A 61,988-nucleotide genomic window follows, 5' to 3' on the forward strand; every position below is an offset into this window, starting at 1 on the left:
AATGACAAGCAGCCGGAACGAACAATATGACCAAAAACATGCAATTTCCTATTACGAACAGAAACAATAAGTGGGACTTGTTTGTGAATACTATTTATTTCCTCTCTACCAGACACCTTTGTGCGGTGATCAATAGCTTCTCATTTCGAAAGCCTCGATCTTTTTCACAATTTCAGCAGTTAAGGTCCAAGACTGGCAAGCATAAAGGAATATGGATAAAACAATAGCATCGAGTAGACGTAATTTCGAGCTGATAATGATGTTTCTATAATCCAGATTGTTACTAGCATACAATACACTGTATATAGGATACTTTTAAGAGAGCATGTCTGAGAAAACCAGAACATATGGGCAAGTCGATCTCTCAGATTTCGCTCAAATTTTGCAGGTAGGTTTGCTTTGGGGTGTAGATCGACATTCCAAAGCCCGTGCAAAATCTTTTGAAGGGAACCATGAAATTGGCATACCCCTCAATATTGGCCCAATATTGGCACGATTTATGGGTCTACAAACGAGCCACGGCACAGCGTACAAGAACAAGCTACGAACAAAACTCCATCAAGCCAACATTACCTCACCTTAGAAGAGTTCTTGGGGCAGCACCACTTAGCCACGCAAGCATCCCAGAAGACGAGGGCAATCATCCCTTGACGCCACAAATGATCGTCTTGAAAATAGCCAAATTGCAAGCGCTGATAAAACAGCGAGCTACGTCCTCAATTAGTAAAAACTATACACCGGCAGATAGTAGAACACCTCTCAGTCTAGCACTGAGGACATGTCCCCCATCATCCTTTTTGGGTTTTCTTGAAATAAACAATTTTGAATTTTTCCACACGACCATTCTGAAATACGTCCAAACTCATACCTGCGCAAAAAAGCTCGCCCCTCCGCGACGTCTAGTCAGCAATTTCTACTCCAACACCACTCCCAACGCTGCAGAACAAAGTGTATTGTTGACTCTGACAAGGAAAAGCAGCGGGGATCACTTGTCACTCCAAACGACAAGCTTCTCCTTGCGCCACCGACATTTTTCGTTGCAACAGTTGATGCAAAAGTGACTGAATTTTTGCGTGTAGTTTTTGGATTTTACTGCAAGAGGAATGATGAAATCACGTGCCTCGTGACACAAGAATGCCAGGTCTCGTAGATCGCGGTTCAGCAGTTGTTCCGAGTCACCTTGATCAAGCGCTCCTGCACTTACATGGATCACCCGTTGATCTGGATCGGATCAAGTGCATTCTTGATGTCCAGCTCAAGAGCACGCATGTAGTGTTGCAGGCCTTCCAGCTGGGACTTTCCCTCAACATGCAGCACAGAGACTATAGGGCGAGTAGGGTCAAATCACGTTCTTCATGACGTAAGAAATCTTCCATGTGGGCGCGCCACATACTTCATGCAACCAGTACAGTGTTGGCCGCGCGCTGGTCAACTCCAAGCGACCTTGATGGCATGGACCATGCTCATTCCTTGCTGTTGCAGATCTACGTGGATCATCAGCATGTAAACCAGCCGTAGTTTCTGTTGAACCATGTTCGGGATGAGCGAGGTTAGTGTGAAAAAATGCATCCCTGTTCTTACTGCAAGAGGAAATATCTCAAAGAATTCTTGCCAATGCAATACTGCTAGCATTATAACGATAGTTTCTGCATGTTCTGAGCAGAGCATATAAGAAATATAATGCATCTTACCTCCTCCCTCATGCCATGGTCCGTTTCGAATAGCGCCTCAGGAACGATCGTGATCGTTTGCATTGTGTCGTGCACCAGAAAGCATTATTCTACGTCACGATCCACGTGATTTCTTTATTCCTCTTGCAGTAAAATCCAAAAACTACACGCAAAAATTCAGTCACTTTTGCATCAACTGTTGCAACGAAAAATGTTGGTGGCGCAAGGAGAAGCTTGTCGTTTGGAGTGACAAGTGATCCCCGCTGCTTTTCCTTGTCAGAGTCAACAATACACTTTGTTCTGCAGCGTTGGGAGTCGTGTTGGAGTAGAAATTGCTGACTAGACGTCGCGGAGGGGCGAGCTTTCCTGCGCAGGTATGAGTTTGGACGTATTTCAGAATGGTCGAGTGGAAAAATTCAAAATTGTTTATTTCAAGACAGCCCCAAAAGGATGATGGGGGACATGTCCTCAGTGCTAGAAGAGGTGTTCTACTATCTGCCGGTGTATAGTGTTTGCTAATTGAGGACGTAGCTCGCTGTTTTATCAGCGCTTGTAATTTGGCTATTTTCAAGACGATCATTTGTGGCGTCAAGGGATGATTGCCCTCGTCTTCTGGGATGCTGGCGTGGCTAAGTAGTGCTGCCCCAAGAACTCTTCTAAGGTGAGGTAATGATGGCTTGATGGAGTTTTGTTCGTAGCTTGTTCTTGCACGCTGTGCCGTGGCTCTTTTGTAGACCCATAAATCGTGCCAATATTGGGCCAATATTGAGGGGTATACCAATTTCATGGTTCCCTTCAAAAGATTTTGTGCGGGCTTTGGAATGTCGATCTACACCCCAAAGCAAACCTACCTGCAAAATTTGAGCGAAATCTGAGAGATCGACTTGCACATATGTTCTGGTTTTCTCAGACATGCTCTCTTAAGTATTTTGCGAAACGAGTACTGGCTCGTTTCAAATTTGCGAGCGAGCGCTCGAGTTATCGATATACTCGTTTCGCCCCTAATTATTGGCTACTGAAAATTGTGGTGATTAGAGGGTGGGGGTGCTGGTTTGTAAAGTGATGCATGAAAGAGGGACGACTGTACTGGTACAGTTCTACCGCTGTGCAGGCAAGCGTGGACCGTTTATGGCTGTGATCAGCTTGTTGCAATGCAAATGTCCCGGGCGATAGCATTCAGGGCAAGGATGTTCATACTACTCTGTACTTCGGACGTCATTATGTATTGACTTGACACGTACGGTATGCAGCACGTCTGTGTACTCCTGTCAAGTCTCGCTTTGTTCCAAAGGATGACAGGAACTACTTGCAATAGTGGAGTGTTTCTGGTGAACTGTTTCGCTGCTGAAATCTTCAAGTGTTGTGTGATCTTGTAGGGTCAAGTGCAAACATCTAATACCACTGTTGTACTTCAAAGAAGTATTTGTTGTATGCGATGTTGTGTGATCCGGGAAACATGAACTTTTCCTAACACATTGCTACCAAACATTTGCCTGCTCATAGAATGAGCCTAGCCATCCGTTTTCCACATAAATATACGGATAGGCGAGGGAACAGGATAATCGAACACACATGCTGTATGTATGCATGCATGCTATATGCTGTAAATTGGTAACCAACGATTTTCTTCCTGATGGCGAGGGGTCCGGATAAAAGAGGACCGGATAAGCGAGGTCTGACTGCTGTGCTACAGCACTGCTGAATGAAATCCAGCCGTGGCACTCAGGTACGCGCCGGGGCGTTGCCCAGCCCTACAGTCCATTTCAAAACTATACGCGACCTAGGCAAAAACCGTTATGCCAGCATCTATACCACATAAAATCTGTGATCACTTTGTGCATACATTTCTCCAAATTAGGCGTCTGTTATCCAATCGTTTAGAAACTATAGGAGAGTAATTGTGGAGCGGTCCTGAGCAATATTCCGAAAACTATTCTCAAAAAGGTCCAGCCAAATATTTCAAAAACCCTACGCGTCTATAGTTTTGAAATGGACTGTAGACCTGCCAGCACTGGGCTGCAGAAGAAGGCGCACATTTGAGTGACATGACTGGATTTCATTGAGCAGCACTGGATGACTGCCATTTGCTGGTGCCTTGACCGGACTGTTGGCTCTGCAGGAGCTATACGCCTGAGCTCTATTCGAACATGGTTAAATCACCTGCCAGCACACATGTAGCATATAACACATAGCACTGGAGCATAGCACGCCATACTTACTTGCACAGGCAACATTATGCAAATCTTCGCGGGACGCAGTACCTTGGTCAAGGAATACCCGTCTCAGCCCGAATGGCTCGGCAAACATCCTGAACCACACAAAGTCACTGATTATCGAATTCATGGCTGCCTGGACAATCAGATTTTTTTCCTCCGTTCTACTTGGTATCGCTAACCCTAGCTGAGAACATAATGAAGCGGCCCTGGAAAAACTCATTGCCGGATAATTGACTGGATCAAGTATGAGAAGATTGCCTCCGTACTCTCCTGCAGAGCGACAGTACACAAACAGTAGAATGTGCACATCGTTGGTAAAGCCATGACATCGCTGGTAAAGCCATGAGTAAACTTGAAGATGGGTGATGCTTGGGTTGAAGGGTGATGCTTGGGTTAAAGCGCACCACACGTTGACTTGGACAAGTATCAGGTGAAATGTACATCAGATCTGCTCTCGGGATCAACGACGCAACAGTCCATTCACCTGAGCCAGTCTCGTTGGCTCTTGAAAGTCCAATTTTGACAGAATTGAGGCACAAAAATCCGGGTTTTGAATCCGCTTCTCCACACATTTTGCCATTAAGTACCTGTCCAAATTTTGGTAAAACCAGGCTGATGTTCTAATTCCCTGTTTCCTTTGACTTTTCTGGTATCAGATTCGGTTAGGGATAATTGCACGTTCCACGCAATGCAGGATGAACTGTTGTTTTCATGATAGCTATAAGTGCACGCACTGTGAAGCGATTAACTTTTGCGGTGCGCAAAGTTTGCGTTTTCATGAATTGGGCTGGTTCACGATGAGAAACTTTGGCGATTTTATCTCTTCATTTGGATCTGTTACAGCCTACAATCAATGTACAGAGCAGTTTGCGGCGATTTATATTCACCAATGTGTGATGGTCGCGAAAATAGTGAAATTTTATCTCTAGCGAAAGCTTCTCACTTGACAGTACCGTAAAGTCTTGTATAACAGCCGCGGCTTCTATGACTTTCTTGGTGAAATGTTGCAGGCTTCTATATGAGACAGGCTTCTATACAAGACAGGTATCTCTATGTATGTCAACACTAAAACCAGGCTTATGTGTGATTTGATGGGCCCAAAATTGCGGCTTCTATTCGAGGGCGGCTTTTATACAAGACTTTACGGTATATGTGGTGTAACTGGAGTCCCACTAAAATAATAGGGTACCACTTCCCTATGAATGGACTGTAGCCAAAGCTCTCCACGGGCGCCAGACTTCATTTCTAGAGCAAGTAGATAGGATGTTATGATATGGAGAAGCACATTGGGAATGTACTAAAAATATACAAACTCTACAGGATTCTATCTACGGCGTGCTAGTGTGTAAGAACAAGACCGCAAGAGTGAGCAATGGAGCGAGTACCAACATTTGTTGCTACAGCTGTACCCTTGTTAGTACGACATTGGTTTCAAGACAAAACTCACTAGCAGACAATGGTCAAAATCCACTGACACCTGAAACACGTACATTCACGTCCGGGCAGTAGATAGTACTCGTTATAAGATAAACAATCTGAAACCCTCGTTGTTGTCCACTAACGAGGGTAGTTATTTTTTTCCTATTTTCGCACACAATATTTTTTGGCTACCGTTCTGCTTTCGTTTCGAGTGAATTTTTCAAGTACAATTAGTAGTAGAATGAAGCTGAAGACACCACTGCAGCTGTACTTGTGGTTGATTAATATGGTGATTTCCTGATAAGTCCAGCGAGGACGAAATGTCGTTGCTGTTTCATCTTCTATGTGCCATGCGCTACTTGATGTACCAGCCTGCTATGTCGGATACCACCAACCATGCATCGACTAGGCGCCAGGCGCGAACTGATGGTGGTGGTGGTGAGAAGGAGAGCTCTGTGCCAGAACTTTGCAGCCTAGAGAGTGTGTGTGGGCAGGCGTGTGTTTACTGCCATATTGCCAGGTGTGTCTTTACCACCATATTTATCAACCACAACTAGTAGTAGTATAAAATATACTTTTTTCGTGCAAATTTTCGCATTTTTAATGTTTTGGTATTTTGGTAAAAAAAAACGGGTAGACCTGTTCATTGTTTTCCACACATCCTCATACAACAGTGGGTTACAGTGTCTGCTCTAGGATTTCAAACCAATCGGGTACACGTGTAGATCTACCTGGCACAACTCTTGCAACCGAGTCAGTACTGGGTACAAGACTCAAGTGCGGCTATTGTACATCAGGGAGCATTAGAACGCCCTGACTGGGTCCCAACCGGGTCACAATTGACCCCCGGTGTTCTTTTCCCATGCGGTCCCAACCCCAACTGGGTCGCCGAAACGGCTGACCCGGCTCTGGAGTAGGCGCTGGTTTAAAGGACCGTAGCGATGAAGCCAGTCATGGCAGATAAAGGTTAGAGTGAAGCCACCACGCCCAGACAATATGTTTTAAAAGCAGGAAGGCTTGGAAATCGCTACAATTTCCCCTGGTAATTAAAGTACGAATGAAGCCGCTATGCCCGGAAAACTCGGCTTCCCAGCAGAGTCTCACTCAGACTGTGAAATTATTTATTACACCCGGACAATACGTTAATTCAGCAGGTAGGTTTGGGAATCACTACAATTTCCCCTGGTATTTACACTCAAACATCTCTTATCTGGACTACTCAGATGTTGGCAAGTCTCTGCACCTGCCACCTTCAACTTGAGTTGCTATGACAAAAAGTGCATTGTTCTCGAATTTTTCCTCAATGGCGTGCATGCACATGCTCCTGTTTAAAACTCTTGTCCTTGCCAACCTCTGCAGTTCACACGTTCAGAATCGATGGATTCTTTTTTAAATCTTGGACAAGTGCAATACATGCCAAATAACTTCAAAGCTTGTAGTAGTAGTATGATGCGCGGCAGGTGGGATTGTCCTGACGTGCAGGCAAATCTGACATACGGGCAGTGCCCAGTTCCAAGGTGCCCGGATAAGAGGTGTCCAAGGATACTACAGTCCATTCATCGGAAACTGTCCCGCTGGCTTTTGAAAGTCGGATTTGGGTCGAATTGAGGATCAAAAACCCACTTTAAATCTAAAAAATGGGTTTGGGATCTGCCTCTCCATACATTTTGCCATGGCATACCTGTCCTAATTTGTAAAACCTGGCTGAATTTCTATTTCCCTGTTCTTGGACTTTTCTGGCCTAAAATGCGGCAAGGAGTAATTGCACAGGTCACACAATGCAGGATGTACTGTTGTTTTCACGATATCTACAACTACGTGAGAGAGACACCAAAAAGTTAGGGTGCCAGTTTCCAATGAATGGACTGTAGCTACTTACTGGCGCAAGCTGATTGGAATGGTTGGTAGCTAGGACTACAGCACGCGAAGGAGCCGGGAGTGTTGACGCATGACGTTGATGTCAGGCTGCAGTGGCCGCTCGTGGGCCCAGCGCATTCATCAATATCTGCAGTATAAGCATAGTTGAACCACAACTGGTGTGTTGTTACCTTCTCACCCAGGCAACCGCCGTACAGCAACGCAAACTCTTGATTGTGCGTCTCCTTCCATATCATTTCTTATATAGACAATAAACGACGAGGGTGCAGGAGGAGAAAGGAAATGCAAGACCCAAACAAAAAGGTGAAGGGAGAAGACATGAAGAAACTTCAAAGAACAAGCAGTGATAAAGTGACGCCAAATCAGGATGACCATTCAGCGACCAATGCATACAGAGTACATGACTTAGACCAAGACAACCAGACCACGGACGAATCACACATGACTCTCACTCCCAGACCAAAACTAGCACTGCGCATGCACGCATGCCTGTCACGCTCTCCAGGCCAGGATGTCAGTTGCCCCTGCTACAGTTCCGGTCTTCGGGTCGCTGCGCTTGGCTTTTGGCAACACAGACAGTGAATGGCCAGATTCCCACTTCCCAAAAAAGTCGAATACACCACGATTCAAAGCGCTAATCGCGATCATTTTTCTTTGGTGCCTCCTTTGATCTTGCCATCAAGATCTCCCGAGCAAAAGTAAGTTAGGCGGTGTTTACATGAGGCGTTTCAACCCGGGTTGAGTTCGACCCGGGTCAGATTTGAACCCGCCATGTGCATAAATTGAATGGCGCGTTTACATGACGCAATTGCGCTTGACCCGGGTTGAAATTTCGCCCCGGGTTGATTTCAACCCTCCCCCCAAGGAAATCAACCCGGGTCAAGAAAATCGTACAAACGTACTTCTGTGCGTATCTCGCGCCAGGTTTGAACTTCAACTGTCTTCAACTGTCTTCATGTAAACGCTCACCTCTTTTGTCTATCGTACAGACTTTCAACCCGGGCTGAACTCGACCTGGGTTGAAATTTCTCATGTAAACACAGCCTTAGATATCGTGATTGGACTGGGTTTTACCTGTCAAAAAGTGCGGGGGGGGGGGGGGATAAGCGACAATTGCGATGAGCCGGACCAAGTAAATGCAACCATCTGTAACAATTCTCACCCCAGTCCCAGCGAATATTTCCTGCGCTGCGTGCTCGAGAGATGGCTTCACCAGAAGAACTGTTTTTTTCCCGGATTGGGGTGGTACCCATAGTCGGGTCCCAGCTGCAATGACTTAGACCAGACCAGTAAAGGGATGTGGCTTGAAGGGTGCCAGCAGCGGAATCATCATCAGCGTACCACAGCCGGGTGGTGCTTGGACATTCGTGTGAAAGTTTGTTTATAAGAGGCATAACAGCAACAGTGTAAATGGCCATCGCAAAGGGGTCGCACTGGCAGATCCCCTCATGGGAAAGAAATTCGCCCCCACCCGCTACGAAGAGGCGGCACGGCATCTATCAGCAGCACGGCTTCGGTTTCAGGAAGACTTTCAATAACCTTCATTATAGCTCGCCCTTTAATCTCCTCCCCAACAGCTTTGGGTCTAACCCCTGGGTTTTTATCAATGGGGATCAGGCGGGCGGCAGTGAATGCCTCCATGAAACTCGGCTCGATATTCGCAGTACACAATACGTGTGCCGAATCCGCCAATGCAATGCAATGTCGGTAGGTTGCTGGGCCGAAGCACGTTAGCATCCTGGTCCAGGCCTCCAAGTCTAATCCGGACAGACCAGCGTCGCCTTCATGGACCTGCTAACAAACTTGATGAGGCTTGGTGTGATGCGCTCGAAGAGTATTGGGTTCACCCGCTGTGAGTCGGCTGGCACCACCAATGAGCCAGAAACCGCCAGTGAAGATGACAGGTGCTTGTCATACAGTACCTCACGCACAGTCTTGTCACCACCAGCCGAGTCCTCCATCCCGAGCACTGAGCCAGGTGAGTCATCACCCACGATCCGCGCTGCAGAGTTAATCTTCCCTGTGAATACTTGTCGACTGAAGGTTGTATCATTCACTGTATCAGGCAGTTTCTGGCGACGGTTTCCAGTGGGTAGGTGTGCTTGAATACATCTTGCTTCAGCCAGGAAGTCCTCAAACCTGCCACATGACCACGATTTCAAACTTCGCGCGATTTGGGTTGCATTCTCAGCAGCTCGGGACTCCGGGTGAGGTCGCTGTAATAGTGTAAAATCAACACTACTCCCAACCCCACCTGCACATGTGCACACACACATATGACTTGTGTGACTTTTAAAAGAGAGCATGTCTGAGAAAACCAGAACATATGTGCAAGTAGGTCTCTCAGATTTCGCTCAAATTTTGCAGGTAGGTTTGCTTTGGGGTGTAGATCGACATTCCAAAGCCCGCGCAAAACCTTTTGAAGGGAACCATGAAATTGGCATACCCCTCAATATTGGCCCAATATTGGCACGATTTATGAGTCTACAAACGAGCCACGGCACAGCGTACAAAAACAAGCTACGAACAAAACTCCATCAAGCCAACATTACCTCACCTTAGAAGACTTCTTGGGGCAGCACCACTTAGCCACGCCAGCATCCCAGATGACGAGGGCAATCATCCCTTGACGCCACAAATGATCGTCTTGAAAATAGCCCAATTGCAAGCGCTGATAAAACAGCGAGCTACGTCCTCAATTAGCAAGCACTATACAGCGGCAGGAGATTGGAGCGGACGACTTCACTGGTCCGAGTTCGAGGATCTCGAAATTCTCTATACGCCGTGAGGCATATGGTCAGAACAGTTTTGTTAAGACAAGCCGACGCGAAGTCGGGGTGATGTGTAACGCATGTCAAAGGGCTGCCAATGCTAACAGCTGCAGCGCTCTCTCGACAGTGAAGGTAATCGACTGCCCTCTACATCACCCCACATTTTTGGCAGAAACACCAATTTTTATTTGTCGGTAGGTTGCTGGGCCGAAGCACGTTAGCATCCTGGTCCAGGCCTCCAAGTCTAATCCGGACAGACCAGCGTCGCCTTCATGGACCTGCTAACAAACTTGATGAGGCTTGGTGTGATGCGCTCGAAGAGTATTGGGTTCACCCGCTGTGAGTCGGCTGGCACCACCAATGAGCCAGAAACCGCCAGTGAAGATGACAGGTGCTTGTCATACAGTACCTCACGCACAGTCTTGTCACCACCAGCCGAGTCCTCCATCCCGAGCACTGAGCCAGGTGAGTCATCACCCACGATCCGCGCTGCAGAGTTAATCTTCCCTGTGAATACTTGTCGACTGAAGGTTGTATCATTCACTGTATCAGGCAGTTTCTGGCGACGGTTTCCAGTGGGTAGGTGTGCTTGAATACATCTTGCTTCAGCCAGGAAGTCCTCAAACCTGCCACATGACCACGATTTCAAACTTCGCGCGATTTGGGTTGCATTCTCAGCAGCTCGGGACTCCGGGTGAGGTCGCTGTAATAGTGTAAAATCAACACTACTCCCAACCCCACCTGCACATGTGCACACACACATATGACTTGTGTGACTTTTAAAAGAGAGCATGTCTGAGAAAACCAGAACATATGTGCAAGTAGGTCTCTCAGATTTCGCTCAAATTTTGCAGGTAGGTTTGCTTTGGGGTGTAGATCGACATTCCAAAGCCCGCGCAAAACCTTTTGAAGGGAACCATGAAATTGGCATACCCCTCAATATTGGCCCAATATTGGCACGATTTATGAGTCTACAAACGAGCCACGGCACAGCGTACAAAAACAAGCTACGAACAAAACTCCATCAAGCCAACATTACCTCACCTTAGAAGACTTCTTGGGGCAGCACCACTTAGCCACGCCAGCATCCCAGATGACGAGGGCAATCATCCCTTGACGCCACAAATGATCGTCTTGAAAATAGCCCAATTGCAAGCGCTGATAAAACAGCGAGCTACGTCCTCAATTAGCAAGCACTATACAGCGGCAGGAGATTGGAGCGGACGACTTCACTGGTCCGAGTTCGAGGATCTCGAAATTCTCTATACGCCGTGAGGCATATGGTCAGAACAGTTTTGTTAAGACAAGCCGACGCGAAGTCGGGGTGATGTGTAACGCATGTCAAAGGGCTGCCAATGCTAACAGCTGCAGCGCTCTCTCGACAGTGAAGGTAATCGACTGCCCTCTACATCACCCCACATTTTTGGCAGAAACACCAATTTTTATTTGTCGGTAGGTTGCTGGGCCGAAGCACGTTAGCATCCTGGTCCAGGCCTCCAAGTCTAATCCGGACAGACCAGCGTCGCCTTCATGGACCTGCTAACAAACTTGATGAGGCTTGGTGTGATGCGCTCGAAGAGTATTGGGTTCACCCGCTGTGAGTCGGCTGGCACCACCAATGAGCCAGAAACCGCCAGTGAAGATGACAGGTGCTTGTCATACAGTACCTCACGCACAGTCTTGTCACCACCAGCCGAGTCCTCCATCCCGAGCACTGAGCCAGGTGAGTCATCACCCACGATCCGCGCTGCAGAGTTAATCTTCCCTGTGAATACTTGTCGACTGAAGGTTGTATCATTCACTGTATCAGGCAGTTTCTGGCGACGGTTTCCAGTGGGTAGGTGTGCTTGAATACATCTTGCTTCAGCCAGGAAGTCCTCAAACCTGCCACATGACCACGATTTCAAACTTCGCGCGATTTGGGTTGCATTCTCAGCAGCTCGGGACTCCGGGTGAGGTCGCTGTAATAGTGTAAAATCAACACTACTCCCAACCCCACCTGCACATGTGCACACACACATATGACTTGTGTGACTTTTAAAAGAGAGCATGTCTGAGAAAACCAGAACATATGTGCAAGTAGGTCTCTCAGATTTCGCTCAAATTTTGCAGGTAGGTTTGCTTTGGGGTGTAGATCGACATTCCAAAGCCCGCGCAAAACCTTTTGAAGGGAACCATGAAATTGGCATACCCCTCAATATTGGCCCAATATTGGCACGATTTATGAGTCTACAAACGAGCCACGGCACAGCGTACAAAAACAAGCTACGAACAAAACTCCATCAAGCCAACATTACCTCACCTTAGAAGACTTCTTGGGGCAGCACCACTTAGCCACGCCAGCATCCCAGATGACGAGGGCAATCATCCCTTGACGCCACAAATGATCGTCTTGAAAATAGCCCAATTGCAAGCGCTGATAAAACAGCGAGCTACGTCCTCAATTAGCAAGCACTATACAGCGGCAGGAGATTGGAGCGGACGACTTCACTGGTCCGAGTTCGAGGATCTCGAAATTCTCTATACGCCGTGAGGCATATGGTCAGAACAGTTTTGTTAAGACAAGCCGACGCGAAGTCGGGGTGATGTGTAACGCATGTCAAAGGGCTGCCAATGCTAACAGCTGCAGCGCTCTCTCGACAGTGAAGGTAATCGACTGCCCTCTACATCACCCCACATTTTTGGCAGAAACACCAATTTTTATTTGATTGTCGACCAGTGAAGTCGTCCGCTCCAATTTTCTGGCCCTCACCAGGCTGCGCTTCTACCAGGGGCACCTCAGGAGGTCCTCCATGTTCCTTAGAGTATGGTCGCAGTTGCAAAGCTTGGGAATGTTGACCAAACATTGTTTTTCATCACCAGAAATTCAAAGAACTAAGATCTTCAAATGCAAAGAATTTGAATACTAATCACACGTGACTTCATTAAAAGCTCTTGAAAGCTTGCGCTGCAGAATTGGCACGGCCGCTTTCAAAACTATTTACATGCTGTCTTCGCTCCGGTATCCAGCCACAACAGTGGAAGGTTGCAAACGTAGTTCCAGTCCACAAGCGCAAGTCTAAATCGTCGCCATCAAACTATCGACCAGTGTCGTTACTGAGCATCCTCTCCAAGGTCATGGAGACCATAGTCAACAGGGCAATGAGCAACTTCATGGAGACGAATCACGTCCTGTCAGAACGGCAATTTGGATTCCGTCGCGGCCACAGTGCAGCAGACCTGCTGACTGCTCTCCACCACCAGTGGGTGCACACCGCCGGAGATAAAGGAGCTTCTCGAGTGCTGGCCATCGACATTGCTGGAGCATTTGACCGGGTGTCTCACACTGGTGTGTTGCACAAGGCTAGAGTGTATGGCATCTCGGGAGACCTGCATCGGTGGCTCCAAGACTACCTCTGCAACCGCACACTTCAAGTCCTCATCTCCGGCCAGACATCAGCCAGACGCCCAGTTAAGGCTGGGGTGCCACAGGGCAGTATCCTGGGGCCCACCTTATTCTTGGTCTACGTCAACGACCTTGAAGACCACCTCCCAATCGGCTCCAACCTTGCCTCATTCGCCGATGACACAACCCTATACGCCGAAATTGCAACGCTCGCTGCTGTTCCTGACAACGCTAGAGTACTCCAGGCTGCTGTCGACCTAGTATCCAGTTGGGGCTCGGATTGGAAAGTGCAGTTCGAGCCAGCCAAATCTCAGGCCCTTACAATTTCCCACCATCGTCGGGACTGGCCAATACCCCCCCATTGTCTTCAATGGAACTCCTGTCGAGGAGCAGCCCTCCATCAAAGTACTCGGCGTCACGTTTGACCATCAGCTAAAATTCAGCCAGCATATCCGAACTGTTGTAGTCCGAGCAACGCAGAGACTTGGAGCCTTGCGCAAGGCATTTCACTTGCTGACTATTCCTGCCCGGCTTCGAGCCTACAAAGCCTTTGTCCGGCCGGTTATGGAGTACTGCCCAATCGTCTGGATGGGGGCAGCTCCTTCCCACTTGAATCGGCTGGACTGGGTGCAGAAGCGAGCCATCAAGGCAATACATCCGCAATGCTGGCTTCCTAGCCTCATAATTCGCCGCACCATCGCTGCCCTCTGCCTCCTGTATAAAGCCCTTTGCGATAATTCTCCCGCTCTTCTCTCGAGAATGGCTCCACCCCCGACACACCAACCCAGGACCACACGCCTCACCCGCCAGGCTGTACGACTGTCCACCGCGCATCCCCATCAGTTACAGAATGTTCTTCCTGCCAATTCCCGGAACAATGTGAGCCGAGCCTTTCCCCACTCCGTCATCCCAATTTGGAACCAGCTGCCTACCTCTATCATTCCCCACCCATTTCACCCAAAGAACATCCAAAAGTTCAAGACAGCAGCTTATCACCATCTCCTCAGAACGAACTGGCACTGGGCCACTCATAGCATACGCGAGTAAGAGGGTACAGTGTCCTACCCTGCTTGGACATACATGTAATCTCTCCTCACGGACAGTCTCCTCTTGAATTTAAAAGTCTAACAGCGTTCACATCAATATTCAACTTATTCTTTTGCTCACTGAGCAATACAATCTTTCCATTTTCTTTCTTCTGTTTTCTTTTACAATTTAATCCTCCCCACGCAATATCCCTTTGGTGCGTCCATGGAGCTGTGAAGCCGAGACCTCTGGTCGGCGGAGCTTAATGGGCCCCACCACCACACTCCATCATTCACCCCAGTGTCTGGAGATATGTGGATTTTGTAGAAAAAAAAAAAAAAAAAAAAAAAAAACCCATCAAAAGAGGAGACAAACTTGGCCCTCCCTGGCTTCTTATATCGACTTTTGGGGTCTAGTTTCCGCGCTTTCCTATCTCTTGGGGGCCATCTAAGGCCCCCATGAAGAGAACACACAATAGAAAAAAATTCTCGGAGTGCCCCTTTAACCCTTATCCGTCCGACCAGCCAAATATCTACGACTATCCTTCGATCAGTAAATCCATCATCATATCTCAGTCATTTCTTGACCAAATTTCACGATCGAAGGGTCTATCGCCATTTAAAAGAAAACAGCGTCTCGAACAATCGCCGAAGAGCTACGACACTCCCTTGCAACGATATCGTCCGCCGAAAGTAAAATCACGGCAATTGCAATTTTTCTGCGTTCGGGAACATTTCAAAGTCAGATTTTTCTTTTTTACATGACATGTTCTGTACACAAAAATTCAAAGTCCAGCGATGGGGGAGAGTGAAATGGCAAGACAATTTGGATTCTGCCCGCAGATCTGGCGCTGGGGCAAGTTTGGCAAGTGGGGGCGCTCGACTTGTGGCTTTATAGATGTCGAATGTGGGCTCTGTGCATTCGTCGCTGACGGACCTTTCCAAGAAGCGCAAGATCATGGAATCGGCCAATGGTGAAGTTGTGATAATTTGAAAGTAAAATATGTCGTGAAATTGGAATTTGGGCCTGCGCAGCGATTTTGATAATGCGTAAATGATCACCGGTGCACTGCAGGCAGTCATCTTGGGTATATGTTATTTCCGGTACATTCCTCGTTTCCCAAACAATATGAGCCGCCTGCCAAATTCAATATAAAAAAAGACAAAAGTTGTGACTGAAGACGTGGCCAGGGCATGTGTGGAAAGAACGTACCTGTACAGTAAAATCCATCTCCAGTAAATCCAGGCTTGCAAACACATGAGAATGTCCCAGTCTGATTAGTACAGTGAGCATCACTGCTGCATGTAAAATTCAGTTTTTCGCATTCATTAAGTTCTGGACAGGGGTAAACACCAATGCATGAACAACAATGTCTTATTGTGGACAGAGAGAGAGAGAGCGAGCGAGTTTTGAATTTCGGAACCCCGACACAACACACTTTCTAGTTCTTCGAAAACAGTTCTAAGTTTTGAAACTGAGAGAGAGAGAGAGAGAGAGAGAGAGAGAGAGAGCGAGAGCGAGAGAGGGAGAGAGGAGAGAGAGAGAGAGAGAGAGAGAGAGAGAGAGAGAGAGAGAGAGAGAGAGAGAGAGAAAGAGAGGAGGGAGGAAAGAGAGAGAGAAGAGAGAGAGAGAGCAAGGAGAGAGAGAGGGTGCGAGATAGAAAGAGAGAGAGAGAGAGAAAGAAAGAGAGAGGGAGAGAAAGAAGAGAGAGGAGAGAGAGAGAGAGCGAGAGAGAGAGAGAGAGAGGGAGAGAGAGATAGGTACAGAGACAGGGTTGTAGAGAGAGAGGTATAGAGAGAGAGAGAGAGAGAGAGAGAGAGAGAGAGAGAGAGAGAGAGAGAGAGAGAGAGAGAGAGAGAGAGATAGTTCGTTGCAAGGAGTCACCAATTGATGCGTCTAGCACATCTTAATTCTAAAATCCACCGGGAATCCACAGGAAAACTACTCATACTACACTGTTATTATTCATTGCAAAAGAACACCGAAAGGCCGCATGGTGAAGACTAATGGTGAATGACGGCTGAAGGATTCGAAGGGTCTATCGCCATACAATAGAAAACACTGTCTCGAACAATCGCCGAAGAGCTACGACACTCTCTTGCAACGATATCGTCCGCCGAAAGTAAAATCACGGCAATTGCAATTTTTCTGCGTTCGGGAACATTTCAAAGTCAGATTTTTCTTTTTTACATGACATGTTCTGTACACAAAAATTCAAAGTCCAGCGATGGGGGAGTGAAATGGCAAGACAATTTGGATTCTGCCCGCAGATCTGGCGCTGGGGCAAGTTTGGCAAGTGGGGGCGCTCGACTTGTGGCTTTATAGATGTCGAATGTGGGCTCTGTGCATTCGTCGCTGACGGACCTTTCCAAGAAGCGCAAGATCATGGAATCGGCCAATGGTGAAGTTGTGATAATCTGAAGGTAAAATATGTCGTGAAATTGCAATTTGGGCCTGCGCAGCGATTTTGATAATGCGTAAATGATCACCGGTGCACTGCAGGCAGTCATCTTGGGTATATGTTATTTCCGGTACATTCCTCGTTTCCCAAACAATATGAGCCGCCTGCCAAATTCAATATAAAAAAAAAAAAAAAGTTGGGACTGAAGACGTGGCCAGGGCATGTGTGGAAAGAACGCACCTGTTTGATAAGAGGAAGTGACTACTGGATTTTGTGGATGGGCGGTGTTGCATGCGAAAGTACTGATCGCGAAACTGTTTTTCATCGCCTCCAAACTACCGCTTGAATAATAATAATAATTTGGAAAGGATTGGGAGAACTTCATATTCAAAGGATCAGTCGGGGAAGTGAACTGCCTGAAAAGAGAAAAAAACGCCAGACCCACCAGGACTCGAACCTGGGACCCTGCTTGTCATGAGCAATGCTCTAACCACTGAGCTATGGTCCCAGGTTCGAGTCCTGGTGGGTATGGCGTTTTTTTCTCTTTTCAGGCAGTTCACTTCCCCGACTGGTCCTTTGAATAATGATAATAATAATAATAATTTGAAACTCGGGTATTGAGCCAATAATAAAAGTAGAAGGGAAAAGGACATATGGAAACGAGTTAAGAGTAACTCTTCACCACTGTAACTAGATACTATATACAGTAAGAAAGTGCAACAACTAGGCACAAAACTGACAGAGTACTGAGACATTCGACGTCCTGACACCTAGCTTCAACACATCTCCGTAGCGCTAACCGACAGCCTTCCAAGTTGGAAGGTTCAAGGTTATGGAAAGACCAAAGAGGGGAAGGCAAGCGCAACGAAAACGAGCACAAGCTACAGTCCCAACGGAACAAAGAATGTCGATTGTCACTGTACGATGACGAGACCAGTAGGCGATTTGACAAAGCGGTCTAACTACAATTCGAAGCAGCAAAGCAGCACACCACCCAACTTCCCCTCTTTGGTCTTTCCATAACCTTGAACCTTCCCAGTTGGAAGGCCGTCAGTTAGTGCTACGGAGATGTGTTGAAGCTAGGTGTCAGGACGTCGAATGTCTCAGTACTCTGTCAGTTTTGTGTCTAGTTGTTGCACTTTCTAACTGTATATAGTATCTAGTTACAGTGGTGGAGAGTTACTCTTAACTCATTTCCATATGTCCTTTTCCTTTCTACTGCTACTACTACTACTAATAATAATACGAAGTAGTGGTTGCGACTTCGGCGATGATTTGTAAGAAAGGTTTGCTCCCCACACCGGAGCTCGCGCTATTAGTTGGTTTGGAAGTGACAGCGTTGCGAATGACCGAGGGTCCTCGACGTCTGTCTCACCGTCCAGGAGCGACACTGACTCACGCTGCTATCTGGTGTTCACGAGGTGTTTATCGCGCTGGAAGCGGAGCGTCTCTGTAAGTTTGTATCCCTGGTGATGTTTGTGCCTGGAGAGCACTATATAAGTGGTGCTCTTCAGGCACAATCTTCCTCAGCCTACTCAAGCTCAACTGATGAGGGGTGAATTCCCCGAAACACTGTGTATTGAGCAGGGAGTGGTGCTTTCTTGCAGGTTTGCCGAGTCGAAAGTTCGATGGACTTCTCGTGTGCTCTGGATGGCAGTCGTGAGTCAGTCAAGTGTCAAGTAAAGTCGGCGGAATAGCGCGAGCTCCGGTGTGGGGAGCAAACCTTTCTTACAAATAATAATAATACTTGTTTAATACTCGTTACTTGTTTGACATGTATTACTGTGTATTTTATAACAAAAATATTATGGAGGCGGATGAATGTGTTGATCGTAAAAAGGTCAGCTGTGTATCTACACTTGTTATCTCGTCCTGACTGTCTTGGTGTGTATGATGACTCTCATTTTTCTGCACTGTGTCGTACGCGTTATGTCCAACGGTTGAAAGTCCTTGAGGCAGTTTGTATACGTATTCATAAGCCTGTTTTGTGTAAGCAGAAAGAGCACATTGTGGCACTGAAGTTGTATTCGTAGGTTGACACTTCGTTCAGTGCCTTCTCGCCTTTGGTAACGTAATCTTGTTACCTTTTTGCGTTTCCTCTAGTGGTTTTAATGCACAGTTTCTTTGGTTGTATCATTTAGTTATTTTTTCCCACTGATGATAGGAACGAGAAAATCGATTCTGGGTTTTCAATAATATTTTTGATAAAGTACGCAGTAATACATGTCAAACAAGTAAAGTAGTTGCGTGATGTATGCGGCCTTCATCCTATTCATAGCTATATTAATAATAATAATAATAATGTAAGGAAAACAAATTGGAGGGGTATCCAATTTCACCTTTTCTTTCGAAATATTAATAAATAAAATAAATTTTACGGTTCGCGTGAGACTCGGCTGGAAGCCGAGTTTTCCGCATCCGCCGTGGGAACGCCACCACCCTCTAGGATCAAAGGCGCAGATGCAGCGCCTAAACGGTGGGAGGTGAGTAGATCACCTACTCACCTACCTACTCGAAATATTAATGTACACGTACATATTCTGTTTGGTGTCTGTGCCTGTGCTGTGTTTATTTGGCAATGATTATGCTCCTAAAACATAACCTGGAAGCTTCCCTGGTAGTACATTCAGATGTGTTAGCATGAAAATACAAATTTTAAAAGAGGCTACAAATAGTCAACATGTCGATGAGCCGTACTTCGCTTCAAAAATGGAATAGCAGATGGATTTTTGTCCGTCCGACTGTTGAAGGCTAGAGAACTTCTCATTGCTCAAGCTTTCCAAAAGCCCAAGGTTGTGAACTCTACCCAAGGGAAACTAAAGTTATCGTCCAAAAAAATATTGTGAAAATGCAGAATAGAAAAACTACTCACCTTGAGCGGCTGAGACAAAAAAGCGACGTCCATTATTTTCCCATGCAGGCGAGTTGAAGAGACATATGCACACACACAGACACCAACACAGCCACGCACCCACAAACAGGAACAGAATTAAGCAACGGATTGGAGGTATGCATCGAAGATGGCCGTCACCTTTTTGCTAGGCAAGTTGCCCCATACTTGGCGGGTACAACCCATTCTACTTGAAGTAGTACATTTATTCCGAGGATGATCTAAGAAAGCTCTTGACCCATTATGCAGAGCTAGTATCACATTGTGTATGAATGTATTTGACTTGCCCAGCAAAATGTCATGGTGGAAAATTGATGCATACTGGTACGTTCCTTAAAGGGGCACTCCGGGAATATTTTCGGTGGTGTGTTCTCTTCATGGGGGCCTTATATGGCCCCCAAGGAATGGGGAATCGCGAAAACTAGGCCCAAAAAGTCGATATATGAAGCTAGGGAGGGCCAAGTTTGTCTCCTCTTTTGATGGTTTTGATGACGTCACGTGTGATTAGTATTCAAATCCTCTGCATTTGAAGATCTTAGTTGTTTGAATTTCCTGGTGATGAAGAACGATGTTTGGTCAACATTCCCAAGCTTCACAACTGCGACCATACTCTAAGGAGCCTGAAGGACCTCCTGAGGTGCCCCTGGTAGAAGCGCAGCCTGATGACGGCCAGGAAATTGGAGCGGACGACTTCACTGGTCGACAAGGAAATAACGATTGGTGTTCCTGCCAGAAATGTGGGGTGATGCAGAGGGCAGTCGATTACCTTCGCTGTCAAGAGAGCGCTGCAGCTGTTAGCATTGACAGCCCTTTGACGTGCGTTACACATCACCCCGACTTCGTGTCAGCTTGTCTAAAAAAAAACTGTTCTGACCATATGCCTCACGGCATATAGAGAATTTCGGGATCCTCGTACGCGGACCAGTGAAGTCGTCCGCTCCAATCTCCTGGCCCTCATCAGGCTGCGCTTCTACCAGGGGCACCTCAGAGGGTCCTTCAGGTTCCTTAGAGTAGGTCCGCAGTTGTGAAGCTTGGGAATGTCGACCAAACATCGTTCTTCATCACCAGAAAATTCAAACAACTAAGATCTTCAAATGCAGAGAATTTTGAATACTAATCACACGTGACGTCATCAAAACCATCAAAAGAGGAGACAAACTTGGCCCTCCCTGGCTTCATATATCGACTTTTTGGGTCTAGTTTTCGCGATTCCCCATTCCTTGGGGGCCATACAAGGCACCCATGAAGAGAACACACCACCGAAAATATTCCCGGAGTGCCCCTTTAAATCCATGTGCACATGTACAGGCAGGGGGAGGGGGGGGGGGGGTGCATTTCCACACAAATCAAAGAAAACCGATAAACTAGCAATTTTCCCTGTTTGACAGTGCGTTTCTAAAAACTGCTTGGCTAGCATCTATACCAAATCAAATCTGTGATCAGTTTGTGCATACAATTTCCAAAATTGATTTTTTTGTTATCCCATCGCTTAGAAATCTATTAGAAAAGTTGGGGGAACTGCTTGAGCACGATCCGGAAAACATTTCTCAAAAATCTCTAAACCAAATTTGACCTACAAGTTATTCAAAGTCTAGAGGGTCTGGACTTTATTATAATCATGTACATGACGATTGGGATTGTGAGAGCGCATGGAGGAGAGGAGAGGAAGAGTTCTTAAGTGACGATTGTGATTGTGAGAGCGCATGGAGGAGAGGAGAGGAAGAGTTCTTAAGTGACGATTGTACATGAGCAAACTTGTACCTCGAAGTACATTGCTGCTAGTTTCAGGTAGGCCAGAAAATGCATGTCCGTATATGGGATGCCCTGCCAAATGTAAGGATGGGGTTCCTTATTTAGTACAGACTGTAAGCAGTAAAATGCCTACATTTTTCGTACTTTACTACATGTAGTGGCAAACGCCGACAAAAGCAAGTGGAAACTTACTTGGTGTCAGGCAGAGAAGAACGGCGAGAAGAATCGTCGCGGCCGCTAAAGCTGAACAAGTCATCTTGGGAGCGGCTTGTTCCAGTCAAACTCACACAGGGAAAACAAGGCAGGGATCTCTCAACTCTGCAGATAAGATATAGTGGAGAATACAGACCAGTACTCAGTCAACAAGTGCCAATGGCCACGCGCTGGGTGAAGATAAAAAGAAAAACATTTCGCATGCCAACCACTTGTCATGCACACACCGCAAGCCACAAACAAAAGCACTGCGAGAGCTGCAGCAATACCAATGCGCTGCCGCAGACGCTAACTGGATCGCTTCCAAAACGGACAAGCCAGACATTAGGGAGGTTTCGGAGTACGATTTTTCGTGCCAAAATCCGTGGAGGCTCTACGGATTTTTTATACGTCGTTTTCGAGCAGTGAAAAGTTCCGGGGTACGGAACTTATGTGTTTGCCGTCATTGCTAGGTTACGATCGCAAACACGTCACGTTCCCGCGCTATGCCTTTTTATTTTGAAAATTTGTACCGAAATCAAAACTTCCCGCAAAAAATCTATGTTTCTCGTACCAAATTTGTACGCGAAAAATCTTTCTGCACCCGATGACGCAAAATCTCCATACTAAGCATGGTTCGTATGAAAGCCAGTCCACACGGATTCTCGTGCCGAAAAATCGTATGGAGCACGCCTGGAAAAAATCCGTAGCGCCCATACGGATTTTGGCACGGAAAATCGTACCCCGGAACCTCTCTATTGGCAGCTGGCCAGGTATGTGGGTGAAGCGCTTCCGACAAAGACATGCACACGCTCAGCTCAACAACGCGCCCACACACCCGCCTACGTGTTATTCCAGTGCGGCGGCCAGCAGACTTGGCTCTTCATGTGGTGCACCTATTGCAGACAGCAGTGTCACCCTTTGTGTCTGCCTTGAGTGCTGCTGGGCACCCACAAAATCCAGCTCCTGCCTCGTCACCAGTTCAGCGGTCATGGCTCAAGTTTACCTTCTCACAACGCACCCATTCACAGAAGCAGCCACTATCCTCTGATACGGTCAACTCCTGGCTGACCAGTTCCCGACACCGGAACTACTTTAAACACCCTACATGCTCTCACACTGAATATTGTGGCTTGTTCTTTATCCTTGAACTGGGATAAACTGCACCAGATCAGGGTGCTAGCTCCTTGGACTATGAGCAACTTTGTGTAGGTCATGGCCTGCTCACTTTTGTCCTCTGTTCTGTCAGTCTTCTTGTCTTTCTTGCATCTCTCTGCCTTCTTTCTCGTTGTCGCCGTGCTATGCTTTTTCTGAGTTACATCTGGCTGCGGCCAACTACCCTTCATTTTGTGTATCGTTGCTATTGCTGTCTATGTCTTTGTGTGTGCCAGTATATGTGGAGGGAGAAGTTGTATTTCTTGCCGGCCGAGCGCAGCGAGATAGGCGAGAAATGATTTCACCCGCAACATTTTAGGTTGAAAATATGGCATCTGGTGTGTTCTTTATCGTCGTTTCTTTTCCTGACTACTTCAGTCAGTTTTGAGTCTCACCAGTATCCCTGCCCTCCCACCCTTCATTTCTGTGCATATTATTGTTGTTCTTTTATAGATTTTTGTCATGTGCTTGTTACGCCTACATGATGCCAAATCGCTATTGGAGATATACGCCCGGCTTTTTTCCTCACTACTGCGTCCATCGGCGTTAGGGTTTTTTCCCTGGCTGGCTCGGTCCAGGAATAATTAATCTGACTGTCCCAAGTGGTTCTGCATCATGGCCTATTTCTGCTATCTGCTGGCACGCCTATTCCATCTGAGACACTCTGTTCTCAGTCCTCGCTCCCATAACTCACTCGTTATCCGGTTCACATCTGGCTGCGGCCAACTACCCCGGTGAGACGCAAAACTGACTAAAGAAGTCAGGAAAAGAAACCAAGATAAAGAAGACACCAGATGCCATATTTGCAACCGAAAATGTTGAAATACAACCACCTCGGCCTGAAGGATACCGCCCCGCAATGGATGGTTCGTGTCGCCAACGTCTTCAATTGAGTGGCAAGCCATACCAGCAGGGGTGCCCCAAGGATCCGTTCTAGGCCCCCTGCTGTTCTTGGTCTATACGATTGACCTGCCCTCTGCCTGCACCAACTCGAACACAAAGTGCAGCCAATTTGAAGATGACACGTCGCAAATCGCAACACACCAGAGCCGTTTGACATCGGAGTTGTCCCTATAGTCAGCCGTTTCAGCTGCCGCAGCCTGGCTGCGGAGATGGCACCATCTCGCCAATGCCACAAAGACCGTTACCTTGTCGTTCACACCAAACCACCAGCTCACTCTTAACGACACACCCCTAAAGCAAGTAAACGGACACCGGGACCTTGGAATCATACTGCTGTTGAGTACGGAAAGGACCCATACTCTTCAAACACAACGGACAATGGGCACCTGAAGGTGGGAGACAGAGAAACGGAAAACGAAGACGAACAAAACGACTACATTCTGGAAGAGAGAGAGAGAGAGAGAGAGAGAGAGAGAGAGAGAGAGAGAGAGAGAGAGAGAGAGAGAGAGAGAGAGAGAGAGAGAGAGTGAATGCAAGATTAAGGGCCTGGGTAGCTATAGCAAATATGGGCGCGCAAGTATCTACCCAGGCCAACTGAACGAAAGGTAAGTTCGAGTTTATATGGGGTGAATGCAGGCCAGCTTGGGGAAGGTAGATACGGGAGGTAGATACGGGAGGAGGTACCCAAAATTACGAAACTACCTCCAATGGAACCCACATGTCACGCACATAATAATAAAACCAAGAAATCTCCTCCGCCAACTTCGTAAAACACGAGGCCAACTTAACACCTCCCAGTCTGCTCGTAATCCACACCACCTACATTTGCCCAGGTATAGAGTGCGACAGTCTCGTGTTTTCCAACACCACACGCACACAGAAGGACCAATAAGAATGCGTTCAGCGACGAGCAGTCCATATCTGCTTGCGGATCCCCCCTGACCTGTGTGAAATAAATAGCAATCATGCTTTCAAACCAATGGCGTCTAGCCTCATTCTATCATCCAATTGCTCCCGTAGTAGCTCAAACTGCACCCCATCGTAACCCCATTCTTCTGCAATGTGTTGGCTTCCTTCCTTGCTGACTGATTTTTAATAATATCATGATTGTGGACTAATTTGAACCGTAATTAACTTCCTTATTGGCCATGGGCCATCATGGAAATAAAGAATAGTAATAATAATAATAATAATAATGGACTCGGATGGAGAGCCGAGGATTAATTTATACCGAAGAAGAAGGACATAGGAACTACAAGTTCAAATTGTTCAAGTAACGTGTCGTGTTTGGTGCTGGCCAAGCTAAGCCGTTAATGTTCTAGGTGAAATGTACTGCTGTTATGTGTTATCACTTTGTCCTTCCTTCTTTCTTTCTCTTGTTTGTTCATTTTCCATTTGAAAGTTTATTGTTAGCACACGCATTCGTTATTGCTATTGCTTCGATTGTTAAAATTCACACTTGTAAATTTCACTGCTGTTGTTCTTAGTGTTAACTATCTAACTTACTTCCGCCGCATCATCGAAATTGTCGCAGTTTGACTAGTGATTTGTCACTTGTTACTGACTACTCCATAAGCTAAGCCATTCAAAAACTTATTACACAGTATGATAGTCTGAAGACTAGAGTAACGTTCCAGGACAGTTGGACTGAGAGTTTTCATGCAGAGATGAAGTCCTCCTCGTCGCTGATGTCAATGGACGCAAAAATATCGAAATATTTCAAGGAAGGTTGAAAGTTGGTCGCGCCTCATCTCAAACGCTTTGATTTTCTCCACAGGACAAGAGCTGCTATGCTTGTCGTCTGCTAGCTCTGGATGATTTCTACTTCACCACCAACGAAGCCTAGTAAGAATACACGATCGTTGCGAGGTCGGTCGATTACCGTCGGCGGAATCACCTCGATCTTGAAATGAACTTTTTTTAGCCGTGACATGCCCATTTATTTTAGCCGTTTGGTCACAGCTCATGCAGCTCAGGTAAGTGTTCTATCGCGTCCAGCGCGCCCTCTTTTTCAGCATCACTGGTATACCATGGTACAGCACCTGCGTGTGCATCACTAGCACTACGTGTAGAGTCTACACGGCTCTTGCAGGTACAATCATGTACTGAGTGTCTCAGCCAGAGCAACAAATTTTATCACTGTTGCAGGCATTTAGTTTGCTGACCCCTCGATGTTTCTCCAAGCGCTGCCACTTGTTCCACGAAGTCATTCTCACCCCAGCCAGGTAAAACAGTGATGACGCTTGAGTGAATGGCCATAAGCACGAGAAATGTGCAGGCTGCAACGCCTGACTGATCTCCGCGAGTCGAAATTACCATCGCAGCGACATCAGCGAAGAAATTGCGTCTAGTTCAAAAATTCCAGCTTCCAATAACAGAAAATAGAACTTTACCGTCAGCTTATACTGATGACTATCGCCTATATCCCATTCCCTGCCTCTGGTACGAGTGCTGGTGAGTAAATACCCCGTTTCATATCAAAAGTCAAACTGCGACAATTTCGATGACGCGGAGGAAGTAGATTTTAAAACAATAGGAGGACAGAAAAATGTTTTTACTCCGAGTTTCACGCACTATTAAAAAGCGATCATCAGAAAACAGTCTGGATCAGTATTGGTGTATCTACTCACAAAACAAATACTGTAAATCAACTAATTTTCGCTGGCGATTTAATTTCGCTGATTTCGCCGGTCGATGTCAATCGGCCAAAATTAATCGCCGGCCAAAATTTGTCACCAGAACCAAATCATATGCCGCCGGACTGTCTGTAAAACACTTCGTACAGAAGACAGTGGTGTACAAACTATGCAGACCTTTCTACTACTATACATGTACCTCTAGTACATGTGCACACGAAACATCGATCACTTTTTCGGACTCTTTCACGCCCACGGCGAAAGTTTAGTGGCGGCGAAAATTGTTTTTTGGAGACCGGCGAAAGTTTTTCACCGGCGAAAATTTGTAGATTTACAGTAGTAAAAAACTGCAGCGTGGCACAAATCTAAAAGTTGTGAATGGTGGCAGTGCAAAGCGTGATTGACTGCATCACGAGGCAAATCCAAAAAGTAAAAGTGTGAATGACAGCAGTGGTGAAAGGTGACAACCACTGGAGCCCGTTTTCTCTTACTTAATTAGGTGATGGCTGTGGATGGTTTGAAGTTCCGAAGGCCTGATGATCGTAGTAATACGTGAAACTCAGAGTTGTAACAAAGCTTCCAAACTCTCTCTTGTGTTCCGAAGATAGTACTTATTCTCGTGGCGACACTTTGACACAAGCTCACTCCTTTTGTCGAGAGAGAGAGAGAGGTGCTTGGGTGCTTGCGCGATTGCCAATCTTTCCGCCAGGCACAGGTTGCACCTTTTGCTTTTGTTGCTATAGGCCGCTGCTCTGCGGTATACCGCCCATTGAATGCTGCATGCCTTCCCTTCATCCTTGTTGGTCCAGACGTACTGCGATAGGCGGGTGTCCTTCTCGTGTTGTCTGTGGCGGAATGAGGATTGGTGGTTATAGAAGCGTTGTTTGAATGTTGTTGCTACTAATCCAGTATACTCCTTCTTCTCCATACCTGCGGTGACTCTTGCCTTATACACGATGCTCTCCGTTAGACACGCTCCATCCAGTGGACGCGAGTCTTTCGCCCGACAGTTACAAGTCCTGGTGTCGTTGTCACCTCTGTTCGCTTGTTTCTTGGGTCGTAGAATCGTGTTATTGTGTTGTTTGATGATAGTGGCCATATTCTGCATGCAACTGTAGCTAACCTTAACCAAGTTCCGGTTGAAGATTTTGTTGAGGCTTGAGCCTTTGGGGAAGTGTGTGGCCACTAACTGGAGGAAGCGATTTCCGACGTCGGTGGCGACGTTCTTGCTAAATGGTGGATTGAACCATGTGATGTGCCGGGAGCAATTACTTTAACGTAGATTTTCTATAATAGTTCAATTTTGTTCCAGTGTCATTTAGTACAACGACGATTCCTGATGAGTGTTGTACGAAAACTTGTTTGAATCCATATTTTTCTCTACACTATTTCTTCATATTTTCATCGTTTTATTGCACATCGTCTCCAACGTTTTACATTGCATGAATAAAGTACACAAATGTCGGTTCAGCTCCTCTTAATGATTGCGGTTATCAAATCATTGTCGCCTCGCCGTTTGTTTTAAATAATCGGATTTTCTGGCGTTTTGTAGGCTCGAACCAGGGACCTTGCTATTCGCGAGCAATGCTCTATCCAACTGAGCTACAGTATGACTCTTATCCACAGTGATGGTAAATCTATCCTTCTTCGATCAATCAATATCTGGCTTGCATCATACTGGCAACTCACACCAATCAAGAGGGCCCTCGGCCATTCGCTTGAATATCATGGGGAGCGCATCAAACTATGTCCACTTTTCTTTCTTTCATATCTGGCTTGCAAGTGTTGAGTTTCGGAGAGAAAAGAGCTGTACGTGGCATGTGGCCTCAAATTTCCTAACACTTTAAATGTCGGTCCAGCTCGTCTTAATGATTGCGGTTATCAAATTATTGTCTCCTCGCCGTTTGTTTTAAATAATCGGATTTTATGGCGTTTTGTAGTAATTCATAACATAACTTTACAGTTCCCTATAATACGCATCCTGTCCGACGGCAAAAGAGGCTGCAGATTTAGTTTTTTCTGCACGTTATCCGCAATGACTGCTGGTCCTCAGCAACTTGGGTCTCCTGTAATACGCATCATCCTGTCTATGCTTTCGTAATGCTAACATAATGCTCGGGATAGCACTCGCTACTGATCTTCAGAAACTTGGCCTGACTTTCACTCACAATAAGACTGTTTTAATGGTCATCGTTCCCAAGCGGTCGCTGGTTTCTCCTACAATAATAGTAATAATGCAAGTAAGTCACCAGGAGTTTCCTGATGACATTGTCCTCGGATAAATACCTTGTGTGCAATGTTCTCTTAAGTGCTGTCTCGAAACTTGCTGATTGGCTGTGCAGTATTGGACTTGTTCTGAACTCCGCCAAAATGCAAGCGTTGTTCATCCAGCCCCGTGGCCATTTCAATGCCATGCCTGGTATTTATTGCAATGATATCCGTCTGTCAGTCACCACAACAGCGAAGTATCTTGGAGCCCTTGTGGACGACCAACTCTTTTGGCAACCGCATGTCGAACAGTTTGTACGCAAAGTGTCTGTTGCTGTGGGACAGCTCTGGCATCATGGACGAGCACTGTCAATCACTGCACGTCGCCTATGGTATATAGCAATAATTCAGTCTAGATTCACTTATGCATCTAATTCCTTTTTTCCGTGCCTCACAAAGCAGTTAGTCACCCGCCTACTGAAAGTCAGCATGTCTGGCGTTCGCGCCATATTCCAATTGCATGGTGCCGTGGCCACTGGGCCACTGCGCACGCGCCTCTCACTTTATTCTGTTGAGCACCTTTTCATCTACAAAGTCTTGCAGTTTGTCTTTCGTTGTCTGTCCTCATCAGCCAGATCATTGTTTCTGCCTTACTTCAAGTTGATCTCTGCCGACCCCGTCGTGCACGTTGATTGTCCCTTCACAAGGGGTCAAGCCACTCAGCTTCTCCATATCCCCTTTCTCCCTGGACAATCTGGACGGCACACTATGCATTTTCTTGGTAGCTCCCTCTGGAATGCCCTATCTGACCACATCATAATTATCCCCAATCTTGCGTTATTCAAATCCTCTATATCAAAAATAATATTCTCTCGACCAAAGAGTGGTATATTTGATAAAAATTAACCCATTGACTGCTGAGCCCGAATATATTCGGGATTCAAAATGACGTCAGGGCGCTGAGCCCGAATATACTCGGGCTGACAGGCTATCCTACTGTACTAAGTTCCGTGTTCCAGCGTATGGCTGGAAGAGACCCCAGAGTCGAGCGGTACATTTCCTGCATTCAGTACGAGAGGTTGCGGGTACGAATCCCGCGTGGTTACGTTTTTTTCTTCTTTTTCGCCCGGTGATTCAACTCAAATTGGCGACTTTTTCGTATTTTACGCAATTTGGATGAACTTACGTGTCATATAGCACTTTGTTCCTTTTTCTGGGAACTATATCGAGTTGGTCAGCGTGATGATCATAGCCTTGGTCAACATTTCACAAGAGTTCAACAACCTAGTTGCCTAGACTTTGAAGTTGTGGAGCTGTATATTGGCCCTATTTTTAGCATTTTCTTCAGAGCCTCAGATGAAAGGCCCTGTAGCCCTCAATGGGTTAATAACGATAGAACTATTTACGATACTTTTCCAGACGTTTCGTTGTTCTGAACAACATCGTCAGTGGATAAAGAACTCGTCGAGAAAGAATACTTTTTGATATTACAATGAGAGTGAATAATCAACGGCTTGTCCACCAACTCTTCAAATCCTCTATCTCTGATCTTGATCTGCCATCTCTTCATGGATGATTTACTCCATTCGGCAATGCAAGACTTGATCATTCGGCAAGTCTTCCTCTTCTTCCTTCTCTCTCTCGTTCATCTCTATCTATCTATCTCTCTCTCTCTCTCTCTCTCTCACACACACACTCTCTCCCCCCCCCCCACCCCCCTTTTCTCTCTCTCTCTCTCCCTATACTTTTATCATAAAACACAAGTAGCATCTTCACTATCCATAGCCCTTCAATATGGAATCCACAAACTGCCCTCTCCATATTTTTTAGTACGGAATATATAGCTGACAAAGTACAATTTTTTTCTTTTCTTTTGCTTCACATTATCATATTCATCAATTAGTAGAAGCCGTGGTTGGCTCTGGCCATCCCGGCAAGAAGGCAGATATGCCTGTTCAATTGGTGAATAAAAATAAAAATAACATACCATAATAATAGTAATAACTTTATTAGGATGACCCAAAGGCAATTTCATCATCGGCGTACTGTTGTACGACATGCTATACGATCTCCTTATACCGTACAATACCGTATTGATGTCTGGCGCTGTCGCCTTCATCTCTGGTGCGGGTGTAATCTAGTGACTTCGTACATGCGTTATAATAGACCAATCCCTTTGTCTGGGTTCGTGAAAAGGGCCATGCGTGCAAGTCAGCTCGTGTTTTTATGGGACGGAGAGACTTTTGCTCCCCGAGCTTGTGTATGTAAATAGTGTTTTACGTTGACCATGACGGCTCGCTTTGAAGTACAGAACGGCTCGCTTTGAAGTACAGAACGGCTGCTCCGATCCGAACTCTAAAGTCAGAAAAATAATAATGGCTACAATTCCCAACCATACCACAACGAACTGATCGGCTACATCATTGTATTGAAAAAAAATTTCATCTGTTCGAACAACATTCATGATGAGCTAGGCAAAAAAAGCATAGCGTAGGGCCCTGAGCGAAAGAAATAAACTTTCTCTTCGCATTCGAAGGTAATGCGACAAAGTTTACCACCTTGATGACCTATGCAAAAAAGCATAGGGATGCAATAATTTTATAATTTCTCCTATTTTTTCAAGACATGAACCTAGGATTCGAACCCGCACGATCGCCCTGCATGCATTCCCCGATACATTTCGCATACATACTCATTCTTCCAAGAGGAGTTTGTTGTCACCGTACCTGCAGAGTACAATTTTCACAGCAAGATAGTCGTAAGAGGCTTTTACGACTCCCTGGTTCAAAGGTTCAACTCGAGTGACATAAACGGGCCCAAACATGCTGTAAATAAGCACGTGACCGCTTACTCAACCGTGTTCGATTGGGTATAAGGGCCGAATGCTGCATCGCAGCCTTTTCCGACCAAAACCAGTCAACTCAGCGGCCAAAAGACTACAACATATGGACCAATCGCGGTCATCCGTGCTTTTATAAGAACGAAACGGCGTTTTTAGTGACTTTTCCATGCAAATCCCTATCTAGTAGGGCACAGTCACCCAGTTTAGGTGGAAGTGCGCGAGTTCGATTGGGAATAAAGGAGGAAGGGAGCGTCTCAGCTTCTTCGGACCAAGACCAGCCTGGTCGTAAATTTCACATGGCATTCAATTGACTGTAACTTTGGTGTCTCTCCATGGATTTGAGTGAAATTTTCACCACACACTCCTGCCACTATGCTGGCCCTCTGGACATGATTTAAAAGTATTTGCGTCTCACTGACAGGCTTCCCAGGCCGGAAAAACTCAAAATTCCGGCATAGTGCCATGGTGTGCGAGTCACTCAGGAGCCAAATTAGGGACCATCGCAAAAGTTCGGAGAAGCCCCCGAAACAAAGACCGTTAGTTTCGGGCCTGCCCCCCTCCCTCCCCCCTCAAACGAAACGACAGTCACAATATGGGCTTCATTATTTCACTTGGATGCTCACACATAATACTTATTATAATATACTACACAAGCATTGTTGTATCAGTGTGTAACAATGTACAGCACTTTATAAATGCAACGATGATATCACCTTGCAGTGGGTGATCTAAGAATGAGAACAGCTAGAGCTATGCAGTTGTATCCTTTGAGCATGCTAATCTAAATCAGCTCCTACATGTCGTCAATACTTTTTTGAATTGAAGCCCGGTTTGCGATTTTCGACACCGACTCCCTCCCCCCCCCCCCCCACAACGTATGCTCTTCGTTTCAGGGGCTTCTGCAAACTTTTGCGATGGTCCCTTACAATTTTTCACATTTTCTTGCCCATTCTGTCCGTGCGCAGGATCCAAACCTAAAATAAGTCCACAAGCAGCCATGGATGGTGGGATAGGGCCCCTCAACGTGGCCCTGGAATCTGTCACAAGAGCACGAGTGGGTGTTCTTTCTCAGACTCCCAACGACCGAAGTCAATTTTTGAATTTTTTTAGGTTTAGGGCGTGTTACGAAGTCGTACCTTTGATACAACATCCAGCGCTGGGACATCCAGAGCAAGCCATTTCCACAGCGCTGCAAACCGAATCCAGGACACCCTAAAAAAGACTACCACTCACGTTCCACTACTGCCTAGTACTGAATCCTACCTGACTTCTTGACACGACTCAAACTTGCCAAAGTCACTATATCAACGTCGACTACAATAATGAAGCCACATATCTGCAACATCACGAGGGTGCTGGCAAAAGCTAGCGGTTATGCATAACGCCTCTACTGCCACCATTCTCAGATAGACTGCAAGGTTCACACTAAACGCGTTATGCATAACCGCTAGCTGTGCTGCATTCTCACGCTTCTTTTCATATTACTCTAGCTATATAACTGGTTGTTTTAATAATTCTTACCAGGTGACGATGTTCCACTGATGATAGTCACAAGAAAACGTTCTGGAATTGTTTCATTTTAGTATGTGGTAATTGTTCCTACATGGTTATGAGTGCACAGTTGAAATTTTACATTGCAATAATAATAATTAAATTAACTGGTTTTGAGGGAATGAGACAAACGGGAAAAGTCTGAAGAAAACATTGCCTGTCACCTCCAGGACTCGAACCAGGGACCCTCGCTTGTAGCCAGCGATGCTCTAACCACTGAGCTATGGTGTAGTCATCATCCCAGCAGAGACAGTTCAACATCTTCTTCAGACTTCGTAACTCACACTTCCTGTGAATCCATACAGGTGGGTGGGACGCAGCCCTCACTGTGCCCACACACTTCACGTACAAACTAGCACGCGGGAGCCCCAAGTCATAAAATATTAACTGGTTTTGAGGGAATGAGACAAACAGGAAACAGTCTGAGGAAAAAATTGATAATAATAATAATTGTTTCCATATGTCCTTTTCCTTTCTACTTTTAATAATAATAATAATAATAATTGTGGAAGAGAAAAAGACATATGGATAAGAGTTAAGATCTCTTCCACATTTATTTATGGCTCAACATCCGAGTTTCAAATAATAATAATAATGTAGAAAGGAAAAGACATTATGGATACGTACGAGTTAAGAGTAACTCGTATCCATAAAGTCTTTTTCCTTTCTACATTTATTTATGGTTCAAAATCCGAGTTTCAAATAATAATATTAATAATTCAAAAAGAGGACCATAAGTTTACAAGTTATCCGTTTTGTCCAACACTTATAGGCCATTCACACGACGTGTAAACATTTGCACATGTGTGACCAAGATAACACTGGCAAACCGTGATCCAGTTCACACGGTGCTGGGCAAATTTTGCAACCGTCAATGTATCCATAATGACCTCCTGAATATGCCGGGAAATGTTCAATTTTGAATTTTCCCTTGTTCAAGCACTGCATTTGCAGTACGCACTTTCAGATAATCGCGAGCAAAAGGGCCTCGGCCAAGATAAAAAATCAGTTGCTCGTGTGTGTCCAAGTTTATCGTATCCGAGTAAATATCCTTGGAAACAGTACGATAAAAGTAAGTTTGCCCGTCGTGTGAATGGCCTATAACGGTTATAAGCAGAATACTGTTGAGTCAAAACGTGCAACAGTTAGCACAAAACTGACTGATGAGATCAGGACATTCAACGACCTGATGCTTAGCTGCTATAACCGCTATAACCGTTAGTGTTGGACAACACAGATAACTTGTAAACTTTTGGTCCTCTTTTTAATAATAATAGTAATAATAACAATGTTAACTGGTTTGAGGGAAAGGGACAAACGGGAAAGGTCTGAAGAAAAAATGGACTGTCACCACCAGGACTCGAACGACGGACCTTCGCCTGTAGCCAGCGATGCTCTAACCACTGAGCTACGGTGTAGTCGTCAACCCAGCAACATTTTTTTCAGACTTCGTAACTCACACTTCCTGTGAATCCACACAGGCGGGTGGGACGCGTCCCCTCACTGTAACCCACACACTTCACGTACAATCTAGCACACGGGGAGCCCCAAGTCATAAGATGTTAACTGGTTTGAGGGAAAGATACATACGGGAAAAGTCTGAAGAAAAAATTGACGCAAGCCAGTGATTGATCGAGGAAGGATAGATTTCCCATCACTGTGGATAAGAGTCATACTGTAGCTCAGTTGGTTAGAGCACTGCTCGCGAATAGCAAGGTCCCTGGTTCGAGTCCCGGTGGTGTGACTGATGATTTTTTCGTTCTTTTATATCTGGCTTGCAAGTGTTGAGTTTCAGTGAGAAAAGAGCAGTACGTGGCATGTGGCTTCTAATTTCACAATGATAATAGCTACAAGCGAGGGTCCCCGGTTCGAGTCCTGGTGGTGACAGTCAATTTTTTCTTCAGACTTTTCCCGTTTGTCTCTTTCCCTCAAACTAGTGAAAATTTTATGACTTGGGGCTCCCCGCGTGCTAGAGTGTACGTGAAGTGTGTGGGTACAGTGAGGACTGCGTCCCACCCGCCTGTGTGGATTCACAGGAAGTGTGAGTTACGAAGTCTGAAGAAAATGTTGAACAGTCTATGCTCGGATGACGACTACACCACAGCTCAGTGGTTAGAGCATCGCTAGCTACAAGCGAGAGTCCGGGCCTGGTTCGAGTCCTGGTGGTGACAGTCAATTTTTTCTTCAGACTTTTCCCGTTTGTCTCTTTCCCTCAAACTAGTGAAAATAATAATAATATTATTATTCTTATTAAGCAGGGAAGGAAGAACCGACTAACCTGAAGTGAAGCTCCGTGGTCCTGAAGAGGTAATTGCAGACACGGGGCTTCCGACACAAGACAGATTATGTGTGCTTCTGGCTACTGCCGATTCACAATACAACGTTCTGCGACTCGAAACGCGATTTTTTCAACAGTTGCAATTAGAAAATGCCATGTAATCATGTAAAGGCCTTATAAGGGCCTGCTGGTGAGACTGCGGCAAATCTCGATTTCCTGATGCAGCTGTCGTATCCATGCTATCAAGAGTACCAAGAGTACATAAACCCTTGAGAGTACATAACCCTGGGGTTATGTACTCTTGATGCACGCGCCTTTTTTTTCTACGGGACAACTATGCCCAAGAGTACATAACCCCCCAGGGGGGTTATGTACTCTTGGTATGCCTTTATATAAGGCCGCAACCACACTACGTAAAAATCACAGTACATGTACAAATTTTCATGCATATCTCAGTACAAGTCGGTAAGCAACCACACTACACTTTTCGGTCTGCATAGAATTGATGACGTTTTCACGCGACCAGCACGTGACGTTGTCGTACCAAATTGCAAAGCGTGTGTCATGCGCTGGAAAAGACCGGGAAATTCAAAAACAATGCTGATGCTGATGGTATGTACGACAACCAGGTACAAAAACAAAGTTGTACACAGGAGATGGGGCGCGAAAACGACGAAAACGACAAACGTGGCTTTCTACAGGGGTGCGCCAGTTGCTGAAAACCTACATGTACAAAGCGCATTTTGCATTTCGCGCGCGTCGGCATGACGATTTCTACTGTAATGCCGTTTGTACGTGATTTTGTACCTAGTGTCAAGAGTACATAACCCCCAAGAGTGTGCAACTCCACTATGGGTGCTGTCCCGACAGAATTTCAAGTTGACGTCATTTTGATGATGCAATGCGCACTGTACACGGATTATCAGACGAATCCGGAACCTGTGGTTGACCAAGCCGATCGATCCTGTACAAATTATTACAAAGAAAAACGTGTGATGCGTTGACACCCGTACACATGTTGTAAATCACTGGTGCAAGGAGCATTGCGTCATAAATAATGACGTCAACTTGAAATTCTGTCGGGACAGCAGGGTATGTGGGAGTTGCACACTCTGGGGGGTTATGTACTCTTGCTAGTGTGGTTGCAGCCTTATTTAGGTGTCTGATAATTGTAATTATTTATCTATCTCCCGTAAACGGGTTCATAATCGTCTTTATTTTATGTCTTTACACAAGGCCTGGGGCCTTCCTTATTTGGTATACGCTGTTATTTCCCGACATGGCTCCCGCTCTTTATGCAACAGTTCGTACACATATTTACTACGGTTGATACCAAGAGTCCATAACCCCCCGGGGGTTATGGACTCTTGTTGATACGCATCCGGGACCAGCAATCTCGTGGCCATGGACTTCCATGGCCGCAACTACATAGATACTCTGCACAACGAAAGTTTTTTTTTTTTTCTTTTGGCACAACGAAAGTTCGAACGAAGTTTCGCGACAGGCCTTGCGAAAGTGTGTACGGATTTTCGCACGAACTTTGTGTTCTGCACATTTTCGTAGTTTGCACGCGCCAAGTGCACGTACGACATGACCCAATAGAGAGGTTATTAAGTTACACGTTTTTTGCCCTTTTTCAAAACGCGGTGCAAATCTCACGTTACGTGTACTTTTTAGAGGTTAAGTTACACGTGCGACGTGACGTGAAATTTTGCCTGGCAGGATTCGGGTTTAGTTCGCACAAATATCAAATCTTCCCACAAAATCGATAAAACTCGATAAAATTCCGGAAACTCACACAGTCGGTCGGAATAACCAAGCGAAACCTCCAAAAACTCACGTCATGAACTTACGTGCGGGACAGTCAACTCACGTAAAACACGTCAAATTTTACGTGAGTTTTTTTCACTTTTTGACGTACAAGTTCACGGACGTAAGACTTTTACGTGAAACTTAACCTCTCTAATGCCAAGTAAAAAAAAAAGCTAGATGATCGTCCCCGTCCGCCCCAGTTTTTGTCAGCGCCCCAAGAAATATTTTATTTTTTAAATCGTGAGTTTTTGCCGAAATCGTTGGTTTTTTACCGATCGCGGATGCAGGAAACATGTGCACGCTTTGTTTAATAATTTCTTTACTATATGGACCACATCAGTCCGTGCGCCAAGGGGTACTCAAGGGCTGATTTTATTTGCAACCGCGGGAAACGAAGTCACCAAGACGCCTTCATTTGAGGCCTTTGGAATTGGAGAATTTATTTAATTTAGGTATGGCTCTCGTCCCTTCTAGAGAACTAACCAAGACCCTGTGGGGGCAGAAGGAGACTTCTTTGGCTCCGTGAATACACTAGCTATGCGGTGGTCTAGTTAGTTTGAGTGTGTGGTTCGTATTCAAAGTGTTCCAAGCCGCAGTTCACTCGAAGGTCATCGTGGATACGTCTGCACTTGAAAATCAAGGCTGGAAAGGACTGCCTGGTGTGTCCGAACGGTATGTTTTGCACTGAAGGCATTTTTTGTATGAATTGTTGAAAGTGTCTACTTGTTCGAAATGCAAAAGAGATGGTCGTAGATCCTTGGCCCACAACGCCCCACTAAATAAACTATGACCTGTCGTGAAATTATGTGAAATTGATCAACACAATCATCCACAAATTATCCTATGCCAAAGTACTGCAAATGCAAATAATAGCATCCCTTTACCTAGGTCATGTTTGTAGGGCCTTATGTCACATCTTTGCATGATTTCCTCATGCAAATCGTGTGCCTAGCTTCGAAAACACATTGCGCTAAGGGCCGAATATATACCTGTGAATCAGAACAACAGCACTCACTATTGCTTTCATGAGTGGTAATGGTCAGCTGAAAGGAAACTTCTATCCATCAACTCATAAGTAAAGTAATGACTAATCTCCTTGCTGCGCATGTGGTTCCTTCGTATTTACATGTACCGTAAAGTACCGCCAGAGTGCCCCACCATCTCGTCCTTTCGGGGTCGTATTGTGGAGGTGGTCTCCTGTCTGTAGGTTATACGACACGAACTTTGTACACATATTGCACGCTCTGCAGACAATCCGTACCTTCGAGCGGAAACGAGCTCCACACAAAAACCTGCTTAGTGTGACCTTAGTACACTAAGTTGCTCACACCGTACGAACTTCGTTGCACTCTGCCATACGATTTTCCTTTCCCTGGCTGTAAAATATGTCGCGGCAAAATATAGGTGGGGCGCTCTCGCGGTACTTTACGGTATGTGCGCCTCTCTGTGTTCGGTGAATGATTTTGAATATTTGCGCACGACTTCAGGATAGTGCACATTGTGTGGATGTACCTGCGTATGTAATCCTTTCATGATTTAAAAATTAGGAGCCGTGTTTCTCATTACCGTGGACAAGTAAATGTCGGCCAATTACGTAGCGTTTGGAGACTTGCACAAGTACAGTTGCGTGTCAATTATGCGGCACCCGCGGAATAAAATGAATATTCTGGACGACTGAAGCTACACAGCCATTTTGTGTTAACAGATCAGAAAGACAGTACTTCGAAGTACCTGTATTTATCACTAGTATTACCCTGAGACAGTCGTGCTCATCTCTAGAGACTGGCTTGTATTTAACTCAACGTAATGGCAACTTTCATGATGCTGACTGTCTACATTTACTTGAAGTAGGACTATAAATACTTAATATAAGGTCTATAAGCTGTCAGTGCGGTGCTGTTGGATACCCGACATGCCATGTGACTGACCGCCAGATAAACGACATGCGATTGTACCGGTCACAGTGTAGCTGGGTTTTCACGAAAAAATGAAACTTATACGATTGTGAGAAAAGTTCAGAAACCACACTTACACACGTACACACACACACATGCGCGTGCACGCGCACACACACACACACACCTGTCCTGTTCTGTTGAGCCACTACCACAACTTGGCACAAGGATCGCGTCGGCCCCAAAGGGGCAGTAGAGCGAAAGTGAGAGTTGTTGGCTTCGAGTTCACCTATCTCTACGGTGAACGCAACCTCGATCGAAAGTCATGCCAAACGGATTTATCTACCACACGCGCGCGTGCGCGTATACAAAACGGAGGAAGGATTACTTACTCTCCCTGTATGATGTATCTGTTGTATTCGTGAACAATGTCATTGATGTTTTTCCATGCATGTTTTTGAATATGCGAGCATAACTTCCAACATCAAGCGCATTCTTGCTTCTCATCAGCATGTACAAGTTTATGTTGGGCAGTTATGTAGCGTTTGTTTTACCGGCTGCGTTTGTTGGTGCTTGCAGGTCATTGGCATGCTATCTGTTTCACAGAAGCTCGTGTAACAGGTTCACCGTACAGCTATGAATGCAATGTAGCGTGTCGAAGCCACTTCGGTATGACGTGATGCCTAATTTCCTGGTTGCACCAAAATTGCGAGTATGCAAGTGATCGTCAAGCCTGTCCCCTGTACAGTAGCCGTCTTGCCTTGTTACGCCTGGTTCTGACTCTGCGTTCTCGTATACTCCATGCAATGTTACAAGGAATACTGCTCCCTTCTCAAGCAATTCATTGGCAACAAAACGCTCGGCTATGCCCTGTAACTTTGCTGTGCGGTTTGTGCTTTGTCAATGCTGTGTACCAGTTCATGATCTGTGCTTGCTGGTCTATTTGTTTTCTCTCGCACAATTGAGGTGCTGTAGCACAGTGTACATTGTCGATCATCCTGCCCAGGCTCTGATCTCACGTACCACAGTACGGTTTCTCTTGTTGCTCACTGTAATGTGCATGATACAAGCTCCTTGGTACTCCATCATCACCTGGTGCTGTTGCTGCCATTGTTGGACCCTGCTGATATCCTTCTCGCAATGCCCGAACGTTGTTCCAACAAATGCACAACTCGCTCTTAGTTGTCACATTCGGTTTGGTCTCGTTCCAGTCTTTCGAATTTGAGTGAGTGCGTAAACTTGTGTGAAGTGGTGAAGCAAAAGCCGTGCGCCGGCAAACATTCAATGTCCGGATGTAATGACGCACCAAGGCCCCGGGACTTGCGTCCAATTCCTGAGTGATTTTTGTGTGCCTAGCCTCTAGGTATCATACCATATTGGTTTGGTTCAACTGTTTTGGATGCCCACTGCAATACCATTCACTGTATTATGTGTGTATGTTATCCAAGAAATCTCCCATATTTTTGGGTGGACAAACCTCGCCATAAGTCAGTAACCTGGCATTTTGCACCAACAGAACTCCTAGGATATCAGCGCCGTCTCAGTACCTGGGGACAGTTGTAAAGAAAAAGAAAAAATACCCTTGGCCCACAATGCCCCACTAAATAATCCGAAGGGTGTCGCGAAGACGACAATTTCCTTACCTTTCTTTCGTGGACGAAAAAAGACACTTCGCTTCGTCCGTTGCGCATGAAACGAAACATGAGGGTAGTGTTTATCAATTAGAATCGGTATCGTGCACGAAGGAATGGCGAAAAGGTACTATGCTCGAGCGCTGGTCGTCGTCTTGTTTGTCAATTTTGAGTCCCATTGAGAATTTTCTTCTCCAGACCTCTCAAATTTCCCGCGGTTGCAAATAAAAGTGCAACTTCTAGACGACTTTTTTGAATTTGGCGCACGGACTGACATACTACTAGTACATCACAACGTCAGTATCGATCTGCTGAAGAAAGAAAAGGAAAAAAAGAAAAAAAAAGAAAAAAAGAGAAAAAAAACCTTGATGTTGTTGTGTACACTGTGTGCATGAGAGGGTAAAAAGTAAAAAAATAAAAATAAAATCCTCCCGCCCTCCCCGATTTTTCCAAAAAAAGGACGATCATCTAGTAATTTTTTTTACTCGGCCTAATCTCACGAAACTTCCTACGAAACAGGCGAAGCGCCAGCACCGAAAAAGAGCCCTAAAAGTTGCACTTTTATTTTCCAAATCCGACCCCAGGCCCGGGAAATTTGAAACTCAGCTCAATATCGCCAAAAAGAGACTATTTTATCCCTTGCTCACAAGAGCTTCCCTGGTGGTATCGTCTTGTTCCGAGGCAATGTTTGGGAAGGTGCGGGCATTAGCTGCCCTAAGTTTCGCGGAAAGCTCCAAGCGACATCATTTTCCTCGCTTTCTCGCCAGAGTTTTCAAGACCGATGCAACTCGTCGTCAAAAAGTACTCAGCGTGGATTTCGTGCCGAATTCCGCCCCAAACAATTTAGGCTGACCTCTCGCCACCAATCGAACCCACTGATATGTATCTACCTATACACGAGCAATGGTTTGAGCCCAAAGAAGGACAACTTCACAACGAGCATACTTTCTGAGGGTAATATTTTTTATGTATATCAGTATTAGAACACCATCAAGACGACAATTTGACCAGCAGAAAGACATAAAGTTGCACTACAAATACAGCAGCTGTATAAACATAAATAATTGAACAGAAAACTATGTAACTGGATCCCACCAAAAACAGTAAAGCATCCCAAATAGTATGCGCATACACACATATACATGAAGGAAGGCTATGTTGCCACCATACACTGGCTACGCACACGGACATAATTCTGGAGAGCTGAGCATCAGCGTGCGCACACACCCACACACACATCTGCATGCACGCGCGCGCACACCCACACATGCGCATGCACACGCGCGCGCGCACACCCACATATACACATGCATACGCGCACACGCCTGCCCTGTGCTGTCGAGCCACTGCCACAAGGGTTGCGTGGGCCTCGAAGGCACGGAGAGAGAATACGAGAACGCAGTCCCATAGATACACACACGCGCGCACACACACACACACACACACACACACACACACACACACACACATGTACACAACACGTGCAAGTACACACGTGGCAGCTTACTACAAGAGAATCACACAAGTTCACATGTGGGCATGAACTGTATTCACAGTTGGTCATACTGCCTTGGGCATATGAGGGAGGGGCAGGAGAGTGAGTACGTGACTCAGACACAATGCGCTTCGACATGCTAGCACATGCACCGGTTTCGGACAGTGGCAGAACGTGACGGAGAGAGAGAGAGAGAGAGAGAGAGAGAGAGAGAGAGAGAGAGAGAGAGAGAGAGAGAGAGAGAGATAGAGAGAGAGAGAGAGAGAGAGAGCACCAGCGTTCCAGCTCAAGCTCCAAATTTCTAGTTGCTTCTCCTGGTCACAGTAAACACAGAACAGGGCTCAGGCAGTGCCGAGGAAGTGCTTGTACTTGGTGCAGTGTCGTGAGCAGGATAAACTTCCAACATCTCTACACAGTGCTCTTCAGGCGCACACGAAGACTCAGAAACCGGAATATACTTTACATGATGATTGAAAGTCCAGCAGCACAACAAAACTTCCAAGGACTGGTTTGGCACTAGCTTCCGTCTCATTGGCGTGTGCCCAGCCAGTTTTGGAAAGAAAGAGTAGACGTTCATTCCTCGTTCAACCTGCAATGAACTGGAGACAACACAAACCAACAAGACGACGATGGTTGTCATCAGCTCATGTGTTCACCTCCGCAGTGCTACCATTCACTTTCCTGCTCCAAATGCACTACCAGGCTGCATGGTACTACTGTCGTGGACATGGAAATCCGGTCGCACGTATAGCGGCCCCAGGGCGCTGGCCATGCAGCCATAGCACGGTTTATCATGCGCTGCTGATGGTCGCATTGGATCAACATGTGCACTGCATGCAACGTTCTGTACGCGCTGAGGGCGCCGGCCCCGGTCAATCGACTGGATTTCCATGTCCGCGACAGTACGTGTCGATAATAGACCGTGATTTGCATTTTCCAATGATTAGGACTGGTATTATTTCTATTTTTCACACTTTAAGAAAACAAGGGGCAATATTTGATATGGATTATGTGGTTGTTGGCTATGTCAACATTTGAAAGAGGGTTGCAACCGTGATAGCACTGCAACATGAGTTTAAACCTACGTATTGCATGGTATACTCAACAGTTGGCGAGCAGAGAATTTCGTGCCGAATTCCGCCCCAAGGTTGTGCACAGCAAACAACTTGATATATCATTAGCCCTAACCTTGTGCTATACGTACCCGTTGTGCCGATCGAGCCTGAGCCCTCTACTCGACTCCACGGTCCAATGACATTCGGTCATCATGGCCAAATTCAAGTCACTCAAGTGTTGAGAAGTGTCTACGTCGTCGCACACGGCATGTGTCGACATACAAAAATATGTATACGATAGAGAAAGAACTACTGAAGAGCAACCAACTGGTTTCAGCATTCTCCTTCAAAGGATAGGTCGGTGGCAGAGGACCAAAGCCGGACAATAGTTGGAAATTCTCAGCGTTGAATTTCTACAGGCTGTAGATACCTAGAAAAGCTCGATTTCCCGCCACGGAAAATAAAAAAGTCTTGATTTGGGGTGCTGGCGCTTCGCCTGGAAAGTTCATTTCGCGTTCCCTGCAAGTTTCGCGTCCAAAGTTGCGAAAGTTCGTGCGAAGTTTCTCACTTCGTGACGTAGAGCGAAAGTTCGTACACATTTTCGTTTTGCAGAACCTCTCTACTATTGCTATTATATCACCAGTCCGTGCGCCAAGTTCAAAAAAGTCGTCTAAAAGTTGCACTTTAAAGAGAATACAGGCTTATCCTCCTATATCGATTGCTTTTGCGCCGTTATGGTGTTATAAGGGTGAGCGATGAGCACATTTTTCGAAAGTGCACCTCGATATTCGACATCTCAAGTCGTTGCGGTGCCTTTTTGTTTCTCTTCTCAATTTCCCATTTCGTAGATACGTCGCAGGAGATTGTGGGCCGTCTTATCTTGCAAGGCTCTATCTCTGATAAAACTACGCGAATGGGCGGACAGATGGTGTTGCTATAGGCTAGGAAGAAACCACGAGTGTCCGCACTGGGACCAAGTCCAAATGGGCCGCCAAAGCCAGGGCTCGAAACTGCATCCTGACAGGCAATGCGGACCATGTATAGCCTGCCAAGATGTTCCCCTTGATGGCAGATATTCCCACCCCGAGACCACGCAATGCTGGGAATATGCACATCACCCTACAATGGGGCTGTTAAGTGATGACGTCACAGTTCCTTCGATACGCATAGCAACGATCCCACTGGGGACAAACAAAAGTAGCGTCGTCTCCACCGAACCAGTTGTCAGTGGCAACATATAGGAATCGTGTACATTTCTTCGTTTCTTCTTTGCTGTTTTCAGTGAGTGTTTTGTTTTCTCTTTGTCCTTGATCTCGACGGCGTTGTCGTGCTCATTACCTTACTGAGACATCTCTTGTGACTGTAGCCAGTGTCACGGAGGATTTTATTGGCGTGACGAGGTAGATCGCCGAGATCGAGCGTGAAAAACGCTCTGCATGAGTAGCTCCTGTAGAATGTCTTCTGGGATGGCGTATCCATGGTCAACAAAGCCAAGGTGCAAGACAGCATAAGAGATCGTGTAAACGATGTGAACTCCAAAAGGTAAGCTCCTGAACAAGTGGAAAGATATGTGTATTTACAAACTCTCTCTCTCTTCATCCATCGATTGCCGCTATGCATTGCATTTTGTCTTCACAGATAATCTGGACAAATAAATTATATTGTAACTGGAGAGTGCAGTCGTGCTTGGGGCCCATCCCAATGTCATCACATGGCTGTGGTGACTAGTGTATACCTGGGAGAAGTTTCCTCAACTGAGACGGAGTGTAGATGGATGGATTATGAGAAATGCGAAGATGTGGAGTAAGTTGTGTCGAAGAAATGTGTAATAAAATAAAATTTACTTTACACTCAAACATACACTGTACATGTACATGTAACATCATGATAATGATTCCATCTTCATTATCTCCGCAACAGGTACGCCATACGCACCGAATACATGGTGTGTGTGCACGTGCGCGCGTACATGCACACACTCTCATGCGTGGCCGAGTTGGCCGGATGAACAGACCACGCATTTGCACGAGGTGTCCGTCATGTCATTGGAGTGCTGTACTTTATGACTGGGGCGTAGGAGGGGTTTTGGAAGTGGTACGACCGAAGGTCGGTGCGGCGGAAGGCCGTGTTGGAGGGGGTCCACCCCCCCCCCCCCGGGAAATTTTGTAAAAGACACAAAATCCTGCGTTCTGGGAACTTCTGGCACACTTCTGGCGCAGTATGCAGTAGAGTCGAGTACAGTACTCAGTACGACTGCAGATGCATAACAGATCTACGAGTACGAGTCTAGAAAAGGTCTGATGCGCATATGCAAATATCGCTTTATCCTGATTTTTTATTACGGTTTTGCACGTTCCAGACGGACCACACTTTTCGAAAAGTGGTGCGGCCATGATCGTACCAGTCGTAGCGGGTGCTACGCCCCTGTGACTTTATTCCAAAATAGTATGTCGTGCCCCTGTCAAATGGAGTTTGTGTCTATGCTCCGCGGGTATCGGGCCATGACGCCACACTGCAGTCAGCGCTGGAATTAACACAGCACTTCATGGATTATTTTAACTAATTTCCTTAGCGTTTACTTTGCTGAGTCCGTGGTTTCATTTCTGTGTTCTGTTATGATTGGCCTCTGGAAATAATCGGAGTGGATGTCATTTTTTGTCATATGTGTGTGCCTTGTGCAACAGGTTCAAGGCTAGATGCACTTCACATTCGGCGTGGGATCTCGGCGTCTGGGACCTGATAACGTCTTGGTTGGATGGGTGATCAAGGATGATACTACTCGGCACACCAATGTACATGTCAATGTAGTTTTTACTTTTTCAGAGCTGCACTATTTACGTCTTGATGCTTACTTCGGTGCTAGTGTCGTGTCCGTGTGTTTCTACAATGTCATTATCTGTATTGTATTCCGTCTGCTTATACATGTGTCTTTATGAAGTGTTTGCCGTGGCGCCGATGTGTCTTGTCGATCAATAGTGTTGTGAAACCTATCACTATTCTTGCTTTGCTGGCTACTCGCTCGCTCCGCGCCGTGCACGCTACTAGGTCTTGTAGTAAATAGCTCGATGCTTTGCATCGATCGCTGGTTGTTGTTGTTGTTCTTGTTGCTTCTCTGTTGTTTGAGCTTGGTCCTAGAGTAAAGCTTTGGTCTTCTTGTGTGGTGAGGGTGAGGAATGGGTATCTGGACTCCTGGTATATTTCCGTAAAGAACCTGGAATTGTAGAATCCTGAGAGTATGTCTGGCCCACTCCCCGGTCATGACATTAGCGTGTTTCCCCCGGATTATTTCTATCATCCTGCGTGTTCTTGGGCTGAGCGAGCACATGCACGAGTGTGCAGCTATAACCCTGTGTATCTTTGGTTACACTTTGTTCTGCAATGCATGTACCTTGTAACAGTCTGTGCTTGCACTGCTTTGTGTGGCCTGCGTATTTCAGGACTATTCATTGCATCAGACCCAGGTTGGTTTGGTTTCCGGATGATCTCTTGTTGCGTCGCTCTGTGTTTTGTATTAATCAATTTTTGGGCTTGAGAATTGAGCTGGTGTGTGGTTCCCAATATGAAAACATCATGCTGGTGCTCTGTGTTTCGATTATCGACTGTCCGATCAGTCACGATTCATTACCAGAACGGTCAATACTGTAGTCTCTTCACGTGTTTGTGTTTTCGCCGGGGGAATTAGCGGTGACGTTGCACATAGAACGGCAGTGTTGCATCACTGGACGACCCTGCCTCTGCATCTGACTTCACTTCCCCAGGATCTGGTGCAGATACACCAGACAGTCACTTCCTGTAAACACGCAAACAGCAAAAGAAGAGATCCCGCTAATCAGGAAAAACCATTGCGGAAAATATCGAGTAGATCATACACCATTCAATAATCTGGAGTAATTACAGTGAGACAAACACTTCAAACAGTGCTCTCTCTCTCTCTCTCTCTCTCTCTCTCTCTCTCTCTCTCTCCATCCTTCCAAAATACCCTGTAACAATTCCCTGGAATTATTTTATTTTATATTCTCAGGACATCATTCTGAACAACTTCTTCCATGGGTCTTCAATCACCACGGAGGGCGAGAATACAGCTAAGTCAGGGCAGTCTACGAGAGGTGCGGGCTGTCATGGATATCGAGGCTGATATTGTGCCAGCGTGAGGGCAGAGACAGAAAGAAGACACTGATTTCTTGAACAACTCACCTACATATAATCGAATCCACAGGGAGCGCTCGTACTTTGATCCATCAGGAGGCGAAGAATCTTCAAAGCACTCTCAAACACGGAGTTTTACAGTGGGCAGCCAATTTCACAGCCATTATGAAGGCCCTCGACGACTACAGGAGATTTGTAGAGGAAAGAACAAGGAGTAAAGAGCGACAACAATCGCTTGACGAAAAAGCAAAGAAAAACTGCTCTCTCTCCAGTCATTTAGATGCTGTTGCCCTTCACAACTGGTTCCATCCAGAGGACGCGACTTTTGTTTGTCCCCAGTGCTCTCCGTTGCTATGCGTATCGAAGGGGCCGTGACGTCACACTTAACAGCCCCATACCACGAAATGCATGTATCTGCAAGAAATGCATGAAAAGGCTCATAAATCATTCAGCAGAGCCAATGCCTGTCACTGACAACGTGCAGCCTACAGAAGCGATGCCTGCACAGCATGTTGCAGCAGCACCAGCAGCACCGGCAACAGCACCCGCAACAATACCAGACTGCTCAGTAGATGGTTGTGATTTGCCACGGCAATTCACAGTTTCATTACAAGCAGTAGAGCTGGCCGAGAAGCTTAGCGTGAAAGTAAACGCAAACGATCAGCCAGCGGGTCTCTGCAACCGGCATAACATGCAGCTACATGACAGCAACAGGCCCACATGCACCATGTGTGGCGCACAAATAAGGGGTGTTACGTCGGAGCAGTTCAGCGTCAGCTGCACGCTGAGCGTGATCTTACGGTCACCGCGGATAGTGCTTTTTGCCTTGCCTGTTATAAAGGCCAACTGGATATGGTGGACAGTCAGACTACTGACTTCAAGCTGGAGAGCCTGGTGCAGAGTATAACAGACGAAATGCACCAATGCACCTCACCCGAGGAGTCCGCATTGCTGGCAACAGCAAGATTCGTCTGTCTTGCATTCCTCGAAAACCGTTCTCTTCTTCTGGCAACGGCTGCTGATTTCTTCACCTCTTCTTCACCATCCATCAACTGCAACAACCGGTGGCTACTGTCCAGCCTTATTTCGAAGCTTGGCGCTTATCTCAACCATGGGTCATATGGTACCAGTGATAAACGAGGCACGCTCCTGTATCGTACAGGGTGTGACACAGTTCTGTGCTTATACAATTCCCTCGCTGTTGCACGATCCCAGACCCTGAAACACAGAGCACAAAATGAAACCCAGCACACACAGCACACAAGCCAACCCAGTGGCCCATCATCCTTCGTATAAGAGCTGTCGGCTGCAAAAATGCACTCATAAATCAAAAATGAAGCACAAGAATTCAAGCACAAAGAGCATAACGACCTAACTTCACTGTCGGAAATGAAGCTGGACCCAGTGGTGGATAGTGTGAACAGTGAGTTGTGGGGAAACATTTGGCTGATGATGTACGGCCAATCGGAGTCAGAAGGAAGTCAAGCATCCAACCACAGTGCAAAGAGGATCCGGTGCTTGTTTGTTCTATCATGCATGATGCATGCAAGCACACCAGCATGCACTTACCCTTTCCAGCTTGTTCTTTCGGACTTTGTGGATGCACATAGCAATTCCAGCGAGCTCATGCGAGTACTAGCTCGAGTCCGCGCAACAGCAGGTGTCGACTCCTACAAGCGATATCAAAAGACCATCATTGATAAGAAATCAGAGCTCGGAGTGAACAGTGAGATACCTCACGCAAAGTTCTCCATTGCAACAGTGGATAATATCCACAAAAACGAGCCAGGCAGGCGAATGTACTACGGAGACCAATCAAGAGGTTTTCATGGTACATCTATTCAGAGCATCACACCAAAGCCCATCAGTGGCAATATCGTCGCGTGCAACAACATAGACCGAGTGCCATATCAAGGATTCCACTGTGCATCACAGCCTGCCAACACGAGTGAACCACAGGGTATGCGAGGCAGGTCCCGTGCAAGAACAATGATTGAAGGCCAGAAGCCACAAGTCGACCATCAGAGCACGCAGAGACACTTACCTACACCCCAGTCACAGCTGGATGATGCCATTCAGCCTGATTGGCCCACTGGACCTAGTGCTGTTGATGACGAGCGCGCAAGACCATCTACAGAAAGCACAGAGAATCCAGAAAATACGGCAAAAACCGGTGACACAACAACTATCACACATGATCAAGATAAGGCTGCAAGTACAGAATGTTCAGTATGCAACACCCAACCCGCAACCCGCGCCAGATGACGCGCGCGCGCGTGTGTGTGAGTGTGTGTGTGTGTGTGCTTCTATGGCTTCTGCTGTAGCATCTTCATCATCGCCTCCGGCGATGGGCGTCCAATGGTCCAATGGTCCAATGGTCCAATGGTGTGTGTGTGTGTGTGTGTGTGTGTGTGAGGACTAATCTGCCCATTCAATGCAGCATATGTAACGAACGATTCTCCCGCCCGCAGGACCTCACCCGCCACCGAAGACAGAAACACTAGCTATGTGTAGAACGGTCCCCTTTCACCTCAATTATTCTCCTTGTTTCTTTTTTCTCGCTGTTGTCTCCCGCTTCTGGGAGCGACGTGGCCATTTTGTGGCAGTTGTACATAGTAGTAGTAGTAGTGTGTGTGTGTGTGTGTGTGTGTGTGTGTGTGTGATACGTGTTTGTATGTGTGTGTGTGTGTGTATGTGCACGCATGCACGTGTGTGTGTGTGTGAGTGTGTATATGTGTGTGATGCTGAATTCGAAGACACATGCTCTCACAATGCATCCGCACATGCTGCGGACCCTGCGTCTCCAGCTCTTGCTTTTCTTTCAGGCCCTGCACTTCTGTGCAGTTGTGCTAAACTACATAAAAAGTTTCTTTGACTATGTACTCCATCTATAATTATGTAATGAACGTCCTACCATGGTACATACAAAAGAAACTGTTCCACAGACTACCTTCAACCAGAACTTTAGCAAACTAGATCAGCAGCCAGGAATACTGCTGGATTTTGATTAAAATCTGGGCCCCAATCACACGACTTACAGAGAAATTCCGTATAGATGTCGAAGACAAAACAGCAAGGGGACTAGTTTGCAATGTAGAGGTGCCCAAGGAAAATAAGCAGCCAAAGCGTCCTTGTTCAAGCACAATTACTTTAGTGCAAAATTCCACACAATTCGACATACCTCCACGAAATTGTGGGCCGCTCCATTTTGCATAGCCTGATTGGGATGTGCTTTGGGAATCCAAACCCAAATATATCTACCTTTGGCTTAGAGCATAAGCCGAGAGTGTCCGCTATATGCTATCCACTCCAGCACGACAAGCAAGTTGATGGTACGATTACGACGAAAAAATATATATTGCAAACACAGGTCTTCATGGTCTACAGTTGGGCGCAACGAACCTCAGCTAAAGTGCCATAGGTGACAAAGGGACATACCTCAGCAGCAAACCAAGTTATGAACAAGGATTCCTCCAGCACACGCCAGTTCAGATCCAAATAAGGTTGCAAATACCCAACAAAACAATTGTGTCGTCGTCATCTTTTTGCACCTCGATTTTTCCCGCGGTTGCAAATAAAAAACAGGCTACTCAAGGGCTTGGCGCACGGACTGTCACCTTCCTTTCTCGCTCTCTCTCTCTCTCTTGCTTTTCGCAGTCGACGGAGTCAGGCGGAAGCTTCGGCTTCCGTCTCTCTTGCCTTGTGCTCTAAACACCGGCCCTTGCACTAAGGGGCCGTTTACATGAGAAAAATGAGCCCGGGCTTATTCAACCCTCGGCGTACGATAAGCCCGCCTTGATCTGTCACCCAGTCATTTTAGAGCGCGCGTTTACATGGTCAGGCGGGCTTATCATCAGTCAGCTCGCCCCGAGCTGAACTAGCCCTACCCTTGACCCCCGAGCTTATCCAACCCCCAGGGCTTATTTTGTCATGTAAGGGCCCGGTCACACATGCACTGGGATTCGCTTCGGCGACGAGGTTCGGGAGGTATATTAGGGAGGTTTAGTTCCCACGTAACGGAAACGCGTACGTGGGTGATCCACGTAAAGTGGATGAAGGGCACCCACGTTGCAATGTTGTGTTTAGTCACACGGAACAAACAAAAGCATGAAGCGAAAGGCCAAAACCTGGTCAAAGACGAAGCTACCCCGGCCTAAGAAGCTCATCCAATATTTTGATTTCGTGCTTCGGAAACTTCTTCAGCTGAGCACCCTCACAGCTCGCACAATGCGCTCCATTCTGATTTTCACCCACGTTCTGGCGGAACGTGGGTGAGCCTCCATACACGGTATGTCGTGAATCAGAAAACGTCTGTACGTGGGTCACTGAGTATCACGTGGTACACCCACGTAAAGTACCCACGGATTACGTGGGACTAAACCTCCCTATTATGTATCAGATTGCGACGACCAGGAGGCTCTAAGTAGTGGCTGCAAATGACCGATATCCGTCACTTGCAGCTCTGCATCAGAGACCTGTAGCTGGCCTGAAGAGTTGTAAAATTACTCCTTCGTAGCCGGGCGAGTCAGAGCGAGGGCGATTCACGGCTTGGTCAAAAAACTGTCGGCCTGGAACGTAAACGTCGATCTGCCGACACAGTTCACCTGGTTCACACGCCTGACCTGGCATGCTGCCTTGCGTGAAAGGAACATTTTTCCGAAAGCAAGCTTCTTCTCCAAAATTCGAAATTTCCTTCCAAAAATGCCGTCGTCCTTGACCTCGAAGCTGAATGTTGTTAGCATAGAAAATTAGCGAAGATGTAGCCGACCCATTCTGGCAAGCCGTGTGCCCTCTGGATATGCAATTGTTCGCCATGGTCAACAATCTTCTTCTCCTTCGTTCGTACTTTCACTTTCCTGACCACGAATACAAGCGATACCCATGCTCAGGTTAGTGTTTATTTGTCTGTCTATGCACATACATGTATTACAATGTACTGTTCGTGCTGCAGGCACTGGCCGATCATGGAAATAGAGGAAGCAGCCAGCTTTCTTTGAATTCTCGTGCTTTCAACAAAAATATGTACACACTTTCCTTGGCTCCTCTTTCCCACCGCCACCATGCATGCACAATCGAGCTTGCTTTAATGCCCTGCAGTGCAGAATGCTCCCACCACCGCAACTACCACCGCCGCCACCACTACCAGCAGCAGCAGCACCACCACCACCAGGACCACCACCACTGTGACCACCACCACCAGGACCACCACCACTGTGACCACCACCACCACCACACCACCACCACCACCACCAGGACCACCACCACTGTGACCACCACCACCACCACACCACCACCACCACCACCAGGACCACCACCACTGTGACCACCCACACTACCACCACCACCACCACCACCACCACTACCATCACTGTGACCACCACTATAGAAGCATTGTCGTGCACGGCACGTCTGCAAGAGAAAATAATAGTATGCCAGTGCTGTAATGCCCTGCAGTGCAGTATGCTCCCGCCACCACCACCACCACCACCACCACCACCACTATGGAAGCATTGTCACGCGCTGTACATCGATCCACGAGAGAAAATACGCCAGTGACTTACTAGCACCTCCATGCTGCATGCGGACCTGGACACAACACGGTTCCCTCTGCAGGAAAGGGGGCGGGGTGTATTTCATTGTCCCTGCCTGAAGTAATAATGACTACATGACAAAATGTCCAGCTAACTTTGCCAGTAACGAACGACCCTTGATCGGGCATGAGAAAAGTGTTGCTATTTGGGAGTTGGCGTCATTCACAGGGTTGAAAATACACGGCTATAATTATTGTTACTAGGTCTGAAGATAGTCTCACTATCCGTGGGTTGTTATACCCGTGGTTGACTGCAGATACGTTTGGATTATTCTATGAGTATGTGAAGGGTATACGTTAAATATTTTCCCGAGGATATAGCACGAGGAAATTATGGGGAATGCAGTACATGTATAGAATGGTGCAATCCATTTCTCCCAGGGCACTTTCCCAAGACTCCTTCCAATATTCACTCTTGGCGCGACCCATGTGAACTGAGCGGGGTGTATCGTTGAATATACCCCTCTCAGAACGTCTACTGATTGGCTGAAATCGCCCAAATCATACCGTACCATGGATCAATGCATGTCAGGGAGTCGTAGCACCCATGGAAACAACACGAGATCATGATACCCAAAATGATGTACTGTAAAAGCGGAAATTTTCAATGGTGTTCTATTTTCAGTAACTTCGGTGCCGACAATTTTTACCGAAAAAATGCACCGAAATTTTTCGGTTCTACTTAGTAGTACTAGCACCCTTACCTGGAAAGCGGGTAATACCGAAAAATTCCCTCCACCGAACCGCCGATTTTGGAAAATTCCGAAAATATTACACCACCAAAAATGTCTGCTTTTACAGTACACAGATTGGATCCATGGAGATTCTACATGATCCGTGGTTTATGCAACTCGTGATCGCGGACTTGACCCACTGGACCCAAGCATGGGTCAGTCAAGCGATGCTATATGCGAGCATGTATGTATCGCACTTGCCCCTAAGGCAGTAAGGGCAACTGTCACTGGCAGCCCGGGGTTGAACCCACATTATTAATTTTTGAAATTTTCTAGGGTGACACGAAAAGCTTCACGCACTGGGTGGTCACTCTCTATTCATGTATACCACTCTGCCAATAGTGCATAGAGCTCTCTTTTGAGCTGCCCAGCTGGCCCTCGTTATGATTTAGGCTGAAAGTCTACCGTGCCGTCTCCCTTATGCTAGGACTCCATAATGCATATGTACAGAAGAAAAAATCCCGGGGCTCCGTTGATGAAATTCTGTTTTGTCAAGTGGGCATTTTTGATTATTGTGAATGGCGTGTAGTGCCATAGTACAGTTCCTTTTGCTACGTAATGTTTGCACAAGTCACGTTTCAGCAATTGAACTAGGAAGATCTATGTCTCTGATCTTGTCATTTGGCCCGGCTGGTACTGTGCATTAACAACCATTGTCAGGCACCCTCGAAAGACCAACAGCGATGAGTTCATGACCCAAGCATTATTTGGGCCGTTAAATTGACTAAACGGGAGTGTAGCAAGCTTTGATCGGCGTACTTCCTTCCGTACGTAGTGAAATATTGTCCGAGCTGAATAGATTCTATCTCCTGCGGTTTAGTACAATAGTTTCACACCTAGTACTGTAGATTCGACGTCTCCAAGAAAAATCTCCATGGAGACTGAAAACTAAAGCAGATCATAAATGACGCAGCAGCTCAGCTGATTCCCTAGCTCGTGTCTAGGTTCATGTACTTTGGTCAACGTGTTGTGGCAGACTCCATGTGCAAAGCTGCATACTCTTGGGGTTATTGATTCTTGCTGATAATTCATGCATAGATATGAACATCATAATAATTGAATGTTGGCAAGACCCAACAAGGTGTCCCTAATGACTTACATCAGATCTTCACAAAATGCACATACTGTAAGATATGTATTATAACGAGGAAGCAAATCTAACGTTTTAACGGATCACATTTCTTCGTTATAATAGATCCATTGAGGTCGTACTGCTTCATATATGCTGTGTGTGTATATGGCAGAATACTGCAAGATTGTTAACATATCTTCTCGTTAACCTATGAATTTTGGACAATTGTTAAATTTGCGACTCGTTATAATAACATGTCTTACAGTACATCTTGAAATGCCGTATTTTGGTTTCACGTACACATCTCATTTCTATCACAGAGATCAGCAGCCATGGGCCATTGGTGGCAATACTGGTAGGAGTTGCCCGAGGCTTAGCCAATATTTTCCGTTCTATACCCAATATACATACCCGAACTGGGCACAAATCTATCCCATTCCTTGGTGCTGACCCCTTTGATGCGCCCCCGAATCCCTTAGCATTATTAGTACCTCCAATTCATTTCGTCATCAGCTCACCGCATGCTCAGTACTGTGTTGTAAAGTATGCATGTTTCCAACGCTTTTAAATTGCAGACTCCCCAGGGCAAAAACACATCTCGGCCACATTGAAATTTCAGCCTGTACTGCTGATGCCTGTATGCACTGTCACATTGAACCTTGCAAAACGAATTTTAGGCTACAAATGCCCAGTAAATAAAAGGGGAGAAGGCACTGAACGAAGTGTCAACCTACGAATACAACCTCAGTGCAACAACGTGCTCTTTCTCTTTCTGCTTGTGTAAGCAGAAAGAGCACGTTGTTGCACTGAGGTTGTATTCGTAGGTTGACAGTTCGTTCAGTGCCTTCTCACCTTTGGTTACGTAATCTTGTTACCTTTTGCGTTTCCTCTAGTAAATAAAAGGGAGGTTGTCAAATGACAACCGCTCCATTCAGTTGCTATTCACTCCTGGCGCATGCGCTAGACGAAAAATTCTTTTATTAGTGATGTCGAAAAAGTATGCGGTTGTCAATTGACAAACCCCCTTTTATTTACAATTCAGTTGCGTGATGTCCACCACTTTCCGAATTAAAAATGCACAGGCCGTTAATAGCCGAAAATAAAATATGCCCCGAATATGCAGTACCTTGCGCACTCTGTTAGAAGACATTAGGGCTACTGGGAATGAATGCCCAAGTAAAATGATGAAGTACAGTAATACAATGCTATAGGGAGTGCATTTGCCATGAATGCACCAAGCCAACTCTCCTATACAAACAGTATAGTGTTGCTGCCAAAAATATGATTACCTAAAGTTGCCTTTTTGCATTATTATGGTTGAACTTTTTTTCCTGTAGCCTCGTTCTCATGCTGTGGATTTAATCACGAAATTTGTTAGCAAGACGAAGAGGTTTTATGTGAGCTTACTATTATTCTACCTGCACTTGCTTTTATCTTTTTTTGTGCAGGACTCTGAGAAGCTGGAGGGACCCCACAAACCTCAAGCATTGAGGATACAACTTTTAACCAAGAACCAGGCAACATGATGTGCATGTATCACGTTCGCTGTGATTGCATCGTTTCAGGGTACACTGACAGCATACTAGTACTAGTAACTAGTCCTTGATTAGCAGCAGTGGCCTGATGTATTGCCTGGCCGCTATTCATATAATCCTTTGGTGCTTACTCATCGCCTTGTTCTGTCTCTAAAATGGCGTATGGGTGTTCCGAGGCTTGTAATATTTGCTCGAGCCGCGCATTGGCATTGGTGTATGTCGGTAAATGCCAGCCACTGCTGCCTAGCTCAACATGTTTTGTATGATGTAGAATGCGCTCTGTGTATCTACAATCGAGTGACCTGCTTGTGTGGGCTAACTGTAAATACACCAACAGTTGCACTAGTATGTGCACTGTGCTGGCACAGTGTATCATACTCAGCCTTGTCACTTCTTCTCCCACGTTTACTGTATTGTTTAATTCACTGTACACATCTTGCGCAGCTCCTCTAAGTCCACACAAAATTAGTTTGTTGTTTTGGGGAACTACACTCAGCTGGTGTAAGATTGGTCTGCTTCTCTCTTCCTTCTCTTCGACGTGTCCAGCCAATCATTCATGTCAAGCTTTGCATAACTTAGATCACTGTATATACAGTCACCTGGCTGGAAACGTCCATGGCTGCAAAATCACATCTTTCTTGAGGGACCCCATTTTATAGAGTGGACGACATTCACTTTCCTGATGGACTCACCTCAGATGTTGGTATTGTACCCATCCCTGATTTGTACATGCACCACGTTTTTGGCAACTCCGAACAGTGAGAATGTCTGCTGGGGATAGTTCTCATGCTTTAAACTCATTCTTAAATTGAATGTAAACAAGTACGGTATAATACCACCAGAATGTAGTTCATTACAAGTCGTCGATTATGATCCTTTGTTGAGACGAAAGCTTCGGGACCTGGGAGTACTTGTGACATACCCATATCATACTCTCTCAGGTTCTAAAGCTGTGTGCTGTGTGCCAGTGATTGTGGCGGTCGAGTGCATGTATGTTCGGATAAGGGCGTGGGAAAACACTCATCTAAAACATACTCATTTCCTCACGCATACTTTCATTTCTCATTCTTTTTGGCACACACTCCAGCTCCTCGAAATTATCATGGAATGCATGTTGATGACAGCCTGCTGCCATGCAGCCTCAGCAGTTCGGACAATCAATCATTCGGATAATCGGCATTCTATATTACTACAGTTGTAGTAGCTGTCTTTCATGTACAGTACTACAGTAGAGTCAGGCGCCGAAGAACGCGTTGCCCAAGAATGTCCAGCCTGAAATGCTAAGAACGCCACCGCCTTCAGTTTAAAAGAATGGCGGTGTTGGTTTTCCGGCAGCTTTCGGGATACATAATTATGATCCTAACATGATTGTTTCTAAGAACATGTTACGGATGGCTGAAAAATAACAACACCCAAGGCTAACCTCTTGGACACAACGTTCTTGGACGCTCGACTCTACTGTAGTATGGAAGAACGCTCTTCGGCAGGGATGTTACATGTTAGATCATGCGTTACGTACAAGATGCCTATTTAAGTCTGCTCTTCTTTTATGACAAGCTTTGGCATGCATGCAGCTCTTAATTAATCCCAAAGGTGGAGTGCAATGACATGTTTAATAAGTCCCAAAGGCGGAGTGCAATGACATGCATTTGGAACCGTGATCACTAAAATCCCGCGCTTAATTCTAGGATTTAGAACTATAAGTGATGTTGCACACCCAAGAACGTCGTTCCGAGGGCCTAGGTCGGGGGCGTTCTTGGAAGAATATCATGCTGGATTGTAGATAAACTATATAGCCCGCATGTGTGTGATAACAAAAGCTGCGGTAAAGTGCGGAGAAACTAGTATAACATACTAATATCACCAGTAGGGTTTCTAAACTTATTGTTCTATACTGGAGAATATTCCAGCGAGTGAATCCAGAGCAAGTGCTATGGAAATGGACTAGCGAGAGCTCACAATAGCCAGACAGACCCACGAGTCCTTTCTTGAACCGAACAATAATTATCTATGGCATTCAACATGCAGTTTGGGAAGCCATGCGGTCCCGGGACAAATATCCAAATGCATTCTTGTCTCCAGACCAAACAACGATTGTTATCATACTTAACAATTTCCAACTCTACGACCACCAAGCACAAGCTCAAGCAAAAAGAAGCAAAGGAAGACGGATATTTCTACTTGTGCAGCCATTCAGGGAGGAGCACGAAGGCTGTTTTAACATTACATGATTCGACTGTGCACGCACTTTCCAAAAATGTACTTATCACATACCACGTGAACTCTTAGGCTGTTTGCAGTGCGATATATTTACATGTGCATGCCCTTGCCGCACATTCACACTCCAGTACAAAACATAATTATGCAAATATGTAATGCACATAATGTAACACTCTACGCTTGAAAGCAGATCAGCATTCGAACTTTTTCATTGCCTTCAGGCTGCAACAGCATATTGCAAGAGGGCACAATGGCCCAACCTAACATCTTCCCGTGAACACCATCGACCATGGCAGTACAGACCATCTGAGATCACTCACACCACCCACATAGAAGAGAAGCAATGTTGATACTTCATAGTTAACACGTTACAAATACTACTGAGAGTGCATATAGGCAGTACAACAGGTTCAGGATGCATTGATCCATTCTTCTGCTTCAACTACCTTAGCTGCTCATTTGATCTATGGCTATGCATGCTGTCATCAGTGAGCCACATCATTGCGAAAGACTGATGACGGAGAGATCATTGCGCGTGTGTAGTCACAATACTATCAGAGAAATACGTTTGGCAAATATAGGAATACTGTGGACAAAATTGTACACAATAACCTGCCTTGAAGCAAATCTCAGAAAGAAAGCGCTGTGCAGATGCATGTCAGCCGCTTCAGATTCAGTCACTTCGTGAGATCCAATATTCTTCCAACTGTACTGTTCAGCCTTCGGTGATCCACAGAGACAGACAAACAATCTGTTCCGTCCTTCCACATGAGAAACAGAGAGTGAACATGTTCCAGTTCATTCCAGTATGAAGGTGGCGGATACAGGAGTAGGAATGTACGAGCGGGTTCTGGGCCAGGGGGCGCCCGGGTCCCAAAAAATGGGGTATTATTGAAAAATGGGGTACTAATAGTACCCCATTTTTGCGGTGAAAATTATTTTTGGCCCGGTTTTTTTGCGGATAAAAATATGTGCCAGGGGGTGCCCCTACCTCAAAAAAAAAGGGGGTATTATTGAAAATATGTATTGGGGTGTTATGCTCTACCCTAAACAATAAGGTAATATGGTGTCATGATTTGGAATTCTACATGTATCATTAATTTTGATTTTTAGGGTGTGGGTAATATGTCCTACCCTACATCATAATATTGCATTCCGATGTCTAAAATATTACTATTTCAAATGTCAATGTTATCTCACTTTTTCCAATTTTATATTAATCAGAACTCATAGTTTTGCAGTATTTTGACTTGTAATTTCAATTTTTCGGATCATTTTCCGGACCCCACCCACCCCACCCCGCCTCCCCTCCACCTCCCCCAGGTATTTCTCACAAGTAGCTCTTGTTCACAAACATGGGAGAGTCAGATGATTAAAATACTTGTATTAACACTATGCCTCACGGTTGAGACATGACGATAATAAGATAACAGCTTGCTCTCTACGAGCAAAGAGATACAATGAAAAGAGAGAGAGAGAGAGAGAGAGAGAGAGAGAGAGAGAGAGAGAGAGAGAGAGAGAGAGAGAAGATAGCACCCATTTTGTTCACCCAGGGGATGGCTCACGCCTGGTAGGAAGAGAGAGAGAGAGAGAGAGAGAGAGAGAGAGAGAGAGAGAGAGAAGATAGCACCCATTTTGTTCACCCAGGGGATGGCTCACGCCTGGTAGGAAGAGAGAGAGAGAGAGAGAGAGAGAGAGAGAGAGAGAGAGAGAGAGAGAGAGAGAGAGAGAGAGAAAGATAGCACCCATTTTGTTCACCCAGGGGATGGCTCACGCCTGGTAGGAAGAGAGAGAGAGAGAGAGAGAGAGAGAGAGAGAGAGAGAGAGAGAGAGAGAGAGAGAGAGAGAGAGAGAGAGAGAGAGAGAGAGAGAGAGAGAGAGAGAGAGAAGATAGCACCCATTTTGTTCACCCAGGGGATGGCTCACGCCTGGTAGGAAGAGAGAGAGAGAGAGAGAGAGAGAGAGAGAGAGAGAGAGAGAGAGAGAGAGAGAGAGAGTCTAGCAATCAAAGATATCTTGAGAAGGTACTACCCAGGAGCGCTTCCTGGAAACTTCGATGATTGGAGCTGTATTCGAAGCCTGAATCGTCACAATTGGTTCATCCAGGTCATCTTCGGCCTTGCGCTTCCGGCTTACTACATAATCACACGAGACTTCCGGCATCTTCTTAGGATATCCTTCATCGTCGATGTCGATCGTGCCGACACGCGCAACAACACGGGTTATCCTCGTCGACATCACTGAGAGGCGGACAGATTTCGTCGTCGCTTGTGAATCCCCGTCTTTTCGAAAGACCTTGCGATCGTTGAGATCCTTGATGACACGGATGAGTTCCTGAGCTTCGATCTGCTCTCCATTTGCAAACGTCTCTTCGACAATATCCAGAACACCTGCAGCCTTCATCACGTTGTACATCGATCTTCTCCCGTCGTCCCAGCAGCGGAGCAGTCTGCCCGTATCTCGCCATGATGATGAGCCATAATCTTCTACACCATCAACAACGATCTTCGGTAGACGCTGGTGTTTCTCACCGCTCACGAGAACGCGCGTCGACAACCTGCACAGATACTGTGCAATCTCCATGGGAGTCAAGTCCTCCCGATCCGGGTGAAGAAGCATGGGTCTTAGCTCGTAAGCTGTACCCAGATCGGTGAGTAACCGAACGGTTAATTCATCTTTATTACTACAAGAAAATAAATAAAACTTCTCTACATACGGTTCGGAGGTTGACCAGGCCGACATCTTTGATCTGGTAGAGAGAGAAATTCTGGAGACGGTACTCGATCATCCAATGGACTCAAAAATGAATTGTGAACCAAAAATGAAATTATATCAGGTTTTATAGGTCCCGCCAAGTCCCGTCCCGCCGGGTCCCGCCTCCGGGAAGGTGACGACCTTGGAGAACACGGTGAACACGGTGCGCGCCAAAAACCAAAACGTTGCTCGCGACATGCCGTGTCTTTTTTGGTTCGGGTTTGGAATCTTTCCATTGACATAAGTCAATTAGTTTTCCATCTATGTCCGTAATCGAAAGGTCCATGAGGTGTAGAATTTTTCTAGCTTTCCTCTCGTATAATTCTTTTCGACATACAACAATTCTTTCTCGAACTTTTAGCTGCTGGAATACCGGATTCATCTTGACCTCAGATGCACAGATCATGCATCCATGCATTGACGTCACAGTACATCATTGCAACACTGATTTCACTGTGAAGTGTGGAACATGGGTCAATGCGCGATAAAAGGATGAACGTGATTTCAGCGGGAAGTGCGCTAATTGGTCACATGTTTTCAGCGGGAAGTGCGGTAAGTGGTTAATTGTTTCCAGCGGGAGATGAGTGGATTGGTTAATTGAAAAACAAGCAGTTATTCCGAATTCAACTATTACGAAAACCCTATAAAAATAGATCCTCGGTACCTTGTCAAGCCATTGTGTGGTTGTCCGCCACCACCCCTGCTCAGGATGGAACCCATTCGGAAGAAACCTCGTCAGTCTTTTGATGTAGTGAGATCATCTGATCTGTTGCAATTCTTTAGTTATTGTCCTGATCAAGAGTTTGCAGATGTACTAAAGTTTTTCTCTCATGTTCTACCGTCGCTGGAGCTGCTTCTTGAAGAGAATATTGAGCA

General features: G+C 46.0%; 4 long non-coding RNA genes across 4 annotated transcripts; 2 read left to right on the plus strand and 2 right to left on the minus strand.

Moving 5' to 3' along the window:
- Positions 1 to 37,437: 37,437 nt before the first annotated feature.
- LOC135827558 (uncharacterized) lies at positions 37,438 to 40,087 on the plus strand. The gene is made up of 2 exons (XR_010555497.1): positions 37,438 to 37,657; positions 39,460 to 40,087. It is a non-coding gene; the product is annotated as an uncharacterized LOC135827558 (long non-coding RNA).
- Positions 40,088 to 44,231: 4,144 nt separating this feature from the next.
- LOC135827352 (uncharacterized) lies at positions 44,232 to 46,523 on the plus strand. The gene is made up of 3 exons (XR_010555405.1): positions 44,232 to 44,603; positions 44,700 to 44,864; positions 45,746 to 46,523. It is a non-coding gene; the product is annotated as an uncharacterized LOC135827352 (long non-coding RNA).
- A 183-nt stretch (positions 46,524 to 46,706) lies between these two features.
- On the minus strand, positions 46,707 to 47,571 carry LOC135827353 (uncharacterized). The gene is made up of 2 exons (XR_010555406.1): positions 47,256 to 47,571; positions 46,707 to 46,851 (listed from the first exon to the last, which is right to left on the minus strand). It is a non-coding gene; the product is annotated as an uncharacterized LOC135827353 (long non-coding RNA).
- A 746-nt stretch (positions 47,572 to 48,317) lies between these two features.
- LOC135827491 (uncharacterized) lies at positions 48,318 to 50,409 on the minus strand. Its single transcript, XR_010555465.1, has 4 exons — positions 50,389 to 50,409; positions 49,252 to 49,338; positions 48,777 to 48,877; positions 48,318 to 48,425 (listed from the first exon to the last, which is right to left on the minus strand). It is a non-coding gene; the product is annotated as an uncharacterized LOC135827491 (long non-coding RNA).
- Positions 50,410 to 61,988: the final 11,579 nt, after the last annotated feature.

This window comes from Sycon ciliatum, chromosome 11, assembly GCF_964019385.1.
Source record: "Sycon ciliatum chromosome 11, ocSycCili1.1, whole genome shotgun sequence".
Taxonomy (NCBI): Eukaryota; Metazoa; Porifera; class Calcarea; order Leucosolenida; family Sycettidae; genus Sycon; species Sycon ciliatum.